General features: G+C 42.5%; 1 protein-coding gene across 1 annotated transcript; it reads right to left on the reverse strand.

Annotated features, from left to right (window-relative positions):
- Window positions 1-24432: 24432 nt before the first annotated feature.
- Window positions 24433-47584, reverse strand: Z-ISO (15-cis-zeta-carotene isomerase). The gene is made up of 5 exons (XM_086512945.1): window positions 47339-47584; window positions 46672-47031; window positions 25368-25514; window positions 25087-25296; window positions 24433-25000 (listed from the first exon to the last, which is right to left on the reverse strand). The coding sequence occupies exons 1-5, from the start codon at window positions 47444-47446 to the stop codon at window positions 24665-24667; spliced, it is 1161 nt and encodes a 386-aa protein (XP_086369071.1). The 5' UTR covers window positions 47447-47584; the 3' UTR covers window positions 24433-24664.
- Between the last annotated feature and the right edge of the window lie 24505 nt (window positions 47585-72089).

Here is a 72089-nt window from a genome sequence, read left to right on the forward strand (position 1 = left end):
CCCTCCCCTGGAAGGGGACAGCGATGGAAGCAGGAAATAAGATTAAGCCTCCCCTTAATCTTCTTTCCCATAGAAGCAGGAAAGAAGAATAAGCCATCTTAAATAGAAATGATTAAGATAGGTTTTTGCACCTATCAGAAGTCACACTGCAAAATAGCTAGTGCAATCCCTGTCCTTTACCTGAAATGCTACGGAGAGTATGTCCGAAAAAAGACACGTGTTTCATGTGGATCTACATGCCTATTGACCCATTGAGCCCATGTATAGAGAGATCGTTTGTAAGCAATCATCACATCAAGCTGGGCGTGGACCTTGTCACCTTCTTGAAAACGATTCTCTCTGTTTCGCAAAAACTCAATTCAGTCCAGAAACCTTCACAATGCCATTCTCTCTCAAAAACACCCACGATGCCCTCACAAAAGGATGAGCACCCCATTCTTGACCTAACATAGCAGCTCACTGGAGATTGTGTCAATAATGTAATCTCGGCAATATGCATAGTAAACTCAGCAAATCAGAGACCGCATAGCTGCTCAAACACCTGCATGTTGCGCATTGTACCTGCTATAACATCCCTGCAATGCTGAAATCGGACATGTCTGTGCAGTAAACTTAGCACATCAGATAATCAATAACTACTCGATCACCTCCCCGTGATGCTCTGTACCTGCTATAAAACCCCTGCCTTGCGCAGTAATCTCGGCACAGATAACCTGCCTGCGCAGTAATCTCAACACAGATAACCCACCTGCGCAGTAATCTCGACACAGATAACCAGAGAAAAACCCTAAACCTGCATGACTGTGTGTGAGTTGAGGCAAGATCTCTGCCTTGCTGAAAACTGACATGCCAAAAAGTAATCGAAGCAGGCAAATGCAGACAAGCTCACCATGCCAATGCTGAAAGCTTGATGGGAGGCTGAGCATACTTCCTAAACCTGCTTCAGCATGCGAAACCAGCCTTTGGGCGCCATTGCAAGTGTGTGGCCTCCCCTTGTGATTGACTCTGAAGGTGCTGTCTCTGCGCAGTAATCTCGACACAGCTCGAGCACCTGTCGAGACTGTGTGTAATTTGCTAGTGCTGCCCAAGGGCCAGTTGGAGTCAAGGCGCGCTCTAGCACACACAAGTCTCTTGCAGCTGCGCCACTTTCTCTCCCTGCACAGGTTAGTCCCTGCCTCGCGTCGCTTTCGCTAGTACAGGCCTTTTTCGGCGTCAATAATTAACCTGCGCAGAGCCTTCCCTTTTCGCCTACACCCAAATATTTGGTAGGCCTTAAAAAAATCAACGGCTGATTTCACTCCCACCTTTGATCCCTTGAGTTGGACCCCGTGTTACATATAGACGAGCCCCCCCCCCCCCCCCCCCCCCCCCCTCCTCTCTCTATATATATATATAAGCACTACCTCTTCTGACAGAAGCCCTCAGAGGACACAAGGTGAGTTTTAATGGCCAGCAAATAGCAACCACCCAAACTTCAACCTCTAGTAGTCAATTATGGAGTTTACAAAATTCTCTCTTTGGGGAGTGCACATCCTTCCAAGTGCATGCTACGCGGGTCTGTATTGAAAACAGATTTGATGTGCGAGTGAGCCATCCCTCCTGACTGCAGACCCCGCCTACTGCAGACCGGGCTATTGGTCACCTTGGCAACCCCAATTCTTTGTAGCATGCGGCCACCCTCTAGAGTATAACCTGCACAATGTGCAAAAATGCATCATTACCTGTGTGGATTAGAGAAGCAGGCGATCAGGAGAAGAAGAAGAAGAAGAGAGTTTTAACGTCGTAGGACACTATCCCAAGAGACCTTAAACATCTAGCCGGAGGGAGAGAGAGAGAGAGAGAGAGAGAGAGAGAGAGTATGAATCATGGGCAAATTACGACTGAAGATGCAGGCAATGACGCCGAGTGTGTGGTATCGCAGACTAAAGATGGAGCTGCGCATGCGCGCAGGTGGAAGCCCTCACCACCAAGGCGCCATCAACTACAAACGATCCTCTCAGCGCAAGCAGTTGGGCTCCTCCCGGAAGCAGCTCATCATTAAGGGCTCCCCTCTCCCCAGCTCTACTCTTTCCCCTATCTCTGCTAGCTTCTCCCAGCTTGAAGAGAGACAATCGCTCACATCCCCCAGCTCTCTTCAAGAGGGAGAATTCCTCTCACATACCTCGCACACAATAACACCTTCGATCGAACAGAGGGATGCCCATTTTGCCAGTGCAGAAACCGAATTAGTCCCCAATTGGGAAGAGGGGGAAACAGACTTCTTTGCCAATTCTGCAACTCACTCCGCCAATCCAGGGCCCGTCGCACTAGAGCAGCCCCCTTGTGCATCAGAGACACAAAGCCTTCAAGCCAGAGTCTCCGAAAAAAGAGAATCCTTTCTAAAGCTCCCTGCTTTGATACCCCATTACCGATCATATGGTGCCCTCCAAACTACAACGCTCTCTTTCTTTCCTCTGTTCTGCTCCATGCCAGTAGCAGCCTTGCACAGACTCCCAAGGCCGGTGCGGTGCGCCCCCTCTTTCAAGCCGACGCCCCAACTCTTACACAAGGTCCAGGGTCCAGCTCGTACAGTAGAACTATCTCTGTAAAAAAAGTAGGCGCGTACTCTTTCAGAGAGTTTTGTTTTATAGAGAAAGAGGTAGGTCACACCGCTTTCGAAAAAATGGTAGGAGGCCAGAATCAGACAAAGATGCCTTTATTTAAGAGGATCAAAACTAAAATCATGGTGGGCGATGAGACGACGAGTATGGAGAGGAAGGTGGCACGCAGTAGTGCAACAATGCGCAAGAGCCAGTAGGCCAGGGCAGAGCACAGAGCCTCGTGCACTGTCGCATGAAGCTGGGGAAAATAGATTTTTTTTTTGAAGTAAAAGTACACTTTCAGAGGACGAGTCGCTTGCGTACATGATGGTTAGGGTATGCGATTTAACGCTTTGAAACGGTTTGGGAGAGTTCAAAACTTGCAAAAACTTGTAATTTTGCGTCTCCAGCAGTCCTACAAGGCAGCAAGGCAAAGGAAATCTATCATATTACGGGCAATCAAAGTGGAATCCTGCCACTATGTATGTAAGAGACGGTAGTTCCAACGTGAGCAATTTTTGTCACGCTGGAGAAAGAGAGAAAGAGAAACGGCTAAATGCCATAAAAAGCCCCTGGCCCTCTTTTTCTCGTCGGTTGCGCGTTATTCGCTCATTGATAGTGACATGAACATATCTCTAGCACATTATTACATATCAAGACGTTGACGATGTCCTGCATACTTCTCTCTATGTGCTCTGAGAGCCACTAACGTTATGCGATCTTCTCAGTGTCCATCATTCGCTCTATTGGCATGGGGTATATGCAAGTAATGTGAAATAAAAGAGGAGGTAGTAGGACATGGGGTACTGCACGACGACGATGACAATACAAGAGAAGCGTGTCAGCTAGATAGTGGGCACGAAGGGGCTTGCAACCAGGCTCCATGATGGTGGTTGCCACTGACAAGGCGACAGTGCAATTTCAAAGGCCGGTAGGGAAGATAAATCTTTAGATTTGGTGCAGCCAAGTGAACAAGCTCGTCCTAACGGTTAGACACATAGCTCTCGGATTATTGCCTTCCATCCCACGGTGGTTCAAGACCGGCATTGAGGACGAAGGACTATAAAATCTGAGAGAGAGAGAGAGAGAGAGAGACAGAGAGAGAGAGAGAGAGAGAGAGAGAGAGAGAGAGAGAGAGAGAGAGAGAGGTTCCTCCATAATATGTGTGTTGGTGTTCACCCTTTGGCTTCGTTATCATGAGAGCTAAGTGGAAGAAAAAACAAACATGGCAGCTGAAGACTAGAAGGCGAAGAGATATGAGGGCACACATCGAAGTAGTCACCTGTGGTCTCTCGCAGTGCAAGGACTTTTTTGAATACTTGCAAATTTTCATGGAGATTCTCGAGGCTCGACATTTTTTCCATGCTCGACATTTTTCTGTAGACATTTTTTGTATCTAATGCAGTGTTAAGGAAAAAACAAATTCACAAACATACAAAATTCCCTTCAGGATAGATTCAAAGAGATTTTTTTTTAAATAGCTGAGAATTTACTCTAATTTCTTAAATTTCTCAAGCAGACTTTTTCCTTTTCTCTCCCATCAACCAATTATTTTGATTTTTCAACCGGCCCAAGGACAAGTTGAGGCACACTTTTCCCAAACAGTGATCTGTTGAAAATGTTGGGGTATAAAGCCCAATGTGGTCGCCCAGGTAAGTGGGCGGGCCGCCAGGTATGTACACATATTCTTTTGTTAAAACCTAATAAGAACTCACTATGCTCTACACAATACAGTAGAGCGAGTTCACCATACCGTCGTGCTCTTCTTCTCGTACTCTCTCTCGCGTCGCACTTCCGCTCGTACTCCTTCAACTGGTATCAGAGCTCAGATCGAGGCTCGGGGCAGCACTACAGGAGGCTAGAGTCACCAGCTCAGATTGGAGTGAAATTTGATAGGCGAAGACACGGCCCCAAATCTCGTGGGTAAGCCCAAAGGGCTTGGTGTGCTCAGAATTTCATTCTGAGGTCATCTCGGCCACCGTTCGGCTTCGGCAAAGGTCTGCGCAGGCCATTTTCGACTACGTGGTCTCGGCGGGTACAGATCCGACTCTGCAAATTTGGGGTTTTCGGCCTACGACTGCAGGTATCGAGGATATCGACACTCCCAAAGTGTTGATTTGTGGCTGTCTACACATCGAAGGACGGCTCACAGTTCTTGGAGGCGTGTCACATACGACACGGGCACACCTACACACAGTCTGTAGGCGACATCCACTAGTTCATCAGGTAGCTTGTGTTTGCTGCTTGATATTCCAGATTTCATCCTGACATTGCAGGTACTTCCACATGGGATGTATTGTCAGAGATGATGTATGTCTGTTGAGGGTTTGTTGGATGTGAGTCACGCAGCAAACAACCGCCGCAGCGGTTACAGCATATAGTGGGAAATTTGTGGATGTATGACTTTGTGGGAAGTCTATGTACTGTCAGATTTACTGCAGCCTTTGTTGAGGGTCGAGTGAGGTTTTATTGAGTTGGGGGATTCTCGAATGTTGAGATCCTTTCGGTGATACAGGTCTTGGAGCGATCCCTCGAGCACCCTTAGATAGGCAGCTAGGATGTATTGACCGTGAGTTAGACAGTTGGGATTGCATCTTTGCTTTACTGCCGTTGAGGCATTGTCGCAGTCTATGCTTATAGAACAGTGACAGGACAGTCAGAAACAGTACAGGTGCAGGACAGGTTTACCCGCAGCTTACAGTGTTAGAGAGACAGTATTTTTTGAGCTATTTTTTGGTCTGTTTTTTGGTACACCATAGCCATTTTACAAAGGAGACTCTGCCGAAATTTATGCAGAATCTGAAGCTTTCTTGGTTCATTTGACAGGTTGATATTGGTTCAGAGGTCAGTTTACAGGGGAAACTCTGCCGAATTTTTCCCAGGGAAGTAAACCACTGTGAAGCGTAGCTATGGCTGGATCACAGGACACTGCTCTTTACAATATCAAGAAGCTGGATGGAACCAATTTCCCATTGTGGAAGAAGCAGATTTGGCACGTGTTGGTACAAAAGAAGCAGATAAAACCTATAAAGCTCAAGGGGATAAAACCAGAAGATATGGACGAAGATTAATGGAGCGAAATGGATGAATTGGCACTTTCTACCATTATGCTGACTTTGGCAGAAAGTGTTTACTTCAATGTAGCAGACAAGATGTCGGCTTATCAAGCATGGTTAAAGCTGAGTGATCTTTATGAGAAGCAGAGTGCAGCTTCACAGGTATACTGGCTTAAGAAGCTTGTTGACTTGAAGATGAAAGAAGGGACACCTATGTCCAATCATCTGAATGAATTCAACACAATCTACAGCCAGTTGTCAGCTCAAGGTGTCAAGTTTGATGAACCTGTTAGAGCTATGTTCTTGTTGATCACATTGCCGGAAAGTTGGGACACTTTTCGCACAGCTTTGAGTAATTCTGCACCTCCAGATGGTTTGAACATAGCAGGTGTAGAAGGAAGTCTGCTTACTGAAGAAACCAATAGAAAGACAATGGACAAAGGCAAAGGAACAGCCTTAGTTGTCAGGGGAAGGACCAAAGAAAAGTACAAAGGTGGAAAGAGGAATCAGTCTCGTAGCAAGTCCCGCAGTGCTAAAGGCAAGAGTGACATAGAATGCTACCATTGTGGCAAAAAGGGTCACATGAAAAGAGACTGCAGAGAATGGAAAGCAGAAAAAGGCAAAGAGAAAGCTGAAGACCATGGTGAGAAGAACAAGTCCTCAGTGAAGATTCAAGAAATAAATGTGACAAACACTGTTGCAGAGGATGACAGTCTAGTGTCAGGAGACATCTACTTCTTGAAGAATACAATGGACTCAGCTCTTCTTACAGCATTTGATGGAAATGCACTGAGTGAATGGATTATAGACTCAGGGGCATCATTTCATGTGTCTCCAAACAAGGAGTGGTTTACCTCTTATGTGACCACTAAAGATCATGTTCGGCTAGGCAATGGGCAGACATGTGAGATCTTAGGTGTTGGAGATGTTCAATTCAAGTTTCAGAATGGCTCTTCTTTCACGCTAAAGAATGTGAGACATGTTCCCGCAATTACAAAGAGCTTGATCAGCACAGGTTTACTTGATGATGCTGGCTACGTCACCACTTTTGGACAGAACATGTGGAAGATATCCAAGGGTTCTATGACAGTAGCACATGGAGTAAAGTCTGGAGGACTTTACATGATTTATGTATCAAATGTCTCTAAAAATGTAATCAATGTAACCGAGCAGCCGAACGTTTCTTTGTGGCATAGCCGGTTAGGACATATGTCCAAGAAGGGAATGGAAATCTTGTCTCGTTCTGGTTATTTGCCTGGCTTTTCATTTAATGATTTTGAATTCTGTGAACATTGTCTGTATGGTAAGCAAACACAGCAGCCACATAAGCATAGAAGCTGTAGAAGAGATACACAGTTGGCACTTGTTCATAGTGATTTGTGTGGACCTATGCCTAACCTATCTCTAGGGGGAGCTTCTTACTTTATGACATTTATAGATGATTACTCGAGGAAAGTATGGGTTTACTTTCTCAACCACAAGGATCAAGCGTTTAGCGTTTTCAAAACGTTTGTGACACTTGTGGAGAATCAGAGTGGCAAGAAGCTTAAATGCTTATGCACTGACAATGGTGGAGAGTATGTTTCAAAGGCCTTTCAGGACTTTTGTGAGTCAAAAGGTATAAAACGTGAACTTACTGCTCCTTACAATCCTCCTCAAAATGGTGTTGTTGAGAGGATGAATAGGACCATACAAGAGAAGGTCAGAAGTATGTTGTCTAATGCACAGCTGCCAAATGGGTTTTGGGCTGAAGCTGTATCAACAGCTGTTCATCTTGTAAATAGATCTCCTAGCAAGGTTTTGCAGAAGGATTCAGTGCCAGAGATGGTATGGTCAAGCAAGGTGCCCTCATACAAGCATCTCAGAGTCTTTGGCTGTGAGGCATATACTCACGTTCCAAAGGAATTTAGGAACAAACTTGAGCCAAAGAGTAGAAAGTGCATCTTTCTAGGCTATGGTAATTCTAGCGAGATGGGGTACAGACTTTGGGATCCCGAATCCAGAAAGGTTGTCCGCAGCAATGATGTTCACTTTAATGAATCCAAATATCATTCTAAACCAGAGAGGGTTGAGGAGATTAGAAGAGTTGTCTTCCAAGAAGATGGACCTGCACGTGCAAGACGTAATGTCAGGGCTCAAGAGGAGCAAGGACAGGATAGAGTGGAACCACAGGTTGTGGCTAAGCCTGAGCCACCTATTGTGCGTAGATCTGGACGTGTCACGTGACCTCCTGATAGGTTCTGTTCCATCTATGAACTATGTCATGTTGACTGATTGCAATGAGCCTTCATGTTACAAGGAAGCAGTGCAAATGAAGGACTCCGGGAATTGGCAATTGGCCATGCAGTTAGAGATGACAGCTCTGCATAAAAACAAGACATGGAAGCTAGTTAAATTACCACAGGGAAAAAAGGCTCTACCTTGTAAATGGGTTTACAGGTATAAGATCACCGCTCATGATAGTCAGCCAAAGTACAAAGCAAGGCTTGTTGCCAAGGGCTTTAAGCAAGAACAAGGCATTGACTTTGATGAAGTCTTCTCTCCGGTGGTCAAGATGACTACATTGAGATGCTTTCTTGCATTGGGTGCCATATTAGATTTGGTGTTGCACCAAATGGATGTCAAGACAGCGTTCTTGCATGGTGATTTAGATGTGGAAATTTACATGCAGCAGCCAGAAGGGTTTGTTGAGAAAGGCAAGGAAGATTGGGTATGCCAGTTGTTAAAGAGTCTTTATGGCTTAAAACAATCACCGAGGGCATGGTACCATAAATTCCACAAGTTTATGCTTTCTCAAGGCTACAAACGTAGTGAGTTCGATCACTGTCTATATACAAAGAAGGCTAAGGATGGTAGTTGGCTGATCCTTATTTTGTATGTGGATGACATGTTGATTGCTGGCAAGCACTTGGAAGAAATTTCAGCTTTGAAGTCAAAGATGGCAAAATTGTTTGACATGAAAGACATGGGTGAGGCAAGTCATATACTTGGTATGCGCATTGAGAGAGACAGATCAAAGAAGTTGATTTGGTTATCTCAAACAGAGTATATTGACAAGGTTTTGCAACGTTTCAATATGGAGAAGGGAAAGGCACTGAGTGTTCCATTGCCACCATATGTGAAACTTAGCAAACAAGATTGTCATGTGTCTGAGGAAGAACAGGCTGAAATGGATAAGATTCCATATGCGTCTGCAGTGGGTAGTTTGATGTATGCAATGATTGCTACTCGCCCAGACATTGCATTTGCAGTGGGAGTAGTAAGTCGATACATGTCAAACCCAGGCAAGAAACATTGGGAGGCAGTGAAAGGAATATTGAGATACCTGAAAGCTACAAAGAGTATGCGTATATGCTATGGGAGTCAGGAGCTAAGTGTAAAGGGTTTTACAGACTCAGATTATGCAGGTGACTTAGACAACCGAAGGTCTACGTCAGGGTATGTCTTTACATTGGCTGGTGGAGCAGTATCATGGCGTTCTAGATTACAAGATTGTATTACTCAGTCTACTACAGAGGCTGAATATGTTGCAGCATCAGAGGCATGCAAAGAATCAATTTGGCTTAATCGACTAGTAACAGATTTGGGAATCAAAGAAGAGATGCATGTGTTATATTGTGATAGTCAAAGTGCTATACAATTGGCTCGCAATCCAGTTTATCACTCAAAGACAAAGCATGTGGATGTGAAGTATCATTTCATCAGGGAAATGCTCGAGGATAAGCAACTTCAGCTTGTCAAAGTTCACACCACAGAAAATCCTGCTGATCTACTTACAAAAGGACTTCCCTCAGAGAGCTTTGCGCATTTTTGCAAGCAGTTAGGTGTAGGGTAGTACATCACTTCTCTACATCTCTTGTATATTAGCTTGTATAGTAGCTTCTCTCACACTTAAAGTACCACATTGGACTTTAAGTGGGAGGTTGTTGGGGTATAAAGCCCAATGTGGTCGCCCAGGTAAGTGGGCGGGCCGCCAGGTATGTACACATATTCTTTTGTTAAAACCTAATAAGAACTCACTATGCTCTACACATTACAGTAGAGCGAGTTCACCATATCGTCGTGCTCTTCTTCTCGCACTCTCTCTCGCGTCGCACTTCCGCTCGTACTCCTTCAGAAAATAGATAGCTAATTGTCCCGATGATAGTGATGTTGTTTCTCGGTTTTTAGAGAGAGAGAGAGAGAGAGAGAGAGAGAGAGAGAGAGAGAGAGAGAGAGAGAGAGAGAGAGAGAGAGAGAGAGAGAGAGATCTAAGCATCTTCTCTGACTTAGTAGCATTCTTCCTAGTGGGTGGACATGATCGTCCAGGTAGCAAGTTTTTCATACCACCTCATCTTGAGCAGACACAAGCTCAAAACAGACTAAATTTTGCTGCAAAAAAAATAGTATGGAAAGGCCATCTTGTTGAAACTGTCATTCCAGATGTGGATAAGCCTCTTGTACTACCTTTAAGAGTAGGGTCTGGTTTTGATCTTCACAAATTGGAGCCAAATTTGCCTCTTATAATTGGCGACACCAGGATGTGAAGCATATTTCAATAGTGATGTGCTTGTCCATTGTGTGGTAGATGCTATGTCCTTCTAACATCTGCCAGATTTTTCCAAACAATGATCTCTTATAATTGGCGACACCATGATGTGAAGCATATTTCAGCAGTGATGTGCTTGTCCATTGTGTGGTAGATGCTATGTCCTTTTGACATCTGCCAGATTTTTCCAAACAATGATTCAAAATGGAAAGGAACCACATCTTCAATTTTTGTGAAAGAAGTTGTTCAATATTTGATGCATGAATCGAGATATACTATGGGCAATTTAGATGTCACCCGCTTATTATGAAGGCCAAAGTGGAGTCCCCATAAGGATGCCATAAAGTAGAACCTCTATGAGCTTCTTAGCATGGATCCTTTAGTGGTTGATGTTAAGGTCAAAACCCATGAAAAGGTCGATAGCTTGGGAGAGAATCGTAGCATTGTTGCCCACACTGTTATGTTATTGATGAAGCAATAAGAAAACAATATATAGTAAAGGCTTTAATTGCTACTGGTGTTTCTACCAATTAATTATTGATTAAGCAATGATTCAGAGAGAGAGAGAGAGAGAGAGAGAGAGAGAGGGGCAAAAGAGGAAGAGGAAGAGACGTTTTAACATCATAGGAACATTCCACAAGATACTTCACATTTCTATCAACAAGTCTTGAAGTGCTTCTCTAAAGGGAAGGTAAGGGAAGGGGAGATACTTCTCTAGAGGGAAGGTGAGGAAGGGGAGAGCCTCAGAGAGACATGCCGTACGAGAAAGAACTCAGAGAGATTTAATGCATAGTCACATGATATATGTGTTAGTAGATTTGTGTCTTCTTTCACACATAGCACACTTGTGAAGATGCCTTGCACTTGCTGGTACTCATACTAATATTAAAGTCGATCACTAGATTTGTAAAATGGTGCCCTAACTTCAAAACATGGTCCATAAACTTCAAGTATTTCTAAGTTTCCAAAAACTATGTTTTGCTAGCAATGGTGTTGACATTTACTATTTGGCACACACAAGCAAACAATAGGGCACATACACTAATCACAAGATTAAGAACCAACTTAATCAACCTAATTAGAGATGCTAAATATCACAAATCAAGTGCTTATAGAAGGATAGGAGTGGTCAATAAGCAAGAAGTCATCACACACACTCAAATCTAGAATAATGAGAAGGTGAAACTACTTCATGACATAATGGAATATAGAAGAATTAAGACTAATGAACAAAGTAGAGATTAAATTACAAAATGCTTCTCTAATTACAATGGATTAGCACTAGCCTTCTAAGCATGGACATTAAGCTCAAGGCTAGGCCATCCATAAAGTGAACACTCAAGAGAGAGCTCTCAAGAATGGATCCTCAAGAATAACTACTCAATAATGAAGCCTCCTTGCATAAAGGCTTGCACCACAATCCTTTCTACTATGGCATTAAGTTTGAGCCCTCTAGCTAGCATATACAATTCGGAATTCCAAATGAGCCCAAGACCTTATACAAAGTGAATAGGAAATATTGTGCACATCCATAGAAAATCTCCAACTTGGTGCATAATTAGTGTAGCATGTGTTAGCCGCTGCTAACATTCCCTCCTTCCTAATTTGGTGCACGTCCTCGTTTGACGGTGAAGCAAAACACGGTGACATGGTAGAAAGCAAGTCCGTGGAAGAATGTTGAGCTGTAAATCATAATATGAGTAATGAGTATCCAAGGCCAACAAGGATGAATAAAATATGAAGTACAATGAACAATCATGCAAAGTGAATTTTTTGCTTCTAAAAGGTGGGTTAATCATAGTAAAAAACTAAACAACATAAAGCAAAAAAATACATAAACTATCATGAAGATTAAACCACTTGAAATTTCAGTTTTATGCATGAAACACAAGCAATCAATTATGACTTGAAATTTCACTTTTATGCATGAAACATAAGCAATCAATTATGACCCTAGGCTAATGCAAGTTCATAAACCTAATAGCTTAAAAACTATATGACAAATCTTAATAAGGCATCCACGTCCATCATGTCTACGGGCTATAAAAATGCTCCTAATCTATTAGTACATTGTCTTAGCTTTTTGACACTCATGGAAGTTTGTTTTTTAACATTTCATAGAAAAAATTAAAGCACAATACAAGGCTACACCCAAAGGCAAGTCTAGGCATGACTCTCGGCTTCTTGGACCCTCAAGAAGGTGTTCCAAGAATCTACTAGCCTACCAAGGCGACGACTAACCCCTATCAGCCCAGGCATTGGTTTAGGGCCTTGACCAAATGAGCCAAGGCAATTCCCCTCGCCTGCCATGTGCCAATAAGGTGCTAGGCCTCACAAGACACAACATAACATAGAAATTTTCTTTTCATGTGTGCTTGACACTTTTTTGCTTTATTGTTTCGTTTTTTAGCACTCTTTTATTGCTTCCATCATGAAATGTTTATGGCAAATGGACTAAGGGACTAAAGCCAAATCATAGCCCTAGGTCATGTTAAAAATGAATGGAGTATTAAGACTATCACTAAGAGTTTAGGACTAATGAGAAATGATCCTACATTAACCTAAGGTCAAGGCCAATTACCTATTATTAGAATACATAAAACCAAATTTTTACTGCATTTATATTCACAATGCAAAGTGTTGAAACTTTAGTATGCCTAGCTTTTGAACATGAAAGAACCATAGCTTAGAAGCAGATTCACCTAATCCAAGCATGCAAAGAGTTTAAAACAAAAGAGCAATATCACGGAAGGATTTCACCTATTCATGCTCTTTTGAGCATCCTTGAGCAAGCATCCACTTGGTGTAGAGAAGTCTCTTGGTTCCTTTTATTTGCAAACGAAGCTTTTTGAAGCTAAGTGTAAACACAAACTACAAAAGCCACTTATTAAAAGCCAAATGCACACAAAAACATTAATGAAATCTCAATGCTAGGGTCTTGCACACTCGAATTTGCCAAAGGGAAAAAACCTGAAGGAAAGATGTGCCTTTGGTTATGCATACGGTGCTCTTTGTAGAAAATTTATGCGTACATATCAAAAATGCGAGAGAAAATTGCTTCTAAATAAGCACATTTTGCAGTTTTTTACAACCTCTCATGCATGATTCAAAGTCGATACATTGCTAGCTCAATCGAAATATGGAATTTAAAACAAGTTAAGCATTCTACAGTTTCCTAGATAAAATTTGTCTATATACCAATTGGCCATTCATGCAATCACAACTTAACTACATTATTTTGCCTAAAGAATTTTTCTATTGGGTTGACATGTAACATTTAATGGCCTAGTAACTTGTGTGTAGCAGAAATTATCATGAACATAGTGAGCATTTCATTAGAATAGATTCCTAATGAGAATAACAAGAGTGCTTGGGTGGAGAGAGAGCAACTAAAAGCATAACACCTAGTTAGATAGCATGAACAATACTTCAAAAGAGAGATAAATTAAGCTATTGAAAACAGTTGAGGACCGGATTTACATGGAGCCGGTCCCCCCTCCAAAAGGCTTTGTATTATGGTTTCTCCCATCAAGAGAGACATTTTACAATACAATTCTTTGTGTTCCTTCAATACTAGCTAGTGCAATGAAGATGGAAACTTCATGCACTAAGCAAAACACTTATCAAACACAACATCAATTCCCTCACGGTCTCAGACCCAAGACCTCACACACCTTCGAAGATGGTGAGAGCTAGCGGGGTATGAGAGTAGATTGAGAGGAAGAAGGAGTATTCTTACAAGAAAGATGTACATCTCCTCACATAATCACTCATATTAGCATAGCTTAGCTTAGTAATTAGTATGGTAGAGGAGATGAGCATGCATTGAAGCTTGGCTCTTCGTTGGATTTGCATCACAAAGCCAAGAGTTGCTGGTGTAGGCCTCCCTTCTCACAAGCTTGGAGCAGGAGATAAGCTTTCCATTAAAGCTTGAGAAGGAGAGAGAGTATTCTTACTCCACACATGAGTTGTATGTGTGTGTGATTCAATAATGCCTTTGAAAAATCAGCCCCCTCTCTCTCTTGGTCGACCCCCCTTGCTAATTACTCATGCTATAGCCCTATTGGACCTCCCCAACCTTAGCAAATGAAAATTAAATAGCATAAGTGATAGCCTTCTTACATGTGTCCCCCTTTCCCCTTTTGTCAGAGCTTTAGGTAATTATTTAATCTAACTAAGCCCTCATTGGACCCCTTTGCCTCGTGGCCAATAGGAATCAGGCAAGCCATTGGGCTGCTGAATGCTCATTGGTCCCCTTGGGAGACTGTCCAATAGTCTTCTAGAGAGCTTAATTCTTATTGGTTCTTTTATTAAGTGTTTTTAAATTAATTAAACTAGATTTACTCTAGCCTAATTCTCATTGGTCCACCTCCATGGCCATCCAATAGGATTTGAGTACACCTTGTGGGCATCTGGCCTAGGGAGCTGACATGTGTCCCTCTTTCCCTTTGTGTACAATTGAAGCTTGTGAGTGTGTGTGGGTGTTTCTCTCTCATCCCCTACTTCTTGGGCTTGTCCCCTCCTATGTAGGGCTTGACAAATACTTTTTGGGACACACTCAAAGCATCCAATACCCCTAATGTTTGACCTTTGGACACAACCTTTGAGTTTTGGAACCTTAGCATTTTTGGAAGTCTTAATGGTCTGACCTTAGGGTGTTTTGAGCCCATTGTTGCACATAGCTCTTTTGCAGATGGCCCCCCCTTTGGATCCCTATTGTGGCCGGTCTGCTAACTTAACCAATATTCTAGCTTTTTCTCCCTTGGCACTTCCCCATATTAACTGATCAGTTTAACATGAGAAAATCATTTAGGAGATTTAGATATTGATTATTATGAAATTACCTCTCTCTTGAAATCATAGTCATCCTCGACTATGGGGTAGAGAAGATAAAGCATATTCATTAGTCCTTTTTCCTAGCGGGTAGAGGATCCCTATGTTACCCTACGACATCATTCCACAATGGATGACTAGTCCATTTGGTCTTTGAGAGCCTAAGACTGCGGCAAGCATGTCTACACAATAGTCCTATCAATCTTCCATAGTAGAGTGACAAGCTCTACTTGGTGTTCGGGAGACGTCGTTTCCGCAAACTTGATCTAAGCATGCATAATACTTCATTTTTGTGCACAATAAAGAAAAAGAGAGTATTATAAGACAAAAGCTTTGTTCATTTTAAACATTTGTACATTTGCTTACTCTAGGGAAGCATTGTAAGCATTGACAAGGTTTAGGTTATCCTTTAGTTGTATGCCTTGCATCCATCTAGCATCTTCAAAAGGATAAATCTTAAACTTAATAAGATATCGTCGAATAGTCTTACCGCCTCTTAATACCTTGTCTTCATGTCGGAGAATGGACTCAGGCTGCAACACCTCTTCTTGGTCCTCGATCTCTTATGGGTCTTCAATAGTTGGTTCTTGTGGTGGCTCTCCTTTGTAAGGCTTTAGTACGCTCACATGGAAAGCATTGTGTATGAGCCAATGGCTGGGCAACTTGAGTTGATAGGCCATCTCATTGATTGGCCTAAGAATCTGGTAGGGACCATAGTACCTTTTTGCTAACTTAGCATAGTACTTTTGGTGGCCTATCAGATTCTTGCCCGTCATGTGCCTTAATCGAGCCTTGGAAAATTTTAATAAGACCCAATCACTTTCTTTAAAGGCTTGGGCTCTTTTGTGCTTGTCAGTAGCAGCCTTTTGCCTTTGTTGTGAGATAGAGATAGCATCCTTAATCTTTTGGAAAGATTCTTGTAGGTCTCGGCTATACTCATCTGCAGCGAAGATCTTCCCATGTATCTAAAGTAGCAAGGGAAAATTTTAATAAGACCCAATCATTTTCTTTAAAGGCTTGGGCTCTTCTGTGCTTGTTAGCAGCAGCCTTGTGCCTTTGTTGTGAGATAGAGATAGCATCCTTAATCTTTTGGAAAGATTCTTGTAGGTCTCGGCTATACTCATCTGCAGCGAAGATCTTCCCATGTATGATTTTCCCGTGGAAGTATGTACAGTGTTATTGTAAGCATACTCCACTAAGGGTAAGTACTTCTCCCATTGGGATCTTTGATCTACTTTCGTTACGTAGGCTTTTAGTAGATCAAGAATTGTTAGGTTAGCTATTTCACTTGGGCCATCCGTTTGTGGGTGATAGGCCGAAGAGAAGTTTAGCCTTGTCCCTAAATTCTCAAAGAGACCCTTCCAGAAATTACTAGTCATTCTAGGATCTATATCCGATACTATGGGCATTGGGTAGCCATGGTACTTGAAGATTTGAGAAATGAAGATGGTTGCCATTTGATGGGCTTTGATAGTCTTTTTGACAGGTATAAAATGAGCTTGTTTACTGAACCTGTCTACTATCGTCCATATTCTCGTATTCCCATGGATGGACTTAGGCAATCCAAAGATAAAATCCATGGATATGCTCTCCCATGGTGAATTAGGGATTGGCAAGGGTTGAAGCAATCCACTTTGCTTCCCTCTATCAAATTTTGTCTTTTGGCATACCACACATTTAGAAACATACTCTTCTATGTTTGCTTTCATGGTAGGCCAATAGAAATATGTTTCAATTCCCTTTAGGGTAGACTGAATCCCTCTATGCCCCGCATAAGGAGGAGCATGAGATTCATACATTACTTTCTCACATAGTGAGTTAGTAACGCATAGTCTATTGCCATAGAGAAGATAACCATCTTGTAAAGTAAATGGTTCCTCTTTCTTTTCTAATGCAAGGGCTGAAATCACATCTCTAAAATCGGGATCAGTAGCATACTCATCTATCATAGAAGATAGATCATTGTGAGCTGCTATGGAAACCGCATTCACTCTCGGCCATCTTGAGAGTGCATCGGCTACTTGATTATGCTTGCCAGCAATGTGAGAAATATGAATATGAAATTGCGAAATAAAATTTGTCCACCTCATTTGTTTGTCGGAGATCTTGGTCATCATGAAGTACTTAAGACATTGGTGATCCATTCGCAGAATGAAAGGAGTCCCCAGTAAATAGTGCTTCCATGAGTCTAAGGCATGTAGAATTGCAAGGAGTTCCTTTTCATATATGCCTAGAGCTTGCTCAACAGGGTCGAGCCTTCGACTTTCATAGCCTATGGCATGCCCTTCTTGGAGCAAAACAGCTCCAAGGCAATCACCACAAGTGTCACATTGGACCTCAAATGGCTTTGAGAGATCCGGCAATGTGAGCAGTGGTTAAGAGATAAGCTTTTCGAAAGCATTTTTCTCCTTGGCAGACCATGTATACCTAACGCTTTTCTTTGTTAGGTCATGTAATGGTCTTGCAATTTGTGAGAACTTTTCTATGAAGCGTCTATAGTATGCACACATACCTATAAAGCTTCTTAGTTCATGAAGATTCCTTGGTTTAGGCCATCCTTTTATTACCTCTAACTTGGATGGATCCATTTGGATGCCATCTTGAGAGATAATGTGACCTAAATACTGCATCTCTTGCAAGAAAAATTCACTTTTCTTTCAATTTACATAAAGTTTATTCTCTCTTAAAACTTGAAATATTACCTGGAGGTGTTGCTTGTGTTCGTCTAATGAATTAGAGTAGATGATAATATCATCAAAGAACACTCCAGTGAAGGTTCGGTGAGGCATGAATAGCTTCTCCCTCAAGCGGTTGAATGTGGCTGGTGCATTGGTCAAGCCAAAAGGCAAGACAATGTATTCGTAAAGACCAAACGTAGTGCGAAATGCAGTCTTTACAATGTCTTGATCAACTATCCTTATTTGATGATAGCCACTTTTTAGGTCAATCCTACTGAAGTAGGTTGATCCTTGTAGTTTATCATATAGGTCTTCTACCCGTGGAACGGGAAACCTATTTTTTATAGTGATCTTATTTAGTGCTCTATAGTCGACACACATACGATATGTGTCGTCTTTCTTTTGCACTAGTAACACAGGTGAGCAACATGGAGATGAGCTAGGCCTAGCCATGCCCTTCTCAACTAACTCATGCACTTGCCGCATAATCTCCTCTTGTTGAGCTTGAGAAACTCTGTAAGGAGGTTTGTTAGGTGGTGAACTTCCTGGAAGAAGTTCAATTGCATGGTCATCATTGCCTCGTTTAGGAGGTAGTTCACAAGGGATGTCGTCAATAGAGACATCTTGAAACCCCTTGAGAAAATTGAAAAACTCTAATTCTTTGTGGTTGCTTTTATTTTATTTTGCTAAAACATTAGGTTCATTTTGTGAATCTTTAACAAAAATCATGTACACGAAAATAGAGCTCTTTATTGACTTGTTGAAAGCTTGCGTATGTACAATGGGTATGGTGTTACCCATTTCCTTAGCATCTATGTACATATCTTTTCCCTTGAACCTAAAGTAGATTCTCCTTTCGGGAAATTTAACATTGGCAGCCAGGCGATCAAACCATGGTGCCCCTAGGATTACATCCTCATGCTTGAGAGGAGAGATAAAGAAGTCCTCTTTGTCCACATAGCTTTGGACATGGAGCCTCAATTTCCCAATTAAGGGGGTGACTGAAGCTTCTTGCCCCTTGAAAGCACCATCTGTGGGTAGGACATGTCCCATCTCGTAGGCTTGTATGCCTAGCTTGGTGGCCAACTCTGTGGATATGAAATTGTGAGTAGAACCAGGGTCAAAGAGAATAAAAGCATCATGTTCTCTTACCTTTCCCCAAGCATGGCATAGAGGAGATCCTTTGTGGTGAGTTTCCTCCTCTTGGATTTTGACCAAGGTAGCTCTAGGAGGTTCATTTGGGGACAAGCACGGTACGCATGCCCTTGTTCGCCGCACTTGAAACAGCGGTTATCCTTGCGATAACGCTCAAGCTCTTCAGGAGAGAGTTTGTTTTTGCCTTTGTAAACTCCCTTCTTCTTAGCTTTATTGGAGTTACCCTTATGAGACTTTTGGACATTGTCCTTCCCCTTAGGCTCGTTGGAACCTTGTTTTCCGTGGGCTTAGTATTTCTTTTATCCCCCGTTTGGAAATTGATTTGAGAAGCCACCATAGTATGGTGTATAACCGCCGATATGGTGCGTGGCCTTTAGGAGTTGACATACTTCGCCATTTCTTCGGTTAAGCCCGCACAAAATTGTTGTTTTTGCTCTCCAAAATCCAACTTTTTGAAGACAGTGGCTTTGAGTTGTAAGTCCCAAAACTTGTTTACATATTTGTGAATGGATTCATAGGGAGAGAGCTTTAAGCTTCGCCATTCAGTGAGTACTTTGTCTTTGGCATCGATGGCCAAAAACTGCTTCATAATGGAAGCTCTTAAAGCTTTCCATGTTCGCGGAGCTTCATTGTTGGCCCGTAGGCTAAACCACCATTGCCTGGCGGACTTTTGAAAGTGCATAGCTACATGGTGTAGCTTAGAGGACTCCGTGAAGCCCTCATCTCCTAACGCCGCATCGAATTTTTAGATAAAGGCCAAGACTTTGTCCGTAGCACCAAAGGTGCCATCGTAGTAAGGAAAGAGATGCTCTTTCCTCCCTCCTTGAACTTCTTGAGCTTGGACGACCTCTTCCACGAGGCATAGGATTTCCTATGGCCTCTTCTTTTGGATGGTTCAAAGGTTGCACCATCACTTTCTTGAGAAGATGAGGAAGATGGAGAAGAGGATGACCTCTTTCTCGCATTTTTCTTTCCTTGATCTTCGTTGTCTTCACCATCACTTTCATAAGAGGAAAAGGATGAAGAAGATGGAGAAGAGGGTGTCCTCTTTCTCGCCTTTTTCTTCTCTTGCTTTTTGTCATCCCTCTTTGAATTATGGTGTGGAGAAGTGTGCGATCCGTTTTGGAGGTGATGGAGAGCGTTTAGCCCGCCGTCTTCGTGAAGCCATCTCCGTCGAGGTGGCGAAGACTCACTTCTTTCTTGTTCCTTCGGTGGAGGCTCTTGAGTTCTCCTTTGGGAAGGAGATGCATCATCAAGAAGTAAATTCTTGAGCCCTTCGTATGGATCCTCTTCTTCCTCCCAAATCGGAGAGAGGCCTCTTTTGGAAGTCTCACAAGGAGGCTTCCTAGGTGTTCTCTCATCATGGTGGGGAGCTTGGAGAATCCCATGAGCACGAAGCTACCGTTGCACTTCGCTTTGGAGGGATGGATTGCCCATGGCTTGTTGAAGCCTAAAAACAAGGTAGTTAACAAGCATCGGAACATCATTAGTAGCCTGCTCATTAGCAAAATCAAAGTTATCAACATTAATTTCATTCTCTTTATTATTGTGAGCCATTCTAATACTTTTTAGGTGTACTTTGGCACTTCAAGCCTTAGTTGCTACTCCTCTTTACCCCTTTAGAAAAAGCACTCAAGCTACTATACCCATGGCTCGAATACCAGTAATTGCAAGGAATAGAAGAGAGGGTCATTCAACACCAAAACAGCACCGGCTCCTGTCAAGCTTCTAATAACTCAATAGTGGTTAAGCCGTAGGCAAGCCCCGTAGGACTCCACTATAAAGACCATAGCTCTCGACGGTGATGCCCCGTTAACTACACAAAGGCAGGCACACGGCAAGGCTGAAAAATCCCCGTTAACTTCACGAAGATAGGCGCACTGCAAGGCTGAAAAATCCATATTCTACTTACTCGCATGCAATTAATAATACCAATCATTTATAGCTAGCTTGAGGACCTCCCTTCTTGAGCAAGAAAAGAAAAACCTTGTGCTCTGATACCAATGTAACATTTAATGGCCTAGTAACTTGTGTGTAACGGAAATTATCATGAATATAGTGAGCATTTCATTAGAATAGATTCCTAATGAGAATAACAAGAGTGCTTGGGTGGAGAGAGAGCAACTAAAAGCATAACACCTAGTTAGATAGCATGAACAATACTTCAAAAGAGAGAGAAATTAAGCTATTGACAACAGTTGAGGACCGGATTTACATGGAGCCGGTCCCCCCTCCAAAGGGCTTTGTATTATGGTTTCTCCCATCAAAAGAGACATTTTACAATACAATTCTTTCTGTTCCTTCAATACTAGCTAGTGCAATGAAGATGGAAACTTCATGCACTTAGCAAAACACTTATCAAACACAACATCAATTTCCTCACGGTCTCAGACCCAAGACCTCACACACCTTCGAAGATAGTGAGAGCTAGCGGGGTATGAGAGTAGATTGAGAGGAAGGAGTATTCTTACAAGAAAGATGTACATCTCCTCACATAATCACTCATATTAGCATAGCTTAGCTTAGTAATTAGCATGGTAGAGGAGATGAGCATGCATTGAAGCTTGGATCTTGGTTGGATTTGCATCACAAAGCCAAGAGTTGTTGGTGAAGGCCTCCCTTCTCACAAGCTTGGAGTAAGAGATAAGCTTTACATTAAAGCTTAAGAAGGAGAGAGAGTCTTCTTATGAGTTGTGTGTATGTGTGAGTCAATAATACCTTTGAAAAATCAATCCCCTCTCTCTCTCTTGGTCGACCCCCTTTGCTAATTACTCATGCTACAGCCCTATTGGACCTCCCCAGCCTCAGCCAATGGAAATTAAACAGTATAAGTGATAGCCTTCTGACATGTGTCCCCCTTTCCCCTTTTGTGAGAGCTTTAGGTAATTATTTAATCCAACTAAACTCTCATTGGATCCCTTTGTCTCCTGGCCAATAGGAATCATGCAAGCCATTCGGCTACTGAATGCTCATTGGTCCCCTTGGGAGACTGTCCAATAGTCTTCTAGAGAGCTTAATTCTTATTGGTTCTTTTATCAAGTGTTTTTAAATTAATTAAACTAGATTTACTCTAGCCTAATTCTCATTGGTCCACCTCCATGGCCATCCAATAGGATTTGAGTACACCTTGCGGGCATCTAGCCTAGGGAGCTGACATGTGTCCCTCTTTTCCTTTGTGTACAAATAAAGCTTGTGAGTGTGTGTAGGTGTTTCTCTCTCATCCCCTACTTCTTGGGCTCGCCCCCTCCTATGTAGGGCTTGACGAAGACTTTTTGGGACACACTCAAAGCATCCAATTCCCCTAACGTTTGACCGTTGGACACAACCTTTGAATTTTGGAACCTTAGCATTTTGGAAGTCTTAATGGGTTGAACCTCAGGGTCTTTTGAGCCCATTGTTGCACATAGCTCTTTTGCAGATGACCCCCCCTTTGGATTCCTATTTTCCCTCCTTTGGATCCCTATTGTGGTCGGTCTGCTAACTTAACCAATATTCTAGTTTTTTCTCCCCTAGCAGTTCCCCATATTAAATGATCCGTTTAACATGAAAAAAATCATTTAAGAGATTTAGATATTGATTATTATGACATGACAAATGCATACGATGCTGGCATTTGGCAAGTATTGATACAAAAGCCACAAGGGCAACTAAAGAATTGTGAAAATGGCCAGGAAAAGATTGCTCCTAGGGAATAAGAAGTGCTGAAGATTGGCACCTTTACACCAGATAATTTGTCATCTCCAAGGGCACCACCGACAGTGTGAGGCCATACATTCTATGTTCTATATATGGCCTAAGGGCAACGCCACAAGAAGTTTTGAACAATTTCTCACAATAAATCCCACATTGTGACTTACCTCAACGTCATGAGCTTCTGTGAGGGAGGCACCGCATACCTGGCTAGGTACGATTGGGGGCAAGGGACCACCGGCCCCCCCATCGGGCCGGTGGTCCCCTGCCCCCAATCGTACCTAGCTAGGTATGCGGTGCCTCTCGAGCAAAAGCTCATGATGTTATGCATTGTATGAAAAACATTGGAAAAGACTTCGTTTTCCTACATGAGAAAATTTCTAAATCTTCTTGTGGGCTGGTGGTCCATTGCCCCCAATCGTACCTAGCTAGGTATGCGGTGCCTCTCGAGTAGAAGCTCATGATGTTATGCATTGTATGAAAAACACTGGAAAAGACTTCGTTTCTAAATCTTCTTGTGAGCGATGACAACGTGAGGCTAGAAGTCGGTGATAGCGTAACAGCTGTTTGAGGAATCAACTTTCCACAATCTGGACAAAAGTCTCACCAGCCAAAGACAGGCCATAGAGGACGAAAAGCTGATGACGAGGATGTGGAAAGATGCTACAGAGAGAGACCAAGAAACCTCCACTCAGTCTTCAAAGGATGAAACTCTAATATACAGCCCAAGAGGAATTTTCAGACATTGAGAATAATCCATTGAAGGTGGCACACGCACATACACCACACACAATTATGCCCACATGACCAGGCAAGCAAAGAAATTCACAGCCAAACACATATAGCAAACACAGATACAGAAATATAGAGCGGAGCCTGCGCATGTGCACACGGCCATGCATAGGTAAACAAAACCAGGAAAGGTATACCAAGGCTGCTTTCCTTTCACACACGACTGCTGGTCTGTTCAAGCAACATTGCATGTCAAAGTCACCCACTTCAGCAACTGGATTCAATATTTGCATCTGTGCTATAAATAACAAAACAACCAACCAAATACCAGATGAATGACTGTGATGAAATGGCCATGAGATGCACGTCTGGCTAGCCCAAAAAGAACATGAGCACTAGCGATTTCACCTTTTACAGTTGAATGCCAAAAGGTTTGATTTTCATCAACTGCAAGATTTCTGTCACAAGCAAGAGAATGATACCTAACTACATGCTTGACTTTCTTTACTGCCATGGCATGCTTCTGTAATGATGATAGAGCCACATACAATAATCACCACCCAAAAAGTACCATCATTTGAGCTCTCAATTGTGGAACCTTTAACATAACACCTCTGTCTCTCTGTCTGCCAGGCTTGACTAGCTCAGTGTACAAGCCAGACTTTGCTTGTAAGCTCTACTTATGACCATCCAAGTGTGTTCTTACTGAACTAGAGATTTACAGATTCCTTTAATTTTGCCCTAAATCTCAACTGATGCATCTCTTTGTTTTTTTGGAAATTGTCTTTAAGCACATGTACTAGCTTTAAGGGCGACTCCTTGCACTATTAACTAGTTAAGTGGTAGTTCCTTAGCCTCCTTCGCAATCCATCATGTGCATCTCGTTAGTGAGGACGAATGATAAATCGGTGATATAGACATGGTTTTTTACGAAGGACTTTTCCAGGTCACACCATCAATCTAAGACAGATGTAGAGCCACTCTCAACCTCATGATCCCATTGGTTGAACATTACATCCAAAAGCTGCACTACAAGGTTTTGTGCTCAAGAGAGAGGACCGTTACCTCAAAAATGGATTGCATATGCATCAAGCAGAGGGTGTGACTGTCATCACAATGAATTAATAGATACGGTTACCTTTGTGCCACCATGGTACACTGAACAACAAATTGAGACTCAGTACACAGAAAAGAGCAACTTACATTGTCGGCATTGAACAATGTGGTAAAATAGCCAAGTTACAAGCGACTCAATGATGAGCTCCTGTAAGTTAAATGGTTATCAGGGAAATCTTTGAGCTCTTTAGGCCTTCAGGATTGGCCCCAATGTCATTCAAAATTACATATAATACACTTGTAAGAAGGGTGGTATCAGAAGTTCTCATCACGACTATGAATAAAACATACATTGCTTTACCAGTTCAGGTGATAGCTGCTTGCTTGGAGTAAAGGATGCGAGAAATAGGCTCCGAGTGTCAAGGCAAGAATAACGAAGTATGGCACTCGAAGAAACTCTTTGTAATAGTCCTCGGGTAGCTTCTGACGACCATCAAAAATAGCTGCAAAAGGTACAATGCTGGTGCGGCTCCTTACAGTCTCAAAAGCTTCACCATATCGAATAGCAAGCCGTCTATCCCCATTCCAAACTCCGTAAAGGTGATGAGCAAGAAGGCCAAAAGAGGTGGTTAACATAAATGAATTGCCGATCCACAAAGTATGTGCAATGCACCAAACAAACTGGCCAACCATCTGAAAAACAAGTAATGCTTACAATCAATACAATGGTTAAATGACCTAATCTTAAAGCATAGCTAGAGTGGAAAAATTTCACTTGCCTGGGGATGCCTTGTGATACGCATGATACCTGTCTCATACATATGCATCTTGGGTTTATCCACAGCCGCCACCTCTAGTAAGTTAAACGTCGAGGGATATAGGAAGAAGAAAGAGATAAAAGACATGACCCAGACAAACTCATGCATGCCAGGAACACCTTGTAACTGCCACAACTGAGTCCCATCATACCTATGATCTATGAAATACACCTGCACAAATAAAGTGATGACTCGTCATAGGTACCGACTAATTATTTCAATGAGAAATAACTACTACTTACCACAGCTGAGACTGCCAGTGGCAATGACAGTCCTGCAAAGAGGACCCTGAAAGCCCGCTCGCCAATTAGCTTTTCACCGAAGTCACGGAAACTTGCCAAGCCACTATGGACCAAGGCAAATACCAGTAAAATACTAAGCATTACCACCTGCCAAAAACTCTCTCTCTCTCTCTCTCTCTCTCTCTCTCTCTCTCTCTCTCTCTCTCACACACACACACACACACACATGCATGCATGCACAAAAATTGGGCTTTGTACTCTTCACATTACATAAAAAGGAAAAATAGCCAATTAACAAAATAGGCCCGAAGCAAAATCACAAGATACAATTATAGGTTCCAAAAACCCTGGAGTTCTTCACAGTCTGAGGGAAAATACCAAAGGATCAGGACAAGAAAAAGATGCATGTAAATGGGGGCTGAAAAGGAAGTTCACAAGGATGATGGTTGAGTTGATGCTTTTTCTAGTGAAGCTAACCTGATTGCAGATTCGATCAATCACGACTATCACAAGACGGGCACCACGTGCCAATAGAAAAGAACAGACTGAACAAACTTTTAGCACTTCAATAACAACTGAACTGAGAGAGAGAGAGAGAGAGAGAGAGAGAGAGAGAGAGGACACGCGACACGGAGTGGCGGAATTCCACCCCAGAGAGTATTGGCCCCAAACCTTGGCGCCCCTTTCGGTATTTCTTTATATTACTGTTGATTCGCAAAGTACAACAGTCAGGGAGCACCTCCTCTGCAATCTGCGCGCTGAAGAGTGCCAAAGAGGGCCCCCAAGGCTCATATTTAAAGGCCCAAAGCCTAAAAGCATTAAATATAAAAAGCTGACCCCAAAAAATCACTTTCCTAAAATTTCGGGATTTCCCTAAAAATCCTCCGCGAATTCCGAAACGTCCGTACAGGTGCTACATCATCATATTTTGATGTGCAAAGTCTTTTGAGTGTGTTTTGCTTTATTTTTAATGCCTTTATGTCACTTGGGCCCCATCGGACGGGATCCCGTAAGTTGGTGGGAACTCTTCTTTAAAAATAGGCCACTCGTCAAGACTTTGTAAGTCTGTAAAACTTCTTCTTCTTCTTCTGCTGCTTCTTCGTAAGGTTTTGGCTTCTCGGCCGGAATCTGCAGGTTGGCTCCGTTCTTCAGTGGCTTTGACACGTCAGCAATTTGTTACATCTCCCCTTCTTGAAAGAGAGTAATCGTCCGCGATTACAACATATCTGCAAAACAACTCAAGTTAGCTGGAAAAAAAAAAAATCCAGGGACATTGTGTTTGCTCTTTTTGTTAAGGAGTTAGCTTCTCCTTTCGGCTCTTTTGATCAAGGAGTTAGCTTCTCCTTTCGGCTGTTTTGATCAAGGAGTTAGCTTCTCCTTTCGTCCAGATCGAAACTCTTGATATTCCAGCGTAGTAAAATTAGCCATCACACCCAGACCGTACTGATCTTCCACGGGTGTCTTGATGCACTAAAATTACATACCCAAGCAATCTTATCCAATCAAGAATATTCAATAGTTGGCACATCACAATGCAACACAAATGCTCACATATACATGTTAAAGGACATAGAAATATAAAGTCGCCGATGAACACTCCTCCCGCATAACCTAACAAGGTCCGGGCCGGGAGATATTCAACGACTCCCTCATCACTCCTCCCGCATAACCTAAAAGGGTCCGGGCCGGGAGATATAGAGGCCTTTTACAACCAAACGCCCCCCAGATCGCAACCTGCGTCGTTTGGAGGTGCTGAGAGTAACCACTGCTCAGACTTCTTAATACTCCTCCCGCATAACCATCCATGTCCGGGCCGGGAGTCACAACAACAATACTCCCCTCGTAAATAACCACAAGGGTCCGAGCCATGAGTAAAAAAACAGCACTTTTCAATCATTCAATACTCCCCCCGCAAATAACCACAAGGGTCCGGGCCATGAGTATGAACAAGCATTCTCAAACATAATTTCTCACTACTCTACCCGGGAGTTAAATCACCAATCATTGAAACCAGTATTAAAATCAGAGTCAAATAATTCAAATCGACACCAAGACAGGTTCAAAACAGATACCATCCATTTCAAAACAAATACCAAACAGGATCACCAAACAAGTTCTCAAACAGATTTCAAACTTTAAAAAGCAATCTCGACATCAGTCGAGCTCGAAAAGTCGACTGACTTTCCATCCTAAAACCTGTACCAAAAAATTAGGGTTAGGTTCATTCCATAGGGTCGTAGCCGAGCACAACATGGTCCATCAGCTCTTGGACAAACAGTGTTTCTTTGGCGGCGATGGTAGTCCCAAGATAGCAATCACACTGGACCTCCAAGGTCATCTGATCATGAAGATACATCTACTGAGAGATGTCGTGAAATTTCAAGATATAATCTGTTAGGGTTTCCATGGCAAGCATTTCACGATACTCCACTCTGTCAGAAGTTGCACTCCGAAGGAAGATGTCAGAAACCATATAGCTTTGTGCAAAATTTTTCTTGAAAGCTTGCCAAGTACGTGGAGTATGCTGCTTGGTAGCTATCAACATCTGCATGGCCCTGCCTCTGAGAAATACAGTGACTCGAAACAAATCTTGGATCCTTCTTTTGCAAGCGATCTCAATGGCTTATGCCCTGTAAGACATGAGCGGTTTGCTCTGTCTGCTCTTTCGTACGACCGGTATGCTTTCAGAAAAGCACACGCCTAATGCTCTGATACCACTATCACAAGACGGGCACCACGTGCCAATAAAAAAGAACAGACTGAACAGACTTTTAGCACTTCAATAACAACTATTCAATAACAACTGAACTGAGAGAGAGAGAGAGACGACACGCAACACGGAGTGGCGGAATTTCATGCCAGAGAGTACTGGCCCCAATCCTTGGCGCCCCTTTCGATATTTCTTTATACTGCTGATTCGCAAAGTACAACAGTCGGGGAGAACCTCCTCTGCAATCTGCGCGCTGAAGAGTGCCAAAGAGGGCTCCCAAGGCTCATATTTAAAGGCCCAAAGCCTAAAAGCATCAAATATGAAAAGCTGACCCCAAAAAATCACTTTCCTAAAATTTTGGGATTTCCCTAAAAATCCTCCGTGAATTCCGGAACGTCCGTACAGATGCCACATCATCATATTTTGATGAGCAAAGTCTTTCTAGTGTGTTCTGCTTTATTTTTAATGCCTTTATGTCACTTGGGCCCCATCGGACGGGGTCCTGTAAGTTGGTGGGAACTCTTCTTTAAAAATAGGCCACTCATCAAGATTTTGTAAGTCTGTAAAACTTCTTCTTCTTCTGCTGCTGCTTCTTCGTAGAGTTTTGGCTTCTCAATCTGAATCTGCAGTTTGGCTCCGTTCTTCAGTGGCTTTGACACGTCAGCAATTTGTTACAACGACGAACCGATCTTGGCTCTCGAGTCGAGGTCCAAGGAACCTCCACAGAAAGTATTCTATGTTCGAATGATTACTTAGCACGCATTGTCCTTTATTTTAGTCACCGTCTTTATGTGATCGCTTTTCATAGGCATGCCATATTGTACGATGAACACGATTCACTCATAAATGAGCACGGATGTATGCGGATTACTCATGAAAAGATGAACTGTTTGCATTCAAGAAATTCACGTTCCATGTCTCTTCCTTGGCATGACACAGTATCAGAAAGAGCACAAGAAGGATTGAGCATCAAGCATCGGCATTTCCATTGTGATTTGCCACAGTTGATTGATTTAAATCAGAAAGTTAAGATTCGAAACCAATTTTTGTGTGTGTTTGATGAACGGTTTGACACTCCATCTCTTTGTTCATCTACATTGCATGCACAGTCTCTAAAGAAGACTACAATTTTTCCAGTCACTTTACATGGAATGGGTATGTTCATGTTTCTTTATTGAAAGTGGTTTCAGGAATTTTCATCCTCGGAGATTCTTGAAGAAGGTAGACGCATGACTATAGACGAAGTTGAAGCATTGAAGGAGCCACAGATGACTTCGTGTCGCTTTCGGCGCGGCTCAAAGAAGCAAGTTGCAGACCTTTATGAAGTTCAAGTATCGCATGACCCACGCATCAGACTGGGCCGGTGAAGAGTCCTTCCCAAGATTCCAGACACTATTGGCGATCTCCCTCGACGCCATACAGTTCGGTACTAGTACCTCACTTTAAAAAGGAGGGGATGTCACGTGCACATCTAACCCTATGTGTACATGGACAAGCTACTTCATGACAAGGGTTCAATTCAGTTAGCTTAGGAAGTGTTCTGGTACTTTTGTGAGTCTCTTCGCACACCGTGCATGTCCAGGCACTTAGAGTAGATGTATATCCTCCGGTTGCACACAGCATGATCATCAGGATTACCATCAGGAGCATTTTACAATGCATAGAGCCTATTTTCCCTATTTTAGCCATTTTTCACTTATTAATAAGTGACTTTGTTGGGAAACTGGGTAGGGCAATTTGGCTAAGAAAATATATAAGAAAAGCTAGTGCTAGCACTTGCTGGCAGAAGAGGCAGCAGGGACCAAGTGTCCAATAGAGCATCTTCTCAAAAAGACTCCCCGGCAATATAGCTAGCACGGTCAGATCAGCCCGCTATTCGCAGATTTCAGCATCTGCGTTTTTAGCGCATCATCGTCGCACCGTCGTCACCGACATAGAGTCAGAATTCAGCAAATACAAGATTTGCAGATTTCAGCCATTAGCGTTTTCAGATTTCAGCCCGTCTCATCGTCGTCGACATTGTCAGCAAGTCAAACGCATTGTAGAGATTTGTGCAATCAATAGTAGACTGCTCTCGCCATAGAGAGTGGGCCTTCGGAGGAGGGTTTGACAACATTCTGGTGTCATATTCTTCTCTCTCTTTCTCTCAATCTCAGCAACTTCATGCACAGTGTTTACCCACTTTGTTTGTGATCATTTACACTCTCTCACTAAAGGAACGGAAGGCTCTCCCTTCCGTAAGTAAAAGGAACCCTTGAGTATAGTTCGGAGCACTCATCTTGAGCAAAGTTCAACATTCACTTCCGTTGCACCTTACATATGGGAGGGCAGGGGAATCCCTAATGCCAATGTGTGCCCAGCCTTTGAGGGCTGCCCTTGGTGTGGTCACGTGAGTAGCCCTTCTTTACGGTTTGGGCAACCAATCACCCACAGGCTACGGGGCAGCACCACCACGCACGCAATCTATGGTAGCCTTCCTCATTTGCAGAGGGCAGCCACACATAGCAGCAACCTTGAGTCATGTGTCTCTCCCTCAATTTTACAAGACAAGATGCACGAGGGGGACAAAACAGGGTTTCATGTTATTATGGACCATCAACGTAGATGTGACATGCCCTAGGTGGATAGAGCCCTGGCACGGAAGACTGCTCCTGCTTCTTCCATCTGCTCCCGCTGAGAAGACCTTTGACTCGGCCTCAACATATGTACCACCCCTAACATGAGAGCATAACTCTCCAAACGAATCAAAACTCGAAACACCTGAAACGTTTCTAAATAAACACGAATCAAGGTGACGAAACAACCATTTAAGAAAATTTTAGGTGTAGCCCTAGATTGTCATAATTAGCCATGTTTCTGGCAAAAAGCAAGTGTTTCTTCTCCGTTCGTATAAGGCATCAAGCCTCATAAAGAGACTTTTTTTTTTTTGGCAAAAATGGGGCTTGTGACCCTTCGCATTGCATAAAAAACTACCAAAGGTCCATAAATAATAAACATAGAAATGTAATCACTTCTGGCGAGGGAATCTAACAGAATATACAAAGACAACCACAATTTGTAAAACTTTGGAACACTTTATCACTTCAAACAACTTGAACAACTAAACTACAATAAAAAGTGAATGTCACAAGTGTGATGACGTGGCATGACCCAAAGGGCCACTGGAGTGAAGAAGCTGGACAAAAGCAATGTGGGTCAAAAACCCTGCTCAAAGTAGGACGCGTGGCCACGAAGCATTAAACGCACCATAAAATGCGAGATGCCACGTGTAAATTCCTACGAGCTGTCCCACTTATATTGGGCTGAAAATGGCCTACTCTAGCCCAATTTTAGCAGCATAACCAAGGTAGGAGGCTTCACAGGTAAAATCCCCATGACATAGGTGACTTTCCCAGCAAATTAGAGCGGAATTGCAGCAAGCTGAATTCTCTGTTTTCAGCCCCAAAAATGCACCAAAACACTTGTACAGCGATCCCCTAGCTTCCCCGAAGCTCCTGGGGCTAAAAAGGCTCAAAACCCTAAACCTGCAAAACTACACAGTAGGCTGTAATTTCATGTTTCGGGCTCCATTTCGCGTGCCGGTTGCATCCGTAGCAAAGCCCTCGAGCTTGTAGGGCTACTTGCCCTTTGATTCGGACGAGATTTTTTCGCGTGAAATCTCTCCGAATCAACATGTACCTGCGGGGGGTTAGCAATTAGCTAATCTAGTACCTGGACAAGAGGCTCTTGCCTCAGAAATCGCGTATGAAGCCACACAATTGTACATACACATGAGTAGCCCTTGAGTTGGGCATCACCATTCTGTATTCAAAAGGGGAGAGAGGTGCATGAGAGTAGAATCATCATGCTACATAAGACAAGGGAAAAGGCAACTTTCTAGTAAATATGTGAAACCTGCACCCACTACTCACACACACACACACTGTATGATCAGAATGAAGGAGAAGGCAGCCCCAAGCAGCCCCAAATCGATTTGGGCGCCCCCTCTCAGCTGATGTGTCTGGCAAATTTGATCTCGTGCCGCCAAGTGTCCCATTTGCTCTTTTGAGTTAATTTCCTAGTACCCGCCAACTTATTAAGTGTCGTGGTGGCCTAAATGACTTTGAACTAAGCCTAGACATACTTTTACTGCTCGGATTTCAGTGCCGACTAGCCCGACCAACTCGTGGCGACCTGGCCTTCACTTCTGCGGGTAAAACTCTCGGCCACCAACCGTTTCACACTAGCCATACAATGTCTGGCCATTTATGACTTCAAAAAGAGGGTCCCAAAACTTATATTAAAAATCAAGGGAAAGAAACCAACAACTTAGGTTAGTAGTTGTCACAGCCTCGTGACATACCACCCCTGTAAGGTGCAGCGGAAGTGAATGTTGAACTTTGCTCAAGATGAGTGCTCCGAACTGTGCTCAAGGTTCCTTTTACTTACGAAAGGGAGAGCCTTTCCGATTCTTTAGTGAGAGAGTGCAATGGATACAAACAAAGTGGTGAACACTGTGAATGGAGGTGCTGAGAGTGAGATATAGAGAGAGAAGAATACGACACCAGAATGTTGTCAAACCCTCCTCCGAAGGCCCCACTCTCTATGGCGAGAGCAGTCTACTTATGATTGCACAAATCTCTACAATGCTTGGACTTGCCGACGATGTTGATGACGATGAGGACGACGACAAGACGGGCTGAAATCTGAAAATGCTAAGGGCTGAAATCTTCAAATCTTGTATCTACTGAATTTTGAATCTATGTCAGTGACGATGTCGATGACGAGGGTACGACGACGACGACACGCTGAGAACGCAGATGCTGAAATCTGTGTTTTCCGGGCTGAATCTGCAAACTTCGTGAGATATGACCGTGCGGCGAGGATCTGCTACGGGAAGGTGAGATCTGCGAGGTTTGGGACTTGTTTTGCTGTGTCTAAGGGCTGAAAACTGAACACGCTGGTCCTAGCACTGATTCCGTCGCGAAGATTTGCAAAAACGCTGAGGTGTCTTGCAAATGCAAAAACGCTAGGGCTGAAAATCTTCTGCTACGGTGGAAATCTGCTAACTGCTAACGCTAGGGGATCTGCTGTCTTGTGGTCGCCAGGGCTGCTCTGCAATACAAAAACATTAAGGCTGATCTGGAACTGGAAACGCTAGCCTCTGTTGTTGGGCAAAAACGCTAGGCTTCTGTCGTGGTCCTGCTAAGAAGTTGCCTGTTGAGCAAGGTGCTCCTGCTGCCTCTTCTGCCAGAAAGTGCTAGAGCTAGGTTTCTATATATACAAACTTAGCAAAATTGCCCTACCTAGTTTCCAACAAAAGTCACTTAAAAATAATAAGTGAAAAATGTCAAAAATAGGGAAGATAGGTTCTAATGCATTGGAAAATTCCCTTGATGGATTCTGATGGGAATGCTGATGATCATGCTGAGTACAACCAGAGGATATGCATCTACTCTACGTGTCTGGTCATGCACGGTCTGCGAACACTCACAAAAGTGTCAGATCACTTCCTATTCTAGACTGACTAGTGTCACAAAGTGATGACGTGGCTAACGACAGCAGAAACCCTAATTTCTGCCAAAAACCCTAAAATTCTTGCAAACCCTAATTTTTGGAAACCCTAATCCTAACTTCTGGCTGAAAACCCTAAAAGCAGGCGGTCATGCCACGTGGCAGTAGTGTACGGATATTTCTGGAAATCACAGAGGTAGGAAAAAATTAATTAATTTTTGAGCGACGCAAATCCCAGCTTTTTGCTACGCTTTGAGAGAGAGAAAGAACATGCTTTATTTTATTGTTGCTCTCATTGAGAGAGAGAGAGAGAGAGAGAGAGAGAGAGAGAGAGAGAGAGAGAGAGAATCTGCTTTTGATTTTAAGCTTTTGGGGCTCTGCTTTTGGGCATCCCTTGTAACCTTTAAATATGTGGTGAGGGCCTCACTTCTCAGAGCATCTGGACACAGAGTCTGAGAGTGAAACCCTAACCGCTCTTGTACTCTGACATTGATTTTTAATACAAAAAGAAATACCGAAAGGGGCGCCAGTCTTTGGGGCCAAGATCTCTAGGCACGGCCGGCCAGTGCAAATCTATTGTGATCTGTGAATTGTTTTGAAGTGGTTATTTGGTGTTGTCGCGATTGATTCTTGACTTGGAGTGTCCAAGTCTGTTACAGTGGTATCAGAGCACAGCCGATTCCTCTTCTACGGGAAATCCGATCCCCAATTTTTTTCCGATGGCACCTATGGCTTCATGCAAGCATCAGTCGATTTCCCTCTACATCTGGAGACGCGGGCGAGGATCACAACGAAGATTCAGACAGAGAGTATGGCCCGCCTCGACCTACTCAGGCGGAGCAAAGAGAGATAAAGTGTCGTCAATTGATCGGCGATGCAACAAAGATGATGCTCAGTTTTGCGAAGGATCCGAAATTGGCAAAATATGTGAGCAAGACTTCTTTTTAGGAAGTGCATGCGCAATGGCAGAAAACCATTACACCACCCCTGAAACCCACTCTCAAGAAACCTTCTGATCACAAACAGTATTCAGAGAAGGAATTACAAGAGGTGGTTGATGCACGGATTGCTCAGCTTTTTGACGCGCAAATGAAAGCCAAAAAGCACGGCAAAAAGCATGAGGAAAAGCACTGACTTCCCGGGATATTTGGGTCGTCAGTCGACTTTTGACAAGGCAAAGAAACAGAAGAAGCGTGTTCGATTTGAAGGAGTACCCAGTTCTTCTTCTTCTTCTTCTTCTGACAGTTCTTCTAGCTCTTCAGATTCGAGCGAAGAAGACAGAAAAGGTAAAAAGCAAAGCAAGAAACAAAGCTTCGGAAAGGGCAAGAAAAAGGCAAAAAAGGATAAATCTCGCCCAGAGACTAACAGTTCTACTGAGGACTTGTCTACACACAGCTCAGATTCAGATGATGGAAACTTTTATGCGAACAAGAAGAATTTTTACAAAGCCAACCAATATGACTTTCTCGAAGACAAAAGCAAGAAAGTCCGAGAGTTTAAGGAAGGTGGCCACTCGATCAAGTTTGATACTTTTTCAGGATACTCAGATGCTTCGAAGGCTTTGTCTTTTATACAGTAGTTTGACATCGCTTTCACGGGAGGACGCTATTCAGAGCACTCCAAGATTCGGAGAGCTGCCTCTTATTTTAAGGGGAATGCTCATACTTGGTGGTCCACGCTTCTTTTAAACAAGACTGCGCCAGTTAAATGGCTGAAATTTAAAAAGCTTTTTATTTCTTCTTGGTTGACGCAAGAATATGAACGAGATATACGAACTGCTTGGAACCATCTTCGGATGACCAAGAAAGATACAATCAATGCTTACTGTGAAAGATTCTGGAGCTCTTTTCTACCCGCCTCTTCATTCAAGAAGATCTTGTTCAGAGAACAGATTGAGCGGTTTACCTTGGGTCTACCTACAGAGATCCGAGATCACTGCTTGGAGCAGAAGTCAGCTTCTATTCAGGATTTGATGAGTCATGCGAAGCGGAGCTTTGCCATTTACTCAGGCAGTCTGACCTACCCACAGATGAGGCCATGACACAACGAGCCGAACAGACTTCTGGGAATGAAAGTAGAAAGAAAAAGGGCAATCCAGAGAAAAAGGATGCACGACCCAAGCTTACTCCTGAGGAGAGATCTCACTTCATCAGAGAGGGGAAGTGCTTTGGATGCGGGGAACATGGACATATCTCCACGAAGTGCCCTAAAAAGGCACAGAAAGAACAGAATGATAAAGACGACGAAAGGCCTGAGAGTTCGAGAGCAGCTGAGGAACGTGGCAGAAAAGGTAGATAGAAAAGCAAAACTGGTACCACATAGCGTGGGACCTGCACCGAATGTAATGAATGAAAGTACAAACTTTGCCGCTTTTGGGGCAAAGTGAAGGATCAAGAAGCTCTTTTGAAGGAGCCAAGGCCAACTTCTTTTCACTTGGAATTGGCGGCTCGATTTGGAATTATGCCCGACAGACTGACACCACAGGCGGAGGTAGTTCGAATGGCACCCGGACGGGATGTTGCCATTACACCGAGCATTGGCAAACTTCATTTGCAATGACAGGGGTGTTCAGGGCACGTGAGTGACGTTCTACTCAGGATCCCTTGGTACCACAAGAACTACGCCGTGGTTGAATACCGGGCTGAGAAAGCGACTTTGACAAATGAAGGGCTCAGAGATTGTACTTGATGAACTTCAGTTTTCTTTACTCATTCTTATGGGAGAGACCTGAACGATGGATAAAGGTTGAATATGTTTTGACCTGAACAAAAGAACGCCAAGATTTTTCTCCACACTCATGCCGATTGCTTTTAAGAGGGCCTGAGGATCAGACCATTGACCTGATACCTGGAAGCACGCCACCGAACCGGCCACCTTACCTTGTGAGCCGAGCACAAAATGAAGAGATTATGAACCACGTGAAAGACCTCTTGGAAAAGGGTCTTGTCCAGCCTAGTACTTCACCGTATTGCTCTCCACTGTTGTTGGATTTGAAGAAAGACGGATCTTGGAGAATATGCATCGATTATAGAGCTCTCAACAAAATCACCATTAAGAACAGATTTCCGATTCCTAGGATCAATGATATACTCGACAGGTTACAAGGATCCTCGTGCTTTAGCAGGATTGACTTGAAGAGTGGATATCATCAGATCCGAGTCGCCCCGGAAGACGTCTACAAGACAGCCTTTCGGACGACTTTTGGGTTATTTGAGTTTTTGGTGATGCCTTTTGGCTTAACCAATGCTCCTGCGACATTTAACCGGATGATGGACAGGATTTTTCGAGAGTACAGGCTATTTGTTGGCACTTTCTTTGATGATATCATTGTTATCTCCAAGAATGAGGCAGAACACAGAGATCATCTGCTTCAGAGATAAACTTTTTGGGACACTTTGTCTCAACAGCAGGAGTGCAAATGGATCCGGCCAAGATAGACGCTATCCGTGATTGGCCCCATTTGACGAATGTCCATGAAGTTGAAAGCTTCTTGGAACTGTGTTCGTACTACAGACCGTTCATTCGAAAGTTTGCAAAGGTTGCTTCCCCTTTGCATATCTTGATACAGAAAGGAGCTTCTTTTCTCGTGGGGATCCACAGAGGTGACTGCCTTTCAGACATTGAAAGAGAAATTGACTACAAGACCAGTTTTGACTTTGTCGGACTTGCAGAAGTCATTTGAAGTATATTGTGATGCTTGTGGTCGTAGTCTGGGTGCGGTCTTGATGCAAGAAAGCCATGTCATTGCTTACGACAGCCGATTGTTCTCTAGGCCGGAGATGATAGCACAGATTTATGAGAAAGAGCTTTTGGCGGTTATCCATGCTCTTACTCAGTGGCGGCATTACCTACTTAGAGCGGATTTTACTGTCTTTACAGATCATCAGAGTTTGTGCTACTTCTTGTCAAAGAAGCAGTTTTCGGAAAAGCAGATGCGGTGGGCAAACATCTTGTCACAGTTTCACTTCCAGATTGTCCATGAGCAGGGATAGAAGAATGTGGTGGCAGATGCTTTGTCTCGGAAGCCGTTGGTTCTAGCTATTTCCGCGATACATCATAGGAGCTTCGAGGATATGGTCGATCAATATGCCACAGATACAGGTTTTGCAGAATTTTTTTCACACGGATACAGGATGGGGCGACAGTAGCAGGATACTCCATTCTGGAAGGCTACTTGATGAGAAAAACCATGTTGTGCATTAAGGAAAAAGGTTATGACTGAATGCCACTGTCCACCTTTTACGGGTCACCACGGCATTGCTACCACCATGAAGGGGGTAGGCCGAGACTCAAAAGGATGTGGAAGAGTTTGTTGATCTCCCGAGAACACAGAATGGGGACGATGATTTTTCGATAACATGGCATGTCTGAGACGATTGTCTGCGACAAAGACCCCAGATTTATGAGTTTGTTTTGGAAGGCAATTTGGGAGAACATTGGCACACAGTTGAAGTTCTCGTCATCGTTCCACTTGCAGACTGACGGGCAATCTGAGATTGCCAATTCAGTGGTTTTAGATTTATTGAAGTCTTGTATCTCGGATCAGAAGACTCAATGGGAAAAGAACTTACCTTTGGTGGAATTTGCCTACAATAACACGATATACTCTTCGACGGGGAAGACGCCATTTGAGATTGTTGAAAGTGCTACGAAGGTTCCATCCATCCTCAGCACGAAAGATTAGATATTTGAAGCGGATGAATATTCGCGAGATTTGGAACGGCTCTTGCCTAGGTTCGCGAGACTTTGGAGGAGTCTCAAGAACGACAGAAAAAGGCAACGGATCGCCATCGTCGCGACTTGAAATTGAAGGAGGATGATTGGGTGCTCTTACGTTTTGAGAAGGCACGCCTAAGAAAGACAAAGGGAAAGGAGAGGCTTTTTCCAAATCTTAGTATGCGATACTACAAACCTTTCCAGATTACTGAAAAGATAAATGGTGTCTCCTTCCGATTGAAACTGCTAGATACTTGGAGGATTCACAATGCATTGCATGTGAGTCTCTTGAAACTTGTTAAGGATGATGTGTCTGATGATGGGGAGCCTGATGAGCAACCCGAAGTGGAAGAAAACGAGGAGATCCTTGTTCCTGAGCAGATTTTGGCACATAAAGATACGAAGACTAAAGGTAAAGTCCGGAGGCGGTTCTTGGTTAAGTTCAAGAACTATCCTGCATTTGATGCGAAGTGGATGGAGGAGGAGGACCTAGCAGATACTCCTCGGATTGTGAAACTTTACCTCGATGCTTTTGGTTTAGCATAGTCTATTCCAAACGGAACCCAGATTTCAGCTTGGCCGGAGATCTAGTGCAGTGGGATGCACAAGAGGGGAGTCGCTTCGCTCCTTTGTCAACAGATGCCTTGATTTTGATACTAAAGTCACTGATGTCTCTTTGAGCTTCAGGGATACTGAGAGCTGACAGTATTCTGTTGGATGACTTTATGAAATGGAATTCCTGATTATGATACCGATTTGTTCTTGACTTCTATTAAGTGCAGGAACTGATAGACGAAATGACTGCAGCATTTTGGTCTGATTGATCTCGAATAGACATGGTTGCAATAGGGGTTAGTCAATTGGACATCGATGAGGTCCCGATTGGACCTAGATGTGATTGCTACCTACATTGCCGATAAATCATGGTCTAAGATCCGAATGAATGTTGAATGTCATGTGATGTCCTGTGATGTCTAGTGATGTCCTATGATGTCGGTGTGATGTGACTGTCGATTGGTACATGTGCTAGATGTGTATTCCTAGTATGTAGGTACTAACAATCAGTGTCTGCTAAGACGGTTTATGGCTTTTGTCGGTTTTGCAGGCGTAGTCGCGGTCAATTACGATGCTTTCAAGAGGGGGGTATGTCACAAAGTGATGACGTGGCTACCGACAGCAAAAACCCTAATTTTTGCCGCTGCTTTTAGGGTTTCCAACCAGCAGTTAGGATTAGGGTTTCCAAAAATTAGGATTTTTGGTAGAAATTAGGGTTTGCAGGAATTTTTATGCCACGTGGCAGCAGTGTACGGATATTTCCGGAAATCACGGAGGTAGAAAAAAAAAATGAGCGACGCAAATCCCAGCTTTTTGCTACACTTTGAGAGAGAGAAAGAACATGCTTTAATTTATTGTTGCTCTCATTGAGAGAGAGAGAGAGAGAGAGAGAGAGAGAGAGAGAGAGAGAGAGAGAGAATCTGCTCTTGATTTTAAGCTTTTGGGGCTCTGCTTTTGGGCATCCCTTGTAATCTTTAAATATGCGGTGAGGGCCTCACTTCTCAGAGCATCTAGACGCAGAGTCTGAGAGTGAAACCCTAACCGCTCTTGTACTCTGACATTGATTTTTAATACAAAAAGAAATATCGAAAGGGGTGTCACTCTTTGGGGCCAACATCTCTAGGCACGGAACTCCGTCAGGCCAGTGCAAATCTATTGTGATCTGTGAATTGTTTTGAAGTGATTATTTGGTGCTGTCGCGATTGATTCTTGACTTGGAGTGTCCAAGTCTGTTACAACTTGACTGAATTGAACCCTGGTCATGTTGTAGCTTGTCCACGGACACCAAGGGTTGGATGTGTCACGTGACATCCCCTCGTTTTCAAAGTGAGGTACTAGTACCGAACTGTATGGCGTCGAGGGAGATCGCCAACAATATCCGGAATCCTGGAAAGGACTCTTCGCTGGCCCACTCTGAAGCGTGTGTCATGCAATACTTGAACTTCATAAAGTCTGTAACGCTTGCTTCATTGGGCCGCGCCGAAAGCAACATAAAGTCATCTTCGATGCTTCCACTTTGTCTAGAGTCATGTGTCTACCTTCTTCAAGAATCTCCAAGGCTGAACAGTGAAAATTCTTGAAACCACTTCCAACACAAAAACATGCACATACCTATTCCATGTAAAATGATTGGGAACACTCGTCTTTTCCAAAGACTATGCATGCAATGTAGATGAACAAAGAGACGGAGTGTCAAACCGTTCACCATACACACGCAAACATTGAGATTGAATCTCTCTTCTGATCTAAATCAACCAATTGTGGCTATTCACAACGGAAATGCCCATGCTTGGTGCTCATATTTTCTTGTGCTCTTTCTACAACTGTGTCGTGTCAAGGAAGAGACATGGGATGTGACTTCCTTAAATACATACTTTTCAGCTTTTCATGAGAAATCCGCATACATCCGTGCTCATTCATGAGTAAAACGTGCTCACCGTACAATATGTCATGCCTATGAAAAGGGATCACATAAAGACATTGACTAAAATACAGGAAACGATCACAAATGAAACACTCGAACAATGCGTGCTGACTAATCATTGGAACACATAATACTTCTTGTGGGGATTCTTGAGACCTAGGCTCGAGAGCCAAGATCGGTTCTTCGTGATTGATTGAATCTGCAATGAGGTTCGCTTCGCTAGAAAAAACATCAACTAAACCATTATCCTTGTGAACAATCACATCATCCTCATGCAAATCATCATGCTTGTGAGAAATCACATCTTGATCATCATGCAAATCATCATGCTTGTCATTGTCATTTGAATCATCATGCTTGTCATTGTCATCTAAATCATCATGCTCATCATTATCATTCAAATCATCATGCTTATCCTGTGTGTCATGCTTGGGAGAAGAAGAGACTAAGAGGGTCTCTTTTTCCCGAATCTCTTCAATCTTCGCCTACACATTAGAAATCAGAGAGGAAGAATGAACAACATTCTTGCGATCCAAGTCTGTTTTTCTTTCTGCGTACTTGCGATCAAATTCTTTGGCCTCCAAGCGTAATTGCTGGCGCTCATGCTCCATGGCTGCCATTCTTGCTTCGTGCCACGTTGTCATCATATCCATTCCGCTTCAAGTGATGACCATCCACTGAAGTCTTGGGTTCTTGTGGGTTCTTGGGGTCTTGGGTTCTTAAGTTCACGAGGAACTTGGGTTCTTGTGGGTCTTGGGTTCTTGGGTTCTTGGGGATCTTGAGGTTCTTGAGGGTCTTGAGGTTCTTCTTTAGCTTGCAATCTGTGTTAGAGAAGGATCTTCTCTTCACCCGAGTTCTGCTCTTTCCTGCGGGCACACCCCTTGGCAGCCTTGCGCTCACACCAAGGTTGCTTTTTCCCACCTCACGTCGATTGGCCAGCAGCTAAGTGCACGGTCCGCTCTCAATGAGTGAAAAGAGGCAGAAGAGGAGGCTGGACAAGCCCTTCTTTCTTGGGATTCCCGTCACTCTTCAAAAACACAATTAGAAATCGATACGCCCAAGAGGTCTTGGGTTACGTGCGACCGCAACAAGCAAAAAAAAAATCAGTGGTTCTTTCCTTGAGTGATACAGAACACTGCCAAAGCTCTGATACCAATGTAAGGTGCAGCGGAAGTGAATGTTAAACTTTGCTCAAGATGAGTGCTCTGAACTGTGTTCAAGGTTCCTTTTACTTACGGAAGGGAGAGCCTTCCGTTCCTTTAGTGAGAGAGTGCAATGGACACAAACAAAGTGGTGAACACTGTGAATGAAGGTGTTGAGAGTGAGATATAGAGAGAGAAGAATACGACAACAGAACGTTGTGAAACCCTCCTCTGAAGGCCCCACTCTCTATGGCGAGAGCGGTCTACTTATGATTGCACAAATCTCTACAATGCTTGGACTTGCCGACGATGTCGACGACGATAAGACGCGCTGAAATCTAAAAATGCTAAGGGCTGAAATCTGCAAATCTTGTATCTGCTGAATTTTGACTCTATGTCAGTGACGATGTCGATGACGACGTTACGACAACGACGATGCTGAAAACGCAGATGCTGAAATCTGCGTTTTCCGGGCTGAATCTGCGAACTTTGCGGGATCTAACCGTGCGGCGAGGATTTGTTGCGGGAAGGTGAGATCTGCAAGGTTCGGGACTTGTTTTGCTGTGTCTAAGGGCTGAAAACTGAAAACGCTGGTCCTAGGGCTGATTCCGTCGCGAAGATCTGCAAAAACGCTGAGGTGTCTTGCAGATGAAAAAACGCTAGGGCTGAAAATCTTCTGCTGCGGTGGAAATCTGCTAACTACTGTAGAAACTGCTAACGCTAGGGGATCTGCCGTCTTGTGGTCACCGGGGCTGCTCTGTAATGCAAAAACGCCAAGGCTGATCTGGAACTGGAAACGCTAGCCTTTGTTGTTGGGCAAAAAGCTAGGCTTCTGTGGTGGTCCTGTTGAGAAGTTGCCTGTTGAGCAAGGTGCTCCTGCTGCCTCTTCTACCAGAAAGTGCTAGAGCTAGGTTTCTATATATACAAACTTAGCAAAATTACCCTACCTAGTTTCCAACAAAAGTCACTTAAAAATAATAAGTGAAAAATGTCAAAAATAGGGAAAATAGGTTTTAATGCACTGGAAAATTCCCCTGATGGATTCTGATGGGAATGCTGATGATCATGATGTGTACAACCGGAGGATATGCATCTACTCTACGTGTCTGGTCATGCACAGTCTACGAACAGACTCATAAAAGTGCCAGATCACTTCCTATTCTAGACTGACTTAACTAAACTGAAGCCTGGTCATACTGTAGCTTGTCCACGGACATATAGGGTTGGATGTGTCACGTGACAACCCCTCTTGAAATCGTAGACGTCCACAATTGCATGCCAGATATACATGCTATAGATGATGTAATTTGATTAGCACTCTTTTATTATCACATGTTATCCACAAGAAAGGTCATGAACTATAGATATAAATGACTTAATGAAACCTTGATACTTTTGTCATTTCCATCCATCATAGAAGTGAGCATTGTACCTTTAACACTTGTACAGCGATGTACACTTCTATTGCACTGAATCCGTATGTACATATGATGTGCTAGCACCATTATCACCCCTCTTTTGATTAAGTTGAGTCGGGGCATATATAGGTTGTAACCCATAGGCTTCAAGGTAAAGCCGCAATACATTTGGTGGCTCTGGCAGTTCACACTCTTCCATCCACTTTGCATCCATAGGTGGATAGTTCCTATACTTCACCAAATAACGCCTTGCAGCTTTTCCCTTAACTTTTCTTTCCTTATGTGCCAAAATCTGCTCACGTACCAAGATCTCATCAAGTTCCTCAACTTTTGGTTGATCTTCATCTAGCATATCTTCTCGCACATCACCGTGCACATTGAACTTGATCCACACAGACAAGCTACTGCTACAGTCTAGCGTCAGTCTTAGTTTAGCTTAGGAGCTAGCCTCACACTTTGTGAGCCTCTAGCAGGACGTGCATGTTCGGGCAGGTCGTAGTTGCATACCCTCTCTTGCACAGTCTTGCACAGTACAATCAGGCTACTTTTCTTTCCTTCTGCGCCAAAATTTGCTCACGTACCAAGATCTCATCAAGTTTCTCAACTTTTGGTTGATCTTCATCTAACATACCTTCTGGCACATCACCCACAAAGGGTCTTAGAAGACTCACGTGAAACGCATTATGAATCTTCCAACTGTCATGCAAACCTATAAGCAACATTGCTTATCTTGTCAAGTACTTGAAAAGGCCCATAGTAACACATGTTGAGCTTAAGAAACAACCTTTCATTGCCCTTCATCTTCTTTAACCTTGCATTTTCAAATCGCAAATCACCACGTGAAAACAGCAGTTCACGCCTTTTCTACTTTGCCTGAATCTTCTCCCGGGGAAACTCGATAAGTTAAAAACAATGCTTTCACAGCACTTCCCAGGCGTCCCTGGATGCAATCACATGCACAGTTGTAATGCAGACATAGACTTCCTCGCGGGAAAGCATCTGCTTTTTCGAAAAGCAATCCCGCTTTCTCAAAAAGCATCTGCTTTTCCGAAAAGCAATCCCGCTTTCTCAAAAAGCATCTGTTTTTCCTCAAAGTTTCCTCTGAACCCATCTTCATTCAAGTGCTTTCTTTTCCTTGTGCACAATTCTAACACAGTTCGGAATTTCCTCTCGACTATGGATATCCCCTTTCCGATGCACCCGTCACCCACCTTGTGACGCATCAGGAATACCCATCACCTAGTCCTTTCCTACCGAACTTACGGTACAATCTCCTTCGCGATGCTCTGTCACCCATCCTACGACGCATCAGAGATGTCCGTTCCCAAATGGTCAGATACTTCTTCCCGATGCTCCCTGTCACCCGTCCGATGTGACGCATTAGAAGTACCCGTTCCTGGTGGCCTTATAGATATTCCCTTTCATAGTGCTCTCGTCATTACTCTGAATGACGCACTAGGAATACTCTGTACTCGGATGTCTCCAGTGAGAAAAACCCTCTCACTTAAAATTCCAATAATTCATTTAGAATTATTTTTCCTTTGTGTTCCAAGCGAGAAAACCCTCTCGCTTATAAATCCAATAATTCATTTAGAATTATTTTTCTGTCAAATAAAGCCAATTTAGCAACACCTATAACACAGTTCATTCTTCGACGGGGAAGGAGCCATTTGAGGTAATTGAGAATGACTAAGAAAGATACATTGGATGACTACTGCCATAGGTTTTCGGATACTTATTTGCCAAAGAGGCTAGATTGAGCGGTTTTGTTGTGGTTTGCCAAAAGAGATTCGCAATTATTGTCTGGACCAGAAGTCTGACTCCATTCAGAGACTTACGAGACATGCTAAGCAACGATTTGGGATGCATGCCGGGAACCAGAAGTCTGACTCCATTTAGAGACTTACGGGACATGCTAAGCAACGATTTGGGATGCATGCCGGCTCATTGACTTATCTTACGAACAGGATAGTATCCACCTCAACAAGGCAAGAGTCCGCCAAATTGAAGAGAATGAATCAAGGGAACCGGATAATAACTCATCACAGGATTTTGGAAAAAAATCAGATGGTAGCACATCCGAACGTTCCGACGAACTAAGGGAACCAGATGCAAGTTCATCAGAGAATTCCGGAGAAAGGGGATCAGATGATAGTGCGTCTCAAGGTTCCAATGATTGAGACTGACCTGCCAATGGACATGGGAAGCTAGCGAAGCTACCCACACGTCCCAGGGTACAAAGAAAGATAGAAAAAGGGAATCAGCTGGCAGATCAGAGAAATCCCCAGACCCAGGATAGAATTTTTGAAGCAGATTAGTATACGAGAGAGCAACCTGAAGTAGTAGAGAGCCAGCTACATTGAGGTGGAGAAAAACCCCATCCAATAAACCCAGAGGAGCCTTTTCATCGAGGAGTAATCGTGGTTGTTTGCCATCTGCAGTAGATTCCATCATCACCCATCGGCATCGATATCGCCACTTCTCGTGCATTGGAGCAGTACAGACTTACGGGTAACCTTCGTGGACATTGGTGTTGGCACAGCCATCCATCCAATCTAGAAGCATCTATCTAATATGCGTAAATAATAAACACCATCTGAGTTGAAGAAAGCTTCAAAATGGAGGTGAAAAAGAGGACATACACACAACCTGGCATCACAAAAAGTGCAGCTTTTCTAAGGGCAAATTACATCATAAGTAGAAAAACAATACCAAGGAAAGTTGTGATAAGATGTGTGCACAACCTTTTTCTTTTTTCTTCCTTTTTATTTTTGCCTTAAAAATGAAGCAAACTCGCATTAAGAAAAGCCCGTCCAATGAAATCCTTCTCAAATTTCATGATCATAGGTGCACCTCTGATTGTTATCTGATGTCAAACATATCCTCATCCCATGCGCTCCTTGAAGAAAGAAAACCAAATAATTGCTAATAACTAAGAGTCCATCAAACGTCACTCTCCTATTTCAATAAGTGCAGTTTCCTGCACTACTTCAGATAGCAAGATGTGTCAGCAGGCAACCACTAGGTCCTGATATGGAGAGCTTTCTCCAAATCCTCTCACCTCCTACAATGGTCAAAATATAAGCAACACTTGACTTGAAACGTGCGATTTGACAGCAGTCGTCTTGATCTCACTTCCCAACAGGGTCGAGACCATGCTACTGCTTTACTCATGTAACCGCTATGAACAATAACAACTAAAATTCACTCAATCCTGCTAGAGACAATATGCCATAAACAAGCTACATAGTTTAAACAGTTTCAATTGAGTGTATACCTTATTTATACCATGATTAATTACCAGATGCTTGACCAGAAAAAGCAGCACTTGAAGAGATACCTTTACCTCATGATTGTCCGCCGAGAGAGAGGACATGGCTTGTACAAAAGCATTGCCGTATCCGGTGTTTGGGTCAATCCAGATGTAATTGAGAATGGCCAAGACAACCCCCAAAACAACAGAAAAGGAGACCCAAGATGAGATCTTCTGCTTATTTAGCTCGAACACCGCTGCATCCTCTCCTACCAGTGTAGATTGTGAAACAGAGCTATCCTGCTCTGGTGCTTGATCCGATCCAACGCTGCTGTCTGAAGCTTGAATCAAGTTCATGGGTAATATGGACTTCGACTCTGCAAACCATCCTTGCAAGCCAAGCAACTTAATGCCAAAAATGGTGGACCTTGGGACAAAACCGTGTCTCCCTAGCTGCATAAATGACATCAAAACAAAAATGCTATACCCTTAGATGGATACATATGTCAAATATATTCTAGAGAGCCCAGTCTCTGTTGTGTGGTACATGGCATTAGCTCAGCACTCACCTCATCACCCCTCACAGATTGCCATATCAAATAATGGGAAGAGTTTGCATACAATATGCGCTTATATTCATTGCGCGAACAAATAAAGGAACCCTTTTCATTGAACATACACAGAGCTCATAAGAAACGCGCCTCTCTCCCTCTCTCTCTCTCTCTCACACACACACACACAGAGAGAGACAAGTCTTTACATGAAATTCTCGTGGACGAGCGCTGCAATGCTTGCCAGCTGACCGAACTGTAAGAGAGGAATTGCCATTGCAAAAGCGAGATGAAGACTGAAGCAGTAGAGACGCCATGGCATGAAACAGGAGAGACGCTAAGCGCAGAAAGTAGGGCTAGGGGTTATCCATTTGCTGGAAGCAGAATCGAGCCAACCATGGAAGCATCAAGGCCTCATGCTACTCGACAACAAGTCTTCAGTTAACTCTCCGCTAGCCGAGAGTTATGTTGTTTAGTTAATTTTAAATGTGCCCCTTACAAAGGCTGGGTTCAGACAAAGATGCCTCTCGAGCTGGTGGTACCTAATGCTCATCGAGGTTAATTTTGACCAATGGAGTCATGGACGGTGCTGGCGCTCTCTCTTCCTATGCATACCGTAAAATCCCACTGAAAAGGATGGCGGTAACATGCCACTTATTTGCCCAATGGTTGGAATCCATGGAGGATGCACACGCTACGCCTTCCTCTACATCAATGTTCGGGAAAAATCATTTTTCCAAATATACAAAATTCCTTTCCTTGAATTTGCCAAGAGGAAATTTTAGAAAATTAGGTTTATTTTTTGGGTTTTTGCACTATTTTTATCTATCAGGGGTGGAATTTCTCCTTTGCCGGCATTTTTGAAATTGAAAACGGCACGATATTAATAAGCTGAGACACATTCTACCTGAACACTGCTCTATGTCTATCTTGTTTGAACCCAGCCTCACAATTTCATCATAGTGCTCTTCAAAACCGTTTGTGAGAAAAAGGACACTCATAAAAGTCTCCCAATTTTTGTGTCAAAGTAAGAAGTAAACATGGTGAGTGAGTGAGTGTAAAATTTTGTAATGCTTCAGTGTGCATGTATGTCAATTGTCATGTATTTTTGAAAGTTGAACAAGTTCTTGATGAGCTTCATACCTAGGAGTTGTCCTCTTGATATGCATTGATTGATGGACACTAGTAGAGTGAAGAAGAATTTGGCTACTTTTAGCAATGCTCACATGCTTCTAGGCCAAGGAGGACGGCCCTTGGTAGCATGCAGCCTCTTGAAATGCATTGATTGTAGGATATGCCTAACATGAGTAGAACCAATGACATTGAGCTGATTTTGTTACAACAAAGTGAAGGTTTTCTCTGAATGCGATCATGGATGCATGCAATTTAAAGGCGTGCGATAGTATGCAAGAAGTAGACATGGTCGATATGCATGGTGGGATGATTAGTTAGGGGCTCTTTTAAAAAAAAGGTCAATTTCTACAATAAGATCGTGTACATGTATGTCCAATGTGGTGTACTTCTAAAAACACATCATGCTTTTGATGAGCTTCATGCATGGGATGTGGTCTCTTTGTATACCTTGATTGAATAAATGTGGTATACTTTTGAAAGTTCAAACGAGCTCTCGATGGTTGATCTTGACAAAAATCCATGATACTATAGACCCTAGTACAAAGGAACCCATTTTTGAACCACTAGATGAATTCTTTACCAAAAAGGTAAGAGTTCCCTTTGATTGATGTTTTGTAATATCATGAACCTATTGATGTGTGCCAAGACTTAGATTGGGACACACACATCATTTGCAACACCATATGTAAAGAACTTAGGTTTAAAAAAGTAGGTGTTGGCCAAAATCAAACCCAATTTTCATAGTGTGGCCACCCAAATGAGGTATGAAGTGTTGGTTGATCAACCTTAGGATTCCAATTGCATTGGAACTCCACAAGTGTGCTTATGAGTCCCATTAGAAGCTGCAATGTATTTTTGGTCCAGTTTGGGGTGACACATGGATCACGATCCATGTGCACCCTTCTATACATGAACAGATACCACCATTTTGTAGATAACATTGAGGACATCCCTTGTGCAAATTCCATCAAGTTTGGAGACCCCTAGCATGTGCAACACTATATGCACATGTAGACCCTTCGTGTCAGATTTTTTATTTTCATAAGCATATGCATGATTTTACAATGCTCTATAATAAATTATAGATAGATTTAGATGATACCTACAAGTAACTCCTCATAGGCTATTGCAGTTAGAAGCTTTATTTATGCTCACCTTCTTGATGCTTTCACTCTTGCTTGTTATGGCTTTTCTCATGTGCACTTAGGCCCTTGGTTGTGGGTTGGCCGCCCTTTCACCCTCCTAGTATGGATTCTAGACACAAATAGGGTTTGCACCACGCAATTTGACCATTTTATATTTTCTTCCCAATTTTGTGGATTTTCTATATTGGGATTTTTTTAAAGGTATTGCATGACCCATAGTTGACTTGCTATATTGGTGTAGCTTCAGTCCATTCTCTAGTCATCTTGCATCATTCTAAATTTTGGAATATTGAGTTGCTAGCTTCACACACCCCCCCCCCCCCCCCCCCGGCCTCCCCCAGTGTGTTCTCTCTTGTTTCCTATGCTCATGTTTCTTCTTTCGTTGTACACTTTGACAAGGTATCAGAGATCTAGGAGTTCTTTCCATATATCTTCCTTTACCCTCTTCGTTCTCACATGTTCCTTTCCTTTCGCTACATCAATGTATTTTTATGCAAAATTATAAACCATTTTCCCAACATTTATTTTTATTAAGCCTTAGTGGTTTTAACCCAAAATGCTGGTCTTGTTTATCAGAACTAACATCATTCTTATTTTTGTAATGCTCCTGACGTGTTGCTTGTAGCATTCTTAGTGAGTGCTCCTCTCCTCATTATCCTTTCCCTCTCCTTGCAATTTCAACTACTCCCTCCTGCTGTCTCATGTTGGCTCCCATCCATTAGAGCTGACATCGTTCTTTTTTTTGTAATGCTCTTGACTTACTAGTTGTAGCATTCTTAGTGAGTGCTTCTCTCCTGGTTACCCCTTCCCGCTCCTTGCAACCTCAACTACTTTCCTCCACGGGTCTCCTATGCTAGCTCCCATCCACTCTATTTCAGAGCATCCTATTGTTTTGATTGTTTCATTTCGCGGTCTTGGCACCAGTTGCAACAAGTTTTTTTGTCTTGACTGCTCTTTTCTTGTCAACTCAACATCTTCACCAACTTCATCAGGTTTTCTATTTGCAGCTGGTATTCTCTCCCCCTGTTTATCACTCGTCAATTTTTGAATTGCTGCAGCTTGTGCTACCAGCAATTGTCTATTGCGTTAACATTAAATGAATACTCTTGCTCTCTCGGTGATATTTTTGAACTTTGTGATAGATTTTGGCCACTTCTTCCTTTCTCGCATTGACTTTATCGGTTTCATTAGGTGTAGCTTTCAGATCTCCTTCAATCTTGTGCTTCTACTTTGCAAGGCTTTTAGATTTTTTAATGTACTTAAATTTTCTTAAACTTATGTCAACTTTTGGCAACAAGACGATGATCTTTCATCCATCCAAAGAAGATGGATGGTTCCAACTTTTAAAGATGAAGATCATGGTTATTCTTATCACGATTAACTTGTGGAATTGGCTTATGGACCACAACAATGCTACGTGTCCACTATTTTGGCTTCCTCGACTACTTCCTCCTCACCTGGCTTCTTATTCACTGGATGTGGTACTTCATCATTGATTGTTATGCAATCTATGGTTGATACCTGAAACGAGAGAAACCATAGGGTATTTTCCTACCTTCACATCAATTGTGCTATTTCTTGGTTTCACTTCTTACATCATTTTGATCGGTGCAAAATATTTGGGACTACCTTTGCAACTTTTTTGTGGCAATTACCTTCGGTCGGATCCTTGCTCTAAAGAAGATTTTGCTCAACCTGTAGTACTCATAGTTTCCTTCTCTCCAGGCTCTTATTTTTCATATGCGACAGCTTCAAGATGAGCTTTTTGATTGTGGAAAGGTGACCTCTTTTGAGGATATGGCTACACAGCTCTTGGCAAAACTTTCCTCATTGTAGGATTCTATATATTAGCACCTTTGTTTCCTCTGCTTGTGTTGCCACTTGGGAGAATCTTCTACTTTCTTTGCAACGAATTTATAACCATCTTCGGGATCAAGATGGCCTTGACTCTATTGCCGGCAATTTTGCTTTAACAACTCATGTTGGTGGAGCTACAACTCAACACATGTCAGAGTATCTAGTACTTTTATTTGATTACAACTAGATTAATTAATGAAAGCGGAGAGTTTTTCCTTAAGAGGTTTTTGTAGAGGAGAATTGTAGATTGTGCATGCCTGATTCCATTGCATCATTACACAAGTTAGATTCAAAGCTTATTGAGGATCGAATTTGCGGTCCGGTTCCCCCTCCAAAAGGACTTTGTATTATAATTCTCTCAACGAGAGCTCCGATTACAATATAATCTTGTGCTCTTGTGGAGCTTCCTTGAACAAGAAAGATGATGAAATCCATGATTCCATTATGTAGCCCTCCTTCCCAAGCCCTAAACACCCCATTGAGGAGAAAGAACTACGAGGATGGAGGTAGATGAGGGAGAAGAGAAGTATTGTTCAGCAAAGAAGTAGTAATTTCTTATATGCTTAGTCCATGAGCAAGCTCTTAACGTAGCTAGAATAGTAGAGAAGGAGAAGAAGAAGAATATGATGATGAGCTTACTTGCATGGATTTGCATCCATAGCCAAGTTCTTGAGCATGGAAACCATCTCTTGAACTCCCCTGTGTGTGTGTGTGTGTGTGTGTGTGTGTGTGTGTGTGTGTGTGTGTGTGTGTGTGTGTGTGTGTGTGTGTGAGAGAGAGAGAGAGAGAGAGAGAGAGAGAGAGAGAGAGAATCCCACGAGCCCTTCTCTTTTATTATTTACACAAGTGCCAAAATTCTTAAAGTGGAATGCTATTGCATGGAGACCAATCAAGAGTGAAGACTTGATGTGCAACTTGATGCATAGGCTAACACGTATCCCCCCTTGCGATTCTTGAAAGAACTCGTCCCCTCCTTCTTTTAAATCATTTTTGGCAATTGTACACACACACACACACACACAATTTGTCACTATACTTAGCCTGACCTAAGGACCTGCCTAGACAAGACCTCCCATATGGCTTGAGAAGAATGCTTATCTTTGCGTTTTATGGATAAACACCATGTATAGGTACTATGTACTCTCCTCTATAGGAGAGCATAGCTTATGCTAGGCTTGTTGGTACTAATGATTATATTGTCACTTTAAATGGACTTTTCATCCTAAGTCACCTGATCAACTTATTTGGCTTTGATGACCACATCTGGCTACAATCTGTTTAGTTTCCTTAGCTCATTATTACTCTTCTTACTTAAAAGATGTTTCTACCTGCTATCCTATTCATTAATTTCTTGAGCTAATGGTTTTATTGTCCTGCGGTAATTACCTATAGTATTCTCTCTACTTTGGTCTCAATGGGGTAATCTGACTCTATTGGGCATGATGGAGCTGATGAGTATACTATTTTGTAACATAAACTTAATAAGGTTTGTGCTACTAGAGGGTTACATTGTTGTGTCTTGACCTCATACTTTCCCCTGTGGGAGGATTTTGCTTTTGTTAAGCACAAGGATGGTGATAATGTTGTTGTCGTGTAGGCACTTTTCTTTTTTCTTTCCATATTCTATTCTCAATATGTGTTGGAGGGCCTGGTCTCTTTTCTAAGCCATGATATGATTTAGCTGACTAGTGGGTTTAAACCCTCGCCCTCTTATTCCCATATCTCTCATCTCTTATCTAGCTTAGTAAAAGCAAACTTACCTCTGCTACCTTTATCTATGGGGACCCTCATTTACATTAAAAAAAAAAATTGGTTAAAAAAACCCTCCTAATGGGAATTCCCCTACCTATTCCCTCATTTACAAGGGCGTACCATTACCTTTATTCCTTCCCTCCTCTTTGTGCTAAAGTGATGCCAATTGTCTGCCATTATTCTATCCTATCTCTGAAAAATTGATGCCCTCCTTCTCTGATTTAGCTACGAACCCATTGTCAAAATGAACCCCCCTCTTCATATTGGTGCCTCCCCTTGTGCAATAGCTGCCCCCTCTATACATCCTACCAAGGACCTTGGACTCCTTATGGCTCTAGTATATTGCATATAGCATAGACTTATTACCTTGAGTATTTGTCATCACTCTTTGCGCTAAATCAAAGTCGAGCTTCTCTGGGCCTGTAACATTTAATGGCCTAATAACTTATGTGTAGCGGAAATTAGCATGAACATAGTGGGCATTTCATTAGAATAGATTCCTAATGAGAATTACAAGAGTGCTTGGGTGGAGACAACAACAAAAAGCATAACTCCTAGTTAGATAGCATCGACAATACTTTCAAAAGAGAGAGAAATTAAGCTATTGACAACAGTTGAGGACCGGATTTTCATGGAGCCGGTCCCCCCTCCAAAAGGCTTTGTATTATGGTTTCTCCCATCAAGAGAGACATCGTACAATACAATTCTTTGTGTTCCTTCAAGACTAGCTAGTGCAATGAAGATGGAAACTTCATGCACTAAGCAAAACACTTAACAAACACAACTTGAATTATCCCCGTTCTCAGACCCAAGACCTCACACACCTTCGAAGATGGTGAGAGCTAGCAGGGTATGAGAGTAGATTGAGAGGAAGAAGGAGTATCTTACGAGAAAGATGTACATCTCCTCACATAATCACTCATATGTAGCATAGCTTAGCTTAGTAATTAGCTTGGTAGAGGAGATGAGCATGCATTGAAGCTTGGCTCTTGGTTGGATTTGCATCCACATGCCAAGAGAGTGTTGATGTAGGCTTCTATCTCACAAGCTTGGAGTAGGTGATGAGTTCTCCATTAAAGCTTGGGAAGAGATAGTCTTCTCTTTCTTCACACATGAGCTTGTCTGAGTGTGTGTGTGATAATGCCTTGCAAAAATCAGCCCCCTCTCTCTCTCTTGGGCGAGCCCTCTTGCTAATTGCTCTTGTTGAAGCCTCATTGGCCCTCCCCAAGTCAAGCCAATTACAATTAAGCAGCATAAGTGATAGCCTTCTGACATGTGTCCCCCTTTCCCCTTTTGTGAGAGCTTTAGGTAATTAAATAATTAAACTAAACTCTCATTGGACCCCTTTGCCTCCTGGCCAATAGGAATCAGGCAAGCCATGGGGCTCCTGAATGCTCATTGGACCCCTTGGGAGACTGCCCAATAGTCTTCCAGGAGACTTAATTCTCATTGGTTTCTTTTATTAAATGTTTTTAAATTAATTAAACTAGATTTACTCTAGCCTAATTCTCATTGGTCCACTTCAAGGGTCATCCAATAGAAATTGGGCACACCTTGTGGGCATCTGGCCTAGGGAGCTGACATGTGTCCCTCATTCCCTTTGTGTAAAGGGAGCCTATGTGTGTGTGTGTGTGTGTGTGTGTGTGTGTGTGTGGATTTCTCTCTCATCCCCTACCTTTAGGGCTCGCCCCTTCCCATGTAAGGATGTGCAAAGACTTTTAGGGCACACACAAAGTATCCAATTTTCCCTAGGGTTGACCTTTGGACACAACCTTTGAATTTTGGAACCTTAGCATTTTGGAAGTCTTAATGGGCTGAACCTTAGGGTCTTTTTAGCCCATTGTTGCACATGGCTCTTTTGCAGATGGCCCCCCCTTTAGATCCCTATTTTCCCTCCTTTGGATCCCTACTGTGGCCGGTCTGCTAGCTTAACCAATATTCTAGCTTTTTCTCCCCTGGCCTTCCCCACATTAAATGATCAGTTTAATATGAGAAAATCATTTAGGAGAATTAGATATTGATTATTATGACAGGGCCAATGCTCTCTGTACCAAAGGATGCTTACAAAAACATGGGATATCTCATGCCACCCAACTGGAAACCACTAATCTGGTGCTTAATAAACAGGTGAGGGATGTTCTTTCCCTCACTTAGCCTTGTAATACTAATAAAGTGAGAGAGGGTCGTGTGGGTGTGCTTTTTCACTATGTTGAGCAAAGTTTTGAATATGAAGATCAACAAGATTCCTCCCTCTCAGGTTATTTCTTAACGGGTTTTTTTGGTACAATGCTTATTAACAAGTCATTATATTTTGTTATTGTTGATTATTGTGGTCCATTTTCTAACCCTGGAAGAGGAATGCTCAGCCGGTTTTGGTTGACAATAATCTAGCATGGTTTTTCTAGCTTGAACTAATACTTGAATTGTGTCTTTTGAGCAATATGCAGAACTAGGGCTTACTACTTGTTGTGAATTGATGTTTTTTATCACGGTTTTATAAAAAAAAAACAAAGACAATTGTCTACCATGGTTTATACCTGCCCTTACTAAGCTACAATAATTGTAATTAATTACTTGTTAGCAAAATGGGACTTGCAAATGGCCAAAAGAATATGAAATCTTTACGTATGTTATTGATTTTACTGGTTTTTATGGGATTATTTGACCGAAAGTAGGTATGTTTTACTGTTTCTCAACCAAAACTACCAAACTTTGATAATGTTGTTGTGGATAAACTCTGTTGCATACGTGGTATGGGCTCTGTTTGCAGCTCGTTGTTGTAATCTAGATAAACATGGAATGGTGGACATCTTTCTTGTGGAAAAGGTGCAGGTTTGTATAGAATTTACATTACCCATTTCTAATTTCTTTAAAAAAAATAAATTATAGCTTTTCTTACCTCTGTTATTACTATGGTTGTGGCTTTGATGATATTTGGCTTACTGGTATGAGTCGTGACTCCTAATTCTCCTCAAATCAGAGTATTATTTCTGAGAGACTCTAGAAATTATTGAGTGCTCCTAATAGTTTCTACTTGACTTTTTGGTTTACAATAATGATAGCCGCAACTATATTGACATAATGGGAAATTTTTACCTCGGATGTGGGTGCTGCCTAGCCTAAACTATTGGGTAGTGGTTGACATATCTTATGGTTGATACGGTTTTTAGCTCCTTTAAAATGAATGGTTGAGTAGTGGTTGGCATACCTTATGGTTAATACGGTTTTCTGCTCACCAACATTGATGCTTATTGGCAATTAGGATCTTGTTTTGTCTTTTGATATAGTTGTAGCTAAGGCATTGATGGTGTTTCCTTCAAGCACTAAAAGCTAGGGTGATACATTGATAAAGATGGGGTGGTAATAAAAAAGTACAACCCACATAATGATGGGGCTTCACTATTGTTGGAGTAGAGGGAAAGAATGGTTGCTTGACAATTCCAATGTTCTTGCTCATTTACTTGTCAACCACACATACACACATAAACATAGAGTTGATAGTGAAATATTGCAGTGGGAAAGTGATGTAGACAAGATTAGAGGGTACACAACATAGCATAACATAGCATAAGAGAGAGAGAGAGAGAGAGAGAGGAAGCTTGCAAATCAACGGCCTAGAGATTGTAGCCCCAAACTCCACAACACCTCTTGTGGAGTTTGGTATTTAATATTTGATATTTCTTATTGATGCCAAAAATTGAAGGCCTCTCTTTTACACTTAGTTACACTTTAATTTATAAGTGGAGCATATCACTTATTGCATGACCCTCTTAGGGTGAGCGCACTATCCTATTTACAAAGCAACCATAGTGTCTTATTGATAAAAGATCTAAAACACTTTTCAAATGTAAAATAGCCGAGAATAATTTATTGCCGATGCCTTCTCGTCAACTCCCAGAATTCCAATCTACAAGTCATCAACTCACCATTAGTAAAATAGAAAGACAACATAATAATTAACCATTATGCTCCAGCTATCCCAATTGTCGTTAACCACATACAACAGAAGGGTGAATAGTCTCGTAACATCCCTACCTCCAGGGATAGCAAGTGTCCTCACTTGCTCAATATAGAATCAATTGGACCATGAGGGATGAAATGTGTGGAGAAGATTTAGGAAGTTTCGAAAAAAAATGTAGGCATCCATTTCGCATCTTCTCGCCTTTAAAAGTCAAAAGGTAACGATTATAAACCATGCCAGTGCGTGTAGTGATGGTCTCATGATCAACTATTTGGTTAGGGATGAGTTTCTCATCTTGATTTACAATTGTAGTGGTTCCTCATATATATGATGTGTAGGTAGGGGTCCTAGAAAGGGTTGTAATAAACCTCAGGGGGGTCACCTAATAATTATGTGACTATCACGTGAGTGTAGCAGAAGGGGTTATTAAATTTCAAATTTTCTCATATTTTCACATACATAAGGGTACCGTAAAATGGAGTTGGGAAAAAAATTTATAGATTGAATAGGAAAAGGGTGTATTTTATTTGTCAAAAATTCACAGATAAGGAGTTTTAAAAATAGTCATTGTTTGCACACAATATACACGTTTTATACATAGTGAACCCCCCCCCCCCGAGTAATAAACTAATGTGAAATGCATTGTGAATGTGTCAATGTGAAGGTAATTCTAAGTGAAATGAAACATCATTGATCACAATAGAAATTTTGAATGGACCATAAAAATGAGCAGCAAGCTTAATAAAAATATTTGTATCGACGCTTCTAATTCTTCTCTTTTCAATTCAAAGCATAACATAATCTCATTCCTTAAATTCGTGTGCTTTGCAGTGCTTGTTAGCATGCTTAGTGTACACTTTCATAAATTTCATAAAAATTTACAGTGAAAGTATCAACAACAGGCACAATGTTAGAAACTCTTGAGGCAGGTGTAGGAAGAGAATGACCATAGACAATCTTGAATGGAGACTTACTTGTAGCAGAGTGTATGGTGTTGTTATAAGCAAACTATAAAACATGCAGGTAATCATCCCATTTCTTGGGTTGAGAAGACACATAAGCTTTCAATAAATCAATAATAGTACAATTAGTGACTTCTGTTTGACCATTAGAATCAAGATGGAATGTAGAAGTGAAATCAAGTGTAGTGTCAACATTTTAAAAAACTGTAGTCCAAAAAGCATTACAAACTTTGGAATCTCTATCAGATATGATTACTTTTGGCAAACCATAATGAGAAAAAACAACTTTTAAAAAGAGAAGTGTAGCTTGATATGCATGAGAATTTTCTTGTATGGAATGAAATATGCTTGCTTAGAAAAATGATCGGTAACAGTCCAAATCATGTAATGTTTGTGAGCAGTGAGTGGGAAACTAGTAACAAAGTCCATAGAAATGTGTTCCCAAAGTCTTTCACGAATGGGAATAGGGTGTAATAGACCTAATTTCTTACCTGTTGCTGCTTTAATATTTTGACAAATCAAACAAGATGAAACATACTATTTAACATCACTTTTCTTAGCAAGACAATAAAAATTATGATATAAAATTTGAAAAGTGGCAGCAAAACCTCTATATTCAGCATAAGGTGGCTTATGTAACTCTTCAATGAGCAAAACACAAAATGGCTTTGTGACACACAATTTTTGTTTAAAGTAAAGGAAATTTTCTTGTATAGTGTATTCAAGAATGGTGTGCACTAAATTTTCAAGCATATGCAACCAAGTGGTTTTAAAATCATCATCTTGTGCATAAGTATCATGCATAGAATCAAAAGAAGTATCCACAATAATGGATATATTACCAAGCGAGGGTATTCGACTCAAAGCATCAGCCACAATGTTTTCTTTACCAGGTCAGTATTGAATGTTGGGTTGAAAACGCTGAACAAAAGCATCTCACTTAATAGGTCTATCGTCTATTAGGGGTTGAGATAACAAGTACTTGATACTTTGTTGATCAGTTTTGATTATTAAGTCAACACCCATTAGATAGTGTTTCCAAATTTTCAAAGCATGCACTACAACAATCAACTCTTTGTCATATGTACTAAATTTATATTTAGATGGTTTAAATTTATGACTTTCAAATGCAAGTGATGGTTATCTTGCATAAGAATTGCACCGATACCTTTTTCACTAGCATCAATGACTACCACAAAGAATGGTCGGTCAAAAATAGGTAATTATAACACACGTGCATTAGCTAAAGCATTTTTGAGTGCAGTGAATGAGCTTTCTTGTAGATGAGTCCATACATATGGGGTGTTTTTCTTTAGTAGGAGAGTCAAATAGTGTGATTTTTGGGTCTAGGCCATGATTGTATAGCTTCAATTTTCTTGGGTCTACACGTGTTTCCTTACCTGATATGATAAGTCCCAAATATTCTATTTTAGATTGAAAAAATGAACTCTTTTTGGGATTTAAGTATAGATGATTTTGTGATAGAAGTTCAAAGACATGTGTTAAATGCTCCTTATATTCTTCCTTATATTTACTAAACACAAAAATATCATATAAAAATACAATGACAAAGTCTCGATGGTCAATGAAAATTATGTTCATCATATGAGTGAAGGTAGTTGGTGTATTTGTCAGACCAAATGACATGACAAGGAATTCATAGTGCCAAGTTTGTGTTCAGAATGCAGTTTTGTAGACATCATGTTCAAACATTTTATTGGAGGCCCCTCTTTCACACTTAGTTTTACTTTAGTTTATGAGTGGAGCATATCAATTATTGCATGACCCTCTTAGGATGAGTTCTCGCTATCCTATTTACAAAGCAGCCATAGTGGCTTATTGATAAAAGATCTAAAACGCTGTGCAAATGTAAAATAGTCAAAAATCATTTTTTGCCGACGCCTTCTCTTTAACTTCCAGAATTCCAATCTACAAGTCATCAACTCACCATTAGTAAAAATAGAAAGACATCACAATAATTAATCATTACACTTTAGCTAGATTCTAATTGTAGTTAACCACATATAACATGAGGGTGCCCAGTTTTGTAAAAACTATCTCCTGAATTCTTTGGCTAGGACTTGACTCAAAGAAGCTTAAATCTTGAAGATATCTTGGTTGAACACATTTTTTAATTTAAAGGATATATTACCTATTGATCTGAAGGAACTGTGCTACCCAAAATGATGGTATGTAGAGTTTGGAAATAAAGTGATTGGTTGGATTCCCCATTCTTTAGGCTTGTTACCTGGTGCACTACAACAAAAAAGGGGGCCTTCGACGTAGGTTTCGATGATCTCTGTCGAAAAAACCGTCGAAATACCCGTCCCTACGAAAACGTCGCAATATGCGTCGAAAGGCACTGTTATCAACGCCTATTTCGACGTGCCTAGCGACGCAGATTGCGACGACCATAACAGAAAAAAAAATTCCTGGGCAAAGGACAGGCAGCCTGGCCTGTGCCTAGTGAAAAGATGGACACAGCCACAGCCAGCCTGCCTGTTCTCTACCCAAGAAAGCGGGTAGCACCAAAATCAACCGTGCTCCTGCAGAAATTTCGGCAGAGTTCCTTTCGTTTTAACATAAACTTTTCAAAAAAAACCATATGTATACGTCTTCTACATGCTATCCATGTAGGATCTCACATGAGATTTAAGGCAAATGAAAGAAATGAAATGAACTTTGTGCAAAACCATAACCAACTTAAAACCATAACCATAACGAACTTTGTGCAAAACCATAACCAAATTAAAACCATAACCGGCCATAACCATATTGATCAAAACCATAATGATAACCATAACCATAAACAAAACAATAACCATAACCATAACCATAAAGTTAAACATAAACATAAACAAAACAATAACCATAACTATGTCTATACAAGAACAATAATCATAACCATGTTTATACAAGGACAATAACCATAACCATGTCTGAACAATAACCATAACCATGTCTATACAAAAAAGAGACACAGAACCGTGTCTGTTTCTCACAAAACATATATATGAAATCCACTGATGACTACGCGTACAACCTGCACATAGGACAAATCACAAAATTAGTATTGACATTACTTCACATATACTTATTTAATTAAATCAACTCACACATATTGACGTCTCACCTCAATCAATCAGCGAGACTCTAAGGCTTCCCAGTCTACAGGCTCTCCTGAGGCAGCAAGATCATTCAATACTTCATAAATACCTCTACGATATCCATCTGTCTCCTCCTGGCGTGTCGGGGATCGATGCATTGCAAGATTCTGCGTTTATACAAAAATCAAAGTAATTAAGAATACATGATTCATCACGTTTAAAAAAAATGCTATAGCTAGGATTGGATTGGAAACTCACAAACTCATAGCAAAAGGTGTCGAAGCCTCCGCTGCCAAGATGAGATGCCCCCCTAGTCATCTGTCGTATCTCCGCGGCCCGACGCTGCTGTCTGAACCGCGTGTCCGCTCATCCTCTCTGATTTGCTGCACGTCTCGTGTGGGATGCCCGAAGGCTTCGGCGAGCCGGTCCTGAAAGCCTACCGAGCTGCATCTCGTCGATGTTTCACGGTGTCCCGTGCAACACCCTTGATCCACCTCCTCGGAAGATCCTTTGAACCTGGAGCAAGCTGATACTCTCTCATAATGGTCTCCACTATATAAATGATTTTGTCGCGATCCTGTTGGGGCCAAGGCATCAAAATGCTGGTCGAAAACAGCAGCTCCGCGAGCTGGCGAATCCGCTGTCTCATCTCAGTTCTGACTCTATCCATGTCAACAGAACCATCTGTCCGTACAGTATAGAGCTTGGAGGCACTAGGATCGTGTGTCCCCCAAGGTGTCTGAGGTGTGCTAAGAGGTGTGTCGAGAGGTGTGGCTGGGTAGGACGGGGGTCGTGAGTGAGGAGGGGTCGAAGCAACTGTGGACCCTCCTCCACAGCAACCACCACCTCCACCTGACGATCGCCGAGATCGACGAGTGTGCCTGTGCTGCGGAGATGAGGACGTACTCGCCTCTGTCGTACCCCTAGGTGTCGAAGCGGCCGTGATGGGAGACCTCGCAGGCGCCCCCCCCCCCCCCCCCCCCATAGGCGTCCCTCCCATAGGTGTCTCCCCCATAGGCGTCGAACCCTCGGGTGTGAAGCCCGGAGGCGTAGTACCCGTGCCTCTGGCTACCCAGTACTGAGATGCCTTTGCCATCTCACTCGGCATCATCCGTGTGACGAAGCCCATAAATGCATCTGCACTCATAGAAGCGGGATCTAGAAACTGGTATGCCATACTAAAGTCCTGCACCAAAAAAGTAAAAGAAAGCGTCAGAACACCTTTGTTTAAATTAACTTTAAGCTTAATTTTAAATCAACGTCTTCACACAAAAACTTACAGGCCTAGGCCTCGACGAGTGAGGCATCATCGATAAGATCTTGCACTGTATCATCGTCTATCTCTAATTGCAGGCATAACTCTGCTCCAACTCGTTCTGGCAGATTGTCTTCATCCATTGCATCTTCATCTACAAGTGTCATATCTGCTTCGTCTGTGTCATCCCTCGTATATCTATCAGCTTCCTCTGCCATATCTTCGTCCATCCCATCTAATGTCACAGTAGTATCTGCGTCGTCTGACCGACTTTCCTCCAGGATCTCTTGCCCTTCAAATACTTGTTTATTTCTTGGAGCAACCTGAACCACAAATCACTATTGTCGCTCTCGAGGGTCCGGTACAAAGACCACTTGCTCGCAGTGTTCGGGGAGAGCAAATGTGTCACTCGCATCTGTCCAAACCTTTGTACAATCTATTTGCACAAGCTTGTTTCCATCTCTGCGTACCATTGCATTGCGACCAGAAGTAATCACCTTGAACCACATCACATCCAACAAAAACATCTCAAACCGCCTAAAGCTGACTTTCAGGATATCTGACACCAGACCACAGTAATCCAGGTTGCTAGTGCTCTCATTCATGTCTCTGGCACTGGCCCTGTTCTTTTGCATGAAACTAACCATTACCCCACTATCAAACGTGTTTCTTCTGTTGTCAATTTGTTGTGTTCTGAAATGCTTTCCATGTGACCACAGTGCCATGTATGTATGATACCTCCAGTCACATCCAATAGCCAGCTCTTCCTCTTCTAGAGATATGGGTTCTCTGATCTGTCGAGTTGCTCTCACTGTCTTGTGCAACCATGCCATTGTAGGGAATTCAGGTAGAGGAGCGAGATAGTCTGGCAAAGGTAAGCCTCTAGTCGTTCGGCTTCACCTGAAATTGTGTCGCTCCCTATTGCGTCTCTCTTTCTCTTCTTCGTACCTTTCAAGCCATTTTTGCATCAGCTCTGAATTTAGTATACAGAACTTCATGATCTTTTCTCGCATGGCGTCGTTCATTTTCTTTGGCACCCCTTGCCCCTGTGGCTCCTCTCCCACCAGTCTTGCATCCTCCTCATCGCTCCACAGTCGAGGCATTTCTGGGTCAGAAACGGATAGAAATTCGGTCGTCAAGACAAGAGACTCTTGCACCAGCCATCCTTCTGCCATGCTCCCCTCTGGACGTGCTTTTTGGCAAACAAAACCCTTAAGTGTTTTTATGAACCGCTCTAGAAAGAACATCCAATGACTGTGGACTGTACCTGCCACTGCAACCTGCCACACGCACGGCTTCTGGTGCTGCTTCATTAGCGTTCTCCTTGCTTGTCTGGAAGAAGGCATCCAACATCTCCTCCATGCCGTCGTCTCCTCTCTGTAAGCCCTTTTCTGCTTCCATCCTTGGCTCTATATTGGTTGGACCTTCATGCATAATCCTTTCTCTCTCTCTCTCTCTCTCTCTCTCTCTCTCTCTCTCTCTCTCTCAGATGTAGCTGTTATGTCGCGAAAATCAATGCCCGTTCCGTAGGAGTCGTATCGTAGATTCTGTACGATTTCTCTAGCAAACTCTCCGTACTTGTGCACATGCTCATTACATATCCTACACATGCGCATGATTTGATACTTGCAGAGCGTGCACGAGCATGCAATCTTTTCCTCCATGTTAGTTGATGACGTTGCCATCTACAATGATTATGAATGTTGTTTTAATATATATACTCCTCACAATGTAAACTACCTCGCATTCTCTAGTCTTGCCTGAAATCCGTACACCTCGGTCTAGAGGTGTACGGAGATCAGGACCACCGGGTCAAAATCTCGTCTTTATTGGTCAAATCCTATATGGGTAGACACATACGTGCACTCCCAGGTGTACATGACAATGCATGTAGTGGGCAAAACCCCTTTGCCTCTTTTAGTTCCATATTTTCTTCTAGAAGGAGAGAGAGAGAGATAGAGAGAGTTTCTGTTCTTTTCACACAATTGGTCAGCCAACCTAACTCTTTCACGCCGACTTTCTCTATCTACTATCTATCTCTCTCTCTACCTCTGTAGCTATGTCTGGTTAATTCTCTCTCTCTCTATATATATATCACTCTCTATCTCTCTATTTCTCTCTCTCTCTCTCTCTCTCTCTCTCTCTCTCTCTCTCTCTCTCGTTCTTTCTCTCTCGATCTCGCTCTCGCTATCTCTTTCTCTCTCTCTCTCTCTCTCTCTCTCTCTCTCTCTCTCTCTCTCTCTCTCTCTCTCTCTCGCTCTCGCTATCTCTCTTTCTCTTTCTCTCTCACTCTCTCTATTTAATTTCCTCTCTCTCTCTCTCTCTCTCTCTCTCTCTCTCTCTCTCTCTCTCTCTCTCTCTCTCTCTCTATCTACGTACCCTATCTCTCGATCTCGCTCTCGCTATCTCTCTTTCTCTTTCTCTTTCTCTCGCTCTCGCTCTCTATTTTCCTCTCTCTCTCTCTCTCTCTCTCTCTCTCTCTCTCTCTATTTTCCTATCTCTCTCTCTATTTCTCTCTCTCTCTCTCTCTCTCTCTCTCTATATATATATATATATATATATATATATATCACTTTATTTCTCTCTCTCTCTCTCTCTCTCTCTCTATTTCCTATCTCTTTCTCTCTCTCTCTCTCTCTCTCTCTCTCTCTCTCTCTCTCTCTCTCTCTATTTCGCTATCTCTCTCTTTGTCTCGCTCTCGACTTCCCTATCTCTCTCTCTCTCTCTACTTCCCTATCTCTCTCTCTCTCTCTCTTTAATTTATACGAACATCTCTCTCTCTCTCTCTCTCTCTCTCTCTCTCTCTCTCTCTCTCTCTCTCTCTCTCTCTCTCTCTCTCTCTCTCTCTCTGCCACAACAGAGCTTGTCGCTTTACACCAGAGGCATACTGATCGAACGAGTGACTGAGCTAGGGAGATCCAGACGCCCATGATTGCGGAGGACTACACAACATCGACAGAGGCTGCATCAGAGGATCCAGGTCACTTTGTCTCGACATGCACGACGCCTGGTCAGACTACTGACCATGGAGGAGATTGATGAGATCCGCCAGCAACTGATGCTGGATCTCCTATGATCTACCTATCCCAGCTAGTTGTTTTAGCTGCTTAGTCCACACCCATGCCAGCAGTTTAGGATTCCATAATATTTTATTTTGTCATCTTGTTACTCTGACTTTGTATCAGATCCACCACATTGTAACTTTCTTGTCTCATAGGTCACTTTGGCCTTTTGAAGACGTTAATATAACATTTCATTTCATTTCATTTTCATTTCTCTCTTTAATTTCTCTTTCTTTAATTTTAATTTCCTACGCATACATTCTCTCTCTCTCTCTTTAATTTAAGTTTCCTACGCATACATTTCTCTCTCTCTCTCTCTCTCTCTCTCTCTCTCTCTCTCTCTCTCTCTCTCTCTTTAATTTCTTATTTACACACACACACACACACATTTCTCTCTCTTTATCTCTTTGATTTTCTACACACACACACACACATCTCTCTCTCTCTCTCTCTCTCTCTCTCTCTCTCTCTCTTCTTTAGTTTCTTACACACACACACACACGTTTCTCTCTCTCTCTCTCTCTCTCTCTCTCTCTCTCTCTTTGATTACCTACACACACACACACATTTCTCTCTCTCTCTCTCTCTCTCTCTCTCTCTCTCTCTCTCTCTCTCTCTCTCTCTCTCTCTCTCTCTCTCTCCTACACACACACACGATGTAGAGAGAGAGAGAGAGAGAGAGAGAGAGGGGTTGGGGGGGGGGGGGGGGGGGGGGGGGGGGAGAGTTTCATAATACTTGCGCAGCAGGTTTTGGCCAAGAGATCTGAGCGCGTCGCAGGCGAAAATGACCGCCTGCGCGCGGATTTTCCTTTTTTTTTCCCCGATCTTTTGCATCGAAATATGCGTCGATATACTCGTGGTAATATCCGTCGATATATGTGTGGTAAAGTATGCCTTGCCACGCGTATTTCCACGCACAGATCGACGGATATTCCCATGCATATATTGATGGGCTGCAAGTACGTCGATAACCGCGTGGAAAGGTACGGCCGTCGATATATACTGCGTCGATATCTTGATGTTATGTTGTAGTGGTGGTTTGGTATTGTTGGGCTTGGCCTAAGCTCGTTTTGTTTTTTTTGGCATCTACATGATCCATTAGTGAATTGGCTTATGAAATTAGATTGTTCTATTAAATACTAATCAAATTTGAACTAAACTATGATATTGTGCTTACTTGGCTATCAGTGTATTTGAGCAGTGTTTGCTCTGGCATTACATTGTTGGTCTTTACTTAAGAGCTGGTTGAAAAACACTACAGCTATTAGAATTCATAAATTAGGACTACTGAATAGTCTTGCTTCACTTATAAAGTGAAAGACTCTTCTTCTGCTCTCTTGGCTTTTGTCTAACTAAGCTTACCATACATAACATGGTTGGTCGCATCCTATTCTGTGATCTTATTGGTCATAATTTTTTATAATACAACATATGGTAATATTGAAACTCTTTCAGCTAATTGACTATATTCCATTCTTCTGGGTAGTTGATGGTTTGGTACTGATAAGTAATGCTGACCTTGGCCTGATCTCATTTTGGATTTTGCATATTAATGATTCCATTATTGGACTAGCTTCTGAAAGTGAGCATGTCCGGAGCATGAAATATGTACTGTACATATTGGAATAGGAGATTGCATGTGCCCCAATTTCTCCCGAATAGGGCTGTCTTTTAATTGGCTTGCAATAGACTTTAGAGTTTTGTTGGATTAGTCTACCATATGTGCTAGACATATGATGTACTTGTATTGCTTTGAATTGATTTAACCTCAACTAAACTAAGCTTTGTTATTGAGCTTTTGCTAACTATTTTACTATATACTTAGGCTTAGCAAGTTGGTGAGCCTAACAAGTTGGATAGAATGAACAAGACTGAATACATTAAAAGCTTAACTTGGCTACTGGGGATAAATATGTTTTCAAACCAGCCATACACACTCAACCGTAGCTGTGAAGACTTCCCTATACTTAGCACTGTAGGTTGCTTCTTGCTCAACCATGATATACATGAACTGCCAAGCATGAAACAAAAACCACTTGTGGACACTCGCGTGTCAAAACAACCACCCCAATCTGAGTCCAAAAAAGAATGTAAATCTGGCGGCAATGATTCCCCCTTGGGATAAAACAAGCCAAGATGTAAAGTTCCACTAAGCTAGCAAAAAATCCTCTTGACAGCCTGCCAATGCTTAGACCCTGGGCTATGCATAAATCTACTGACTTGTGAGACTGCAAAGTGAATATCTGGCCTCGTGTTGCATACATAAATGAGGCAGCCAATAGCAGTCTGGTAAAGAGTGACATCAGCAGGATCGCTAGCATCATGTAGAATCAACTTCAAACCTGTTTCCATGGGAGTGGCAATAGGTTTGCAATCCTCAAGTCCAAACTTACATAGCAATGTCTCTATGTAACTTTTCTGACACAAGGCAATACCACCATCACACTGCTTAAACTTTATGCCCAAATAATGATGCAACAACCCCAAATCTTTCATCTTGAAATTAGTATTCAAATCAGCCTTAAATTCAACAATATGTCTCTCATTGGGTCCAGTGATCAACAATCATCTACATAAAGAACCACAATGAGAAGTACATCACCCTCACGCTTTACATACAGTGTGCTTTCTGTTGGACTGTTACGAAAGCCTTGTTTGACCAAATGAATGTCAGCTTTCTCATAGCAAGCACGAGGAGATTGCTTCAACCCATACAAAGCCTTGTTACATTTGCACACTTTGTCCTCTTGTCCTTTCTTGACAAAACCGCGAGGCTGCGTTACATAAACTTCCTCAAATATGTCACCATTCAAGAAAGCAATAACAATGTCTGATTGATGTACATCCCAACCAAAATGAGCTGCCAATGCACATAGAAAACGCACAGTAGTCATACGACAAGTGGGAGCAAAAGTCTCTTCATAATCTATGCCTTTTTCTGTGCATAACCCTTTGCAACAAGTCGAGCCTTATGGTGATCGATCTCACCATCTGGCTTGCGTTTCAACTTGTAAACCCACTTTGTACCAATGGCCTTTTTTCCAGGAGGCAAATCACATAAAGTCCATGTGTCATTTTCTATAAGTGCATCATATTCTGATTGCATGGCAATCATCCAATTTTTTGAATTTTGTGCTTCATCAAAAGACAGAGGCTCCTCAACATCATGTAAGCTAGACACAACCAAAGCATAACAATTTGATGCATAAGATGCATGGCGAGAGCTTGAACGAGTACGATCAGACAATGGTGCATCCAATGTAATGTCACGTAGTGCACCAGCCATTTTGGCATACCTCTAGCCTGCTCATTTTCAGCCCTTTCCTCATCAAGTACATCATGTACATCTGCATCAGTAATAGGCTGATCTGTAACATTTTCAGAGACCCCCATAGGCTGTACATTTGCCTCATTAGAACTTACATTCGTATTTCCACCACTGAAAAGAGGCAACAAAGTGTCATAAATGTCTTGTGAGCTTACATTACTGTCTCTAGTACATGACAGCAAGGGCTGAACAGAATCTTCCACAAACACTACATCTCGTGAAACCAGAATACGTTTTGTTTGCAGATGATAAAACCTGTAACCTTTTCTTTCAGCACTATAACCAACAAAAATACATTTGACAGCCTTATCATCCAATTTTCTGCGCTGTGTTTGTGGCACCAAACCATATGCCAAACAACCAAAAACACGCATGTGCTCAATAGAAGGCTTTCTACCATGCCATGCTTCATATGGAGTAATAGATTGCAAAGCTTTCCTAGGACACCTGTTTAGTACATAAGTGGCACACATGATGGCCTCAAGCCAAAAAGAATGGGCAAAGCTTGACTTTTGACCATACATGCCATTTCCGTAAGTGACCTGTTTTTCCTCTCAGCAACACCATTTTGCTGAGGTGTATAAGGCACTGTACATTGGTGTTTTATCCCACGACTAGCCAGAAATGCATTGAATTCATGAGACATATACTCCCCCCCTCAATCAAAACGGAGGGTGCCCATAGTACATTTCGAGACATTTTCAGCCATAGCTAGAAATTGTTTGAAGCACGTAAAAACTTTGGACTTCGCTTTAAGCAAAAATACCCATGCATGCCTGGAGTAATCATCAATGAAAGTCATGAAGTAAAGGTAATTGCCCAAGGACGGAACCATCCTTTGGAAACTTGGAACGTTGCATCTTACCCAAAATACAGCCTTCACAAACATGTTAGCCTCATTGCGACTTGCATAAAGACTAGCCAAAATATCCCAAGCTTGTTTTGCAGATTTGGCTGAACAGATGTGAGGAACAATGGTGCGCTTCACAGACAACGCAATCAATGCATGAGCCTACGCATCCTTTACATTCCAATGACCTTGTTCTACCGTAGGCAAAACAACTCTAATAGCAGCAATCCTTGCGGCAAGACCCACAACATCCTCAACATCGCCTACATCCTCAGAACCAAGACGTACATCAATGCCCTGCACAATATTCCAGACGCCCTTTGACACAAGAACGTGTTGAATCATATAAGCCCACATAGGGTAATTGTCCCCATCCAATCTGTCCTCAGCAGCAAACATCTTGAAGACATCTGTGTTGTTGTCAGCCATGGTAAATGCTGCACCCGATGTGAAAACTCCCCGAAAATAGGAGAAACGGAGCGAGAACAACACGTGCTATATAGCACAAACCGTAGAAGATTGTAAGGCACCTGTTATGCAAAAAACGGCACTGACAGAAATTCTACACAAAATGACAAAATTGCCTGTGCAGACCTACCTGTAGTGGAAACGGAGGCCGAAATGAGCCCGAACCAGAAATCTGAGCAGACCACCTGCGAACGCTCGGCAAACCTCATTGTAATCGGAGAAAGTGAGCAGAAGTTTGCTAGAGCAGTTGGCGATTAAGCCCGGGAGGACGTAACCTGCTCTGATACCAATTGTTGGAATTAGGGTTGGAGAAGATGAAGGAAGCTCAAGGCACACAATAGAGAGTGTGTTACTTAGTGTTCAATGGAAAGATAGATAGCCCTAGAGTGATGGGCGTATATACAATGCACGAGGAAAAAAACCTCCTAAAGAGGGAAAAAATGCCCCGGCGGTCCTAGTGTGTTCACACGCATCACTATCACATTGTATATGGTAACATGATCTTTGACACAAACATTGATGGCAAGTGCAGATTATCCACGAGGGCCTGATAACCCAAGTGGTAAAGCAAGCTTGAAGGGCATGATACGCTCATGATTCACGGGTGGAAAAAAAGAAAAGTTGTTCAGCGGCCCTATGGATTGGGACCCCTCGCTCGTCTTAGCAATGGAGCTAAGTCGAGCTCGCCAGGACCCAAGAGCAATCCCCCATGAGAAAGCGGAACAACATTTTGCGCCTTGGATGGAGGGCATGTAGGGAATACTCCACCCTCATGAGAAATAAGGGAACCTTACTGGGCTTGGAACCAGAGCCGCTTCAATGGAAGCCATGGAAAGGTACAAGGATGCTACTAGAAAATGTATCGACAACAGATAGAGCGCAACAAAGTCGCGAGTTCTAAAGCACTCAGAATGAGACGAGGCAGCTCATTTTCCTAAGTGTCTCTGGTTTGAATGAGGCAGTTTAGAGATGATGTTTGCCGCACGTGTCGGAGCTAGGGATTTGTCGAGCACCGTATGCGAGCCACGGATGGCTGCAAGCACACAACCAAGCTAACCTAGCAAGCTCAAAGAGAGAGAGGGTGTGTCACTCACCGCTCTACGCTCGCCACTGTGAAGGATTCCTCGCCACAAAGAAGAGGGAGCTGCCGTCACCATGCTCAACCGCCTCGTTGCCACAATGCTCAATCGTTCTCTCTCTCTCTCTCTCTCAAGCATACACATGTGTGTGTGCGCGCGCGCACACACACACACACACACACACACACACACACACACACACACACACACACACACACACACAATCATGAGCACACAATGGAGAAGGAGATGGAGATAGAGCAAGAGCACTCTTCTTTAGCATGCACCCTTCAGAATGAGGGATTTAGGTCACAATGGCCCTTTTATATGGGTTTAGTCCATTCACACATGGGGGCCCACACTGGCCGGTCAAAGTAAAAATACTATCAAATGAGATATGTGGTGCGCCTCTCATTGGCACCTTTGCTTGGCAAAGTCTATCTTTTGAAAGCTAGTAGCCTTGAGATGTAAATCCCAAAACTTGTCTACATACTGTGGATAGATTCATGAGAGAGAAGCTTCAAGCTGTGCCATTTGGTAAGCACTTTCTCCTTTGCATCGCTCGCAAAAGGAATTGCTTCATGATGGAAACTCGTAGAGTTTTCCATGTCTTTGGGGGTTTTCCGTTTCCACAAAGGCTAGCCCACCATTGACGAGCTGATTTTTGGAAGTGCATAGCTACATGGGGTAGCTTGGAGGACTCTGTGAAGCCCTCGTCTCCAAAGGCCGCATCAAATTGCTAGATGAAGGCCAACACTTTGTCGATAGCACCAAAGGTGCCATCATAGGTGAGAAAAGAGATATTGTTTCCTTCCTCCTTGAACTTCTTTAGCTTTTGTGACCTTTGCCATGCAAGGTATGATTTACGATGTCCTCCCCTCTTGTATTCTCTAGGAGAATAGCCATAGCTTTCGTTGGAAGAGGAGGAAGGTGAAGAAGAAGGAGAAGAGGGTGACCCCTTTCTAGCCCTTTTCTTCCTTTGTTTCCTCTCTTCCCTTAC

This window comes from Adiantum capillus-veneris, chromosome 5, assembly GCF_014529385.1.
Source record: "Adiantum capillus-veneris isolate H3 chromosome 5, ASM1452938v2, whole genome shotgun sequence".
NCBI lineage: Eukaryota > Viridiplantae > Streptophyta > Polypodiopsida > Polypodiales > Pteridaceae > Adiantum > Adiantum capillus-veneris.

Bases quoted from the DNA above. Each gene is read 5' to 3' on its own strand.
- Z-ISO (XM_086512945.1), bottom strand. From the start codon at position 47,446: ATGGCGTCTCTACTGCTTCAGTCTTCATCTCGCTTTTGCAATGGCAAT. The intron at 47,032-47,338 runs GTAAAGACTTGT...TCATTTATGCAG, and splicing joins CTCGTCCACGAGAATTTCAT to CTAGGGAGACACGGTTTTGT. The intron at 25,515-46,671 runs GTAAAGGTATCT...AGTTTTTGGCAG, and splicing joins TCTCGGCGGACAATCATGAG to GTGGTAATGCTTAGTATTTT.